The following is a 72,089-nucleotide window of genomic DNA, read 5'->3' as shown; positions in this document are numbered from 1 at the left end:
AACTCTTCATTCTTACCGGCTGAAAGCCAAGGCTACCTAGGTTCTATTATTGGCCTCCCTAGTGTGAGCACTGCTCGGGGTCCAATTGAGACCTAGGTGAACTCTGACACACTAGGGCTTGGTCCTTAGTCACTCCCTCAACCTCCAAAACTATTCCTACTATTCCACCTTCCCTGCCGTGTACTGTGTATCTGAATTTGGTTGTTTCAAGTGGTGCAACACTTGGTGCTGTGGTTAACTAAATTGGTTTGGACTCTCCTATAGACCCTTGAGTCGTGTATTGAATGCGTCTCTCTGTTGAAGGCCTGGATACACTATAAGAGATGTTGAAGGCCCAGACAATGCTAGGTATTTATTTGGGCCTACTGTGGGCCTGTTCACTATTAGGTAACATTGTTACTTTACTCATTATTGGGCCTATAATAATCTTTGTATAAATAATTGGGGTTGTTAGTGAAAGGGAATGGGGTAGATTTTAATATTTACATGCGATGGGTAGATAACATGCCTATAGGACTTAATAATGTGTTTGTTATATGTGCCATTCACTCTCTATGTACACTATAGAAATCATGCCATTAGGAGAAGCACACACTAACACTACTTATCTACTGGAAAAGCATGAGCTCAAATGCTTCAATTATCCTTGTTGCTACATGTTATTAGAAAACATGCCCATAAGAAATAAATATCGTTGAACTTTCCTTCAATTTGCATTGCTGCAGCATATATACTAGAGATCATGCCTATAGGATTTCAACCATCTCATTTGTTATTGTATCGCATTGTTCACATAGAAAACATGCCTATAAGGTTAAAGTATAACAATAAAATCGGTTCCAGATGCTAATTGCTAGAGATCTTGTCCATAGGATACCAATATTCGCCTTAATAACTATCAATGGTGCACCTCTTAACAGTGTTTATTATTCACTTAGGCCACTATCAAAAGCATGAATAATTCTGGGACTTTTTCCCTAGCAGATTCTGTTATACCCAACCGCGTAAATCACCTAGGCATCATACATATAGGATTGGTAACTAAAAACTGTTAATAATTAGCTTATAATCCTGCATCATCCCGCCTATAAGCAATATCCTGCATATGAAATTTACCTGCATACTTTGATCGTCTAGAAAAAATGTCTATAGGTTTAAGATTCTGGATTCTGCCAATTCCTAATTGATATATGTGTTTGCATGCACTTGCTGCCTAAGTGTGGAGGTTAGTGTGAGCCTTTAATTGCATCCATGTGAAGTCCTTAGATGTTTTTTTTGTCGCTTAGTTTTTTTACATTTTTGAGTAGCCCAGATAAGGTCTAGAACCATCCAAATAGAGGTCCAAAACCTCTTGGACCATAGGTATAGGACGGGTAGTGCATGCATAGGGCACAACTTAGAATTGAATTAGAACACTTTTAGGTAAACAACTTTAACATAGTAATCGGGTAGCAGGAGATGATAGTATATACTCGCTGAATAATATGAGTAACACCCTATCTCGAGGGAGTTATGAAATATTATTTATGTTGCAAGGGGTGATCCTTTAGGCTAAACAACTTAGGACCCCCCTATTTTCTTTCTTTTCTATTAATTGTTGTACCCCTATGTTCAAAATTGTTTTTTTTATAATTCTTAAATTGTGTGCTCTCTCTTTGCTTACTTGATCACATAGACTAATCCATATGATTTAAGTTCGGCCGGGACCCACAATTGTGGACCTCGAGGAGTGCCTAATACCTTCTCCTTGAGGTAACTTGATCCCTTACCTAATCTTTGGTGATGTAAACTAGTTAAAATAGAGTTATTTGCAAATAGGTGCCCTAACGCACCTTAAAAATCGTTAGGTGGCGACTCTCCCTTTTTAATACATCCTTTAAAAGAGTTGTCACACGTCGAGGCCCGATTTTGCGAGAAAAGGGGCGCGATAATATGTGATGCAATAGACGAGAAACCCTCTACAACTCGAAGGTAATACCTCGCCAAGCCAAGAAAACTCCGGATCTCCATAGCTGAGGATGGTCTGGGCCAACTCTGCTCTGCTTTAATCTTCTTTGGGTCTACCTTGATCCCCTCACTCGATATTACATGACCCAAAATGCCACTGAATCTAGCCAGAATTCACACTTCGAAAATTTTGCATATAACTTCTTCTCTCTTAAGGTCTGAAGCGCAGTCCTCAGGTGCTGCTCATGATCTTCCCGACTTCGGGAGTACACCAGAATGTCATCAATAAACACAATGATGAAATAGTTAAGATAGGGCTAAAATACACTATTTATTAAGTGCGTGAATGCTGCTGGGGCATTGGTCAGCCCAAAAGATATCACAAGGAACTCGTAATGACCATACCGAGTCCTGAAAGTAGTCTTCGGGATATCTGGCTCCTGAATCTTCAATTGATGATAGCCTGAACGCAAGTCGATCTTAGAGAACACTCTGTCTTCCTGAAGCTGATCACATATGTCATCAATACATGGCAATGGATACCTGTTCTTCAATACTTGTGATAACAAAATATGATGCAACTGCCTCTGTCCTAGCAGGAAGAGCATAATATCTATCCTGGCCTCCCCCTCTGGGGCAATCTCTACCTGGCCGACCTGCACCTCAAGCTGGTTGTGTAGGTGGGGTGGTAGCTGGTGCTGTAACCCTACCCTGAGGACCTGGTGGAGCACACGGTGCTTCAGAAATCTGTGGAGGTTCACCCCTCCTAAATCTGGGGCAATCCTTCACCACATGGAGAGTGTCACCACACTCAAAATAGGCTCTGGAGGACATAACTGATGCAACTGGCTTGAGCCTGATTGACTGGAATGACCACTGAAAGCACTCTGTACAGGAGGCACACTAGACACTGGCAGTGCATAATACAGATCCTAGGAACTAGTAGTGGTCGGAGCATTGCTGGAGGTTGGGAGTGCTGAATGAACAGGGCGACCCATATAACCCCTTCAAACCCTGGGCATCCACTGATGCCAAGCCACTGAAAGTAGGAGGGTGGTACTTCTTGTATCTCTCGAGCCTGAGCTGCTCAGCCTCAGAAACTGCTGCCCTAACCTCGGGCTGAACTAGAGCTACCAGCTGCATCGGTATGATCTCTAGAACCTGGTCAGCATGAACCCACTGCTCTGGGGTATTGGCGACGGGAGTCTGTGCTCCTCCCCCAGCTTGAGATGTGGTAGGAGCGAGTGGTATTAATCCTGCCTGAGCCAAGGTGCTGAACATGCTCCGAAACTGGGCTAGAGTATCCTGGAGTGCTGGTGCAGTAACAGGTGTCTCAGGTGCCTGCCCTCCAACTGGAGCTACTGGTGGATCCTCTGTAGCAGCTCGTGCGGGTGCTCTGGCTGCACCACGTGGACATCCTCGGCCTCTACCCTGGCCCTGGCCTCTCGCGGCTCTAGTAGGAGGCGCAAGTGTCTGTTCATCCGATCCAGTTGCACGTGTCCTCACCATCTGTGAGAGAATAGAAAGATAGAAATTCAAAATCTGAAGTCAAAATTTCTCACAATAAGGACTCATGGAAGTGAAATTTTTCTTAACAGTTCCATAGCCTCCTGAAAATAAGTACAGATGTCTTTGTACCGATCCATGAGACTCTACTAAACATGCATGTGACTCATAACACCTATAAACCTAGTGCTCTGATACCAACTTATCACGACCCCAATTTTCTTTTCTTAGGATGTCGTGATGGCACCTAGTGTCTAATACTAGGAAAGCCTAAAAATTTGCCAAATATCTGAATAACAATATGAAATCAAATCTCAACACATGATATATAATTAGAAACTGCGATTTAAATAATTACAATGCCCAAAATCCGGTATAAATAAGTCACAAGCTTTTAAGAGAAAGTACTAAGTGTCTCTACATATCAAAGTCTAAAGAGAATAAGGGAAACAACATAATAAAGATAGAGGGGGACTCTGAGGTCTGCAGACATTGGCAGATATACCTTGAAGTTTCCACGTGTGGTCCAACTCACTGGTATCTGATCTGGTAGGAAGATCCTGGATCTTCACAAAAAGATGTGCATAAGTATAGTATGAGTATACCACAACGGTACCCAGTAAGTGCCAAGCCTAACCTTAGTAGAGTAGTGACGAGGTCAGGTCGGGGCCCTACTGGTTAAAAATATAAGTAAGGCAGAAGATATAATAATATTTTGAAATGACTAAGAATTTAAACAACGAGAAATTTCAGAAAATAACAGCATAAGAAATAGAGGTAAACAATAGGGGCGCTCCTGAGGTATCGCCTCATAACCCAAATGCAAATTATCAACAGGGGGATATCCCTAGGTACCACCTCATAGTCCCAAAGTAAATATGTAAGACAGGGGGATCTCCTGAGGTACCTCTTCATAGTACCAAAGTAAATATGCAAAACAGGGGGGGATCTCCTGAGGTCTGCATCATAGTCCCAAAGTAAATATGCAAGATAGGGGGATCTCCCGAGGTACCGCCTCTTAGTCCAAAAGTAAATATGCAAAATAGGGGGATCTCCCGAGGTCCGCCTCATAGTCCCAAAGTAAATATGCAAGGCAGGGGGATCTCTCGAGGTACCACCTCGTAGTCCCAAAGTAAATATGTAACACCGGGGATCTCCTGAGGTACCACCTCGTAGTCTCAAAGTAAATATGCAAGACATAAATTATGGAACCATGAATTTACAGCAAGGAATCCTATAGTTAAAGACTGAATTCAATAATCAAGGAAACAGGTAATTCAACTAAGCATGTTGCACGAATTTCAAGTAAGGTAAAGAAATGTATACATGCGATACTAGGCTAAACAGGACAACTACACATGCTAAGGCAACCCAGTTGAAGAATTCATAAGAAATCTACTTAGCAAGAATCAGAATTTCCCACAATTGGCTCGTGTACTCACTCGTCACCTCGCGTACACGGCGCACACATAACACCTATGAACCTAGTGCTCTGATACCAACTTGTCATGACCCCAATTTCCTTCCATAGGATATCGTGATGGCACCTAGTGTCTAATACTAGGTAAGCTTAAAAATTTGCAGAATAACTGAATAACAATTTGAACTCAAATCTCTACACATGATATATAACTAGAAACTGCGATTTAAATAATTACAATGCCCAAAACCCGGTAGAAATAAGTCACAAGCTTCTAAGAGAAAGTACTAAGTGTCTCTATATATCAAAGTCTAAAGAGAATAAGGGAAAGAACATATTAAGGATAGAGGGGGACTCTGAGGTCTGCGGACACTGGCAGATATACCTTGAAGTCTCCACGTGCGGTCCAACTCACTGGTATCTGATCTGGTAGGAAGAACTGGATCTGCACAAAAAGATGTGCAAAAGTGTAGTATGAGTACACCACAACTGTACCCAGTAAGTGCCAAGCCTAACCTCAGTAGAGTAGTGACGAGGTCAGATCGAGGCCCTACTTGTTAAAAATATAAGGCAGAAGACATAATAATATTGTGAAATGACTAAGAATTTAAACAACGAGAAATTTCAAAAAATAACAGCACAAGAAATAGAGGAAAATAATAGGGTCGCTCCTGAGGTATCGCCTCGTAACCCAAATGCAAATTCTCAATAGGGGGATCTCCCTAGGTACCGCCTCATAGTCCCAAAGTAAATATGCAAGACATGGGGATCTCCCGAGGTACCGCTTCGTAGTACCAAAGTAAATATGCAAAACAGGAGGACCTCTCGAGGTCTGCCTCGTAGTCCCAAAGTAAATATGCAAGATAGGGAGATCTCCCGAGGTACCGCCTCGTGGTCCCAAAGTAAATATGCAAAATAGGGGGATCTCTAGAGGTCTGCCTCGTAGTACCAAAGTAAATATGAAAGGCAGGGGGATCTCTCGAGGTACTGCCTCGTAGTCCTAAAGTAAATATGCAAGACAAGGGATCTCCCGAGGTATCACCCCGTAGTCCCAAAGTAAATATGCAAGACATAAATTATGGAACCATGAATTTACGGCAAGGAATCCTACAGTTAAAGACCGAATTCAATAATCAAGGAAACAGGTAATTCAACTAAGCATGTTGCACGAATTTCAAGTAAGGTAAAGACACGTATACATGCGATACTAGGCTAAACATGACAGCTACACATGCTAAGGCAACCCAGTTGAAGAATTCGAAAGAAATCTACTCAGCAAGAATCAAAATTTCCAACAATTGGCTCGTGTACGCACTCGTCACCTTGCATACACGGCGCACACATAACACAAATTGTTACAACAGTACCAAATCCTAAGGGGATTTTCCCCATGCTAGGTTAGACAAGTCACTTACCTCAAATCATCATTCGATAAGGATGCCTTTCCCTCGATTTTCCAACTTCGAATGGCCCAAATCTGGCCAAAAGAAATTACATACCTTGAATACAACTACAAGAAACTAATTCAAATAATAAATCTACGACTTTAGCAAAGAATAGAAAAATCACACCAAGTTGTCTCCTGGAGTGCTGAATAGGTGTGGATATCTGCCTCACAAGTCCTCCTCGGCCTCCCAAGTCACCTCCTCAATTGGTTGGCCCCTCCACTGAACTTTTACTGCAGAAATCTTCTTGGACCTCAACTGATGAACCTGCCCGTCAACAATGAAAACTGGCTCCTCCTCATAACCCAGGCTCTCATCTAGCTGAACCATGCTGAAGTCTAACACACGCGACCTGTCAGCATGATACCTCCGGAGCATAGACACGTGGAAAATCGGATGAACTCCAAATAGATTAGGAGGCAAAGCAAGCTCATAAGCAACCTCCCCAACTCGTCTCAACACCTCAAATGGACCTATAAACCTTGGGCTCAACTTGCCCTTTTTCCGAACCTCATGAATCCCTTCATCGGCAAGACATTCAAGAGAACCTTCTCGCCCACCATAAATGATAAATCAGGCGCCTTCTGATCCGTGTAACTCTTATATCTGGACTGTGTTGTGCGAAGTCTCTCTTGGATCAACTTTACCTTTTCCAAGACATCCTACACTAAATAAGTACCATATAACTTAGCCTCGCCGGGCTCATACCATCCGATGGGCGAACGACATTGCCGACCCTATAAAACCTCAAATGGAGCCATCTCGATGCTGGACTGATAACAGTTGTTGTAAGAAAACTCGGCCAAAGGCAAGAATTGATCCCACTATGCTCCGAAGTCAATCACACATGCTCTGAGCATATCCTCCAAGATCTGAACCATGTTCTCTGACTGCATGTCGGTCTTTTGATGAAAGGCTGTGCTGAGCTCTACCCGGGTCCCCAACTCACTCTGTACTGCCCTCCAAAAATGCAAATTAAACTGAGGGCCTCTATCTGATATAATAGAGACAGGCACACCATGCAACCGAACAATCTCCTGAAGGTAAATCCGAGCCAATCTCTCTGAAGAACACGTGGTCACAACCGGAATGAAGTGTGCCGACTTGGTAAACCAATCGATAATGACCCAAACTGCATCAAACTTCTGCAAGGTCCGCGCCAACCAAACTACGAAGTCCATAGTAATGCGCTCCCATTTCCACTCAGGCATAGTTATTTGTTGGAGTAGGACAACTGGCCTCTGATTATCATACTTAACCTACTGACAGTTTAGGCACCTCGCTACATACTCAACTATGTCCTTCTTCATCCACCGCCACGAATAATGCTACCTCAGATCACGATACATCTTCGTAGCACCTGGGTGAATAGAATACTGAGAACTGTGTGCCTCCTCTTGGATCCTCTCCCTCAAACCATCAACATTAGGAACATATAGGTGACCCTGGAGTCATAGAACACCATCCTCACTGACAGTAACCTCCTTGGCACCACCCTGCAGTTTCGTCTCCCTAAGAACCAACAAGTGTGAATCATCAAACTGATGACCCATGATCTGCTCGAATAGTCAAGACTGGGCGACAACGTATGCAAGAACTCAGTTGGGCTCTGAAATATCCAATCTCACCAGTTTGTTAGCCAAGGACTGAATGTCCAAAGCTAGTGGCCTCTCCTTTGCTGAAATGAATGCTAAACTACCCATACTCTCTGCCTTTCTGCTCAAGGCATATGCAACTACATTAGCCTTTCCCTAATGATAAAGGATGGTAATATCATAATCTTTTAGTAACTCAAGCCACCTGCGCTCCCTCAAATTGAGATCCCTCTGCTTGAAAAAATGCTGCAAGATGCGATGTTTGGTGTAAACCTCATAGGATACCCCATAAAGATAATGCCTCCAGATCTTGAGAGCATGAACAATCGCCACCAACTCCAAATTATGTACAGGGTAATTCTTCTCGTGGGGCTTCAGCTGACGTAAAGCATATACAATAACTCGCCCCTCCTGCATCAATACACAACTAAAACTAACGTGTGAAGCATCGTAATACACTATATACATCCCTGAATTGAAAGGCAACACTAATAATAGTGATGAAGTCAATGCTGTCTTGAGATTATGAAATCTCACCTCACAATCATTGGACCATCGGAACAGTGCACCCTTCTAGGTCAATCTAGTTAAAAGTGCTACAATGGATGAGCAGCTCTCCACAAACCGGCGATAATAACTCGCAAACCCCAAAAAGCTGGGGTCTACCTCGATCTTCCTCAAGGCAAACTATGAGCTGCCTCGATCTTCATGGGATCTACCTTAATACCCTCGCCTAATACAACATGTCCCAAGAATGCCACATAATCTAACCATAACTCACACTTTGAGAACTTAGCATATAGTTTCTGTTTCTGCAAGGTCTAAAGCACCACTCTCAAATGTTGCTCATGCTCCTCCATGCTACGTGAGTAGATCAAGATGTCATCAATGAAGACAATGTCAAACGAATCAATATATGGCCTGAACATATGATTCATCAAATCCATAAAGGCCGCCGGGGCATTAGTCAAACCGAAGGACATCACTATAAACTCATAATGTCCATATCTAGTCGGAAAGCCATCTTCAAAACATCCGAATCCCGAATCTTCAATTGATGGTACCCCGATCTCAAGTCGATCTTAGAGAACACCCTAGCACCCTACAACTGGTCAGACAAATCATCAATATGCGGCAACGGGTACTTGTTCTTAATGATAAATTTGTTCAACTGGAGGTAATCAATACACATTCGCATAGTCCCATCTTTCTTCTTCACAAATAACACCGGTGCACCCCAAGGCGACACACTCGGTCAGACGAACCTCTTTGCTAGCAACTCCTCAAGTTGTTCCTTCAACCCTTTCGGGGCCATGCAGTACAGTGGAATAGAGATAGGCTGGGTACCTGGAGCCAAATCAATACAGAAATCGATATCGCGATCTGGAGGCATGCCTGGAAGATCAGAAGGAAACACATCGGAGAACTCCCGGACTACGGGAAGTAGTATCTCGAACATAGGCTAGATAATCCAAACAACCCTTCTCGACCATGTGTCAATCCTTCAGAAAATAAATAACCCGACTAGGTGTACTGACAGATGAATTCTTCCCATCAAATCTAGGAAACTCTAGCATCGCCAAGGTAACCGTCTTGGCATGGAAATCAAGGATGGCATGATATGGAGATAACCAGTCCATGCCTAGGATGATCTCAAAGTCGGTCACATCGAGCAATAGAAGATCCTTTCGGGTCTCATAACCACAAAAAGTAACAAAACATGACTGATAGATCTGATCCACAACAACAGAATCGCCCACTGGTGTGGACACATAAACATGAGTACCCAAGGACTCACGAGTAACACCTAGGAAATGAGCAAACAGAGATGAAAAATACGAATATGTAGACCATGAATCAAATAGTACCGTAGCATCCCTACCACAGACATAAATAATACATGTGCTCACGACATTTGAGGCTACTGCATCTGGTATGGCTGGGAAGGCATAGAATCTGGCTGAAGCGCCTCATAGATGGCATCGACCTCTAGGACAGCCCCTACCCAGCTGCCCTCCGACTCTGGGTGGCCGGACGGCTGGTGGGGCAGCTGGTGCTGTAACCACAGGCTGCTGACCCTGCTACACTGCCTTGCCCCAAAGCTTGGAGCAGAACCTCCGCACATGACTAAGATCTCGCACTCGAAACAACCTCTCGGTATGGTGGACTGTTGACCTGAAGTCTGACCCTGATGGCCTGAATACCCATTGGAGTATCCCTGAATAGCTGGTGGGCGGTAGGAACTCTCTGGCATGGTGCTGAAATAAGGTCACACTAGAGCACCTCGAGGAGGCGGTGAAGCTGGATATGTGGGTCTGCTAAACATACCCCTTACAAAATGACCCATGCCCCCAGCCGGGGCACCACTGAACTCTCCAGAATATCGAAATCGCTTATCCCTCGTTGATTGCTCTCGGCTCAGCTGATGGACACCATCGATCCTCTAAGCTATCTCTACAATTAGCCCGTAAGAAGTCCCCATCTCCATCTCTCGAGTCATGGTGGCCTGGATACCAGAGTGCAAACCGAAAACAAACCTCCGTACTCTATCTGCATCGGTAGGAAGTATCATAATTGCATGGCGAGATAACTCTTCCCTCTAAGAGGGTGGGATATATCTGTCGAAGAAGAGGCGTGTGAACTGATCCCAAGTCATGGGAGGAGAACCTGTTGGTCTACCAAGAAGATAGGACTGCCACCATCTATGGGCGCTACCCTCCAGCTGAAAGGTGGTAAAGTCTAACCCGTTGGACTCCAATATCCTCATGTTGTGCAGTCTGTCCCTGCACCGATCAATAAAATCCTGGGGGTCCTCATGCCGCTCACCCCCAAAGACAGGAGGATGAAGCCTGGTCCATTTGTCCAACAGCTTCTATGGATCGCCAACCACAGCTGGTCTAGGCTCAAGTATAGCTGTTGCAACTGGCTGAGCTCTGCCCACAGGTAGTGCGCTGCCTGGGGTTTGATAGACGGCAGCTGCATGCCTTATGACGTCCATATGCACTACTAAAAAGTAAATGGACATGGTCACATGCAATATAATTTACCCAACTATGAGTCGGGGTCAAATCCCACAGAGAACAATATGTAGGCGATTAGGCATGTAAGAGAATTATCACTTATTATGCTAAGCCAAACACTTAGAAAGGTTTTGAGAAAATATCTATAACTAATTATGAAAATGTAAACTAACCTAGAAAGCAAGTAAAATGATCAATGGCTACAAGCATGGATGCATTGGAAATTACACTCAAGTAATGATCCAATGTATTTCACGATTTTACAAAAATGAGCGAGTTTATGTTATTTAGCCTCGGTAATAATTCTATATTAGCTTCTTCCGAAGACTAAAAAGAAATCCTAATTGAATTATCCCTAAAGAAATTAAGAGATTAAGCACATCCGAATATGGCTTCAAGTAGTTCAATCCTATCCCTAGGTAGAATCTATAAAGTGAGGGTTAACGCCTCAAGTTCTTGTTAATTAATCTTTCCCAACCCCAAATTATCTTTCCCAAAATTAATTCAAAGTAAATGAGCGAGTCCTATGGTTAGATAATTCCTTTGGAAACATTAAAGAACAAGAATAATTAAAGAAACAGCAACTCACTTCATAATAACTCAAAATCGTTCAATACACAAGCACAATAAGGTATTTAATCCACACTTTAAATACGAATATTCCCATAAACAGGATTCAAGTGTTGGAACGTGTTGGAAAAAATACTACACACTTAGTTATAAATACAAAGCAAGGAAATGGAGAAATGAACATAAATAGGTAAGAAATTCTCAACCAAACGCTTCAAATCTTCAAGTCCCAAGTGTGTGTGCAAGAACCCTAGCTCCAATACTTGTGTTCTCTAGTCAAGAGACTGAAAATAAGCCAATGACTAGGTCGTGTATTTGTGGGATTGGAATAAAGAAAATGTGAAATGGCAGAAGTGCCCAGGTCTGAAGCCCGTTGACCGCACATACGAAAGAATCCTCGCAGGTGCGGTTCCACAGATGCGTGTACCAGTTTGCAGAAGCAGTTTTTTGGAGAAGTTAATCTTCCACAGAAGCGACCAAATCGCCGCAGAAGCGGCTTCGCAAATGCAGACCCCTAAGTGCAGAAGCTGTTTGTGAATGCCAGATGCGATTTTTGCTTTGCATATCTTCTTCCGTAAATGCGCAACATTTCTCTCAGATATGAGACCGCAGATGTGGTCAAATCTGCGCAGATGTTATTTCACTGGAAGTTTTGCACTTCTTTCACTCTTTTTGCACCATTCCACTTCATTTAATTTCATTTCTCTTCGAGACTTCACTTACCTGAAAATCTAGCAATGCACACCATAAATCACCTCATTTTATAATTAAAGGACACAAAAACTAAAGAAAAGAGACTAGAATAAATGGTAAAATCACCACTCATCAACACCCCTAACTTAAAGATTTTGCTTGTCCTCAAGCAAATCAAAACCAAATACTCAATGAGGCTCAAACATTTAAAGCTCAATTATCATCGCTATCATCTTTAAATCACATTCTCCAGTTAAGCACAACACTTATGGATTTGGGTGTTACTAATAATTAGGCTCAAGCATGTGAATCTCAACCAAATAACTCCCTCATTTACAAAAAACTTCAAGAATGCAATGGAGTTTCAAAATAATCAAGTGACAACAACCAAGCCTCAAGAAGTGACTCAAAAGCCTTAGTCTACTACATATGCTCAATTTACTCAACTTGAAATATATCAATGTCACCAATCCATCAATATTCATGTGCCCTCACAAGAAAGAAAGTCCCAAAATCACCATATTTACAATAACAACACAAGGGACAAATGCACAAATACACTCACTCTCAACAAAGACTTTCAAGTGTTACAAAATATCATACCATAAGCTTGCCCTTATTTTAGTTTGCCGCCTATTCAAAAATATTCAGTTGGAGATACCGTAAGGACTTTTTAAGCTTGTAATGTAGGCTTAGGAAAGGGTAGGATAAATATTTGAGATACAAGTGACTACACCCTCCTTGAACACTACTCACATTTATCTTTTTTTTTTGCACTTTGCTTTTTTTAAACCACATCGCCCTTATTGACATCTAGTTACCAACATAGAATCACCTTAAAGCACCTCTCTAGTTTTCTCAAGACTCCATATAAATAAATATTTTTTTATTTTTTATTTTTTTATACAACTATTTTCTTTTGGAGCTTGAGTATCTTCATATAAACAATTTTGAGGTATATGTTTCTACACACAATGTACATCTTTACCATTTCCCAATTAATACCAACACCCCAACATAGGCTTTTAGCCTCATTCTAAACATTCAAGGAGGGACGGGTTCAAAGGAGGGAATGATTTCATAAAAGGGTAAAGGTTTGTAATGTGTTAGCCAATGAAAAGGTTAAAGGCTCAAATGGGATTAACTAGTGATAGTATTTATCCAATGGTAGGCTCGAAAGGATAAAGAGGTTTTTTCAAAGATAACGAAGAATGTCTATGGTCATCCCTCCAACCAAACATCATTAACATCAGCATTGAAAGACCAACCGGGCAAGTTCTGGATGATAAAAGTAAACACAAGAATTATTTTTAACAAAAACTAACATACATGGCACATGAACTAATCAAGACAAATCAATTTCATTTCTTAATAAGAATAATTTGAGTAATATCATGCCAACTAGTGGGCAAAGAGTCACAAAATGAGCCAAAAAGTTATCACAAAATTATTCTTCCCCATGCAACTTACTTTTTCAATTTACAACCAAAATTCGGAGGGGTATTCGTAATTCACACTTCACATACAAGAGACTAATTTTATTAGTACCAAACATTTCAAAAGTTCTCCCACATCCCAAAATAAGACTAACTCCCTTACGAAAGTCATCACACCATCTATCATAGGGAAATATCGCCTGGTTCAACACAAAAATATTCCTCGGAAAAGAATCGTAGCATAAAGAAAACCCAAGAATAAATTATTGAAAAGTATATTACTACAAAGGAGATAAAAATAAAATAACTAAAACTACTAAAGAAAATAAAATAAAAACTAAAGGAGTAGAAATAAAATAACTAAAAACTATTAAAGAAAATAAAATAAACACTAAAGAAATAAAAATAAAATAACCAAAACTACTAAAGAAAATAAAATAACAAAAGCAACTAATAACAAAGGAACAAAAATAACATGAATTAAAAACTACTAAAGAAAATACATAAATAAACAAAAATAAAACACAATAACAAAAGCGACTAATCCACAATTATATCACCCATCACAAACTACGCCCGGCAAAGGCACATGATAAACAATAGTAGAACAAGCCCGGCAAGGGTACACAATATCCATACAAAAGCATAAGCCCGGCAAGAGCACAAGTTAAGAATCAATGTACAAATAAGGTATATCCCTAAAGCCACCCCAACTAAAAACACTGCAGTATCCTCACTGCACAATATCAAGATAAAATAAGAGTAGTTTGAGGGTCTCCCTGATGTCTGCATAAGACTAGCAGATTGTGAGAAAAAGCTATTCACTGCCGTGTGGAGCTCTCGGCCTCATCATCATCGGTAGCATCAGTATCAGCATCATCAGCACTCGACAGGAAGGAATTCTCTTTAGTATCATCTTCTTCCTCGACCGGTATCTTCCTGTTCTGCTGCCCCCATTTGAAGACGGCCTTGATGCCTCTCCACATCTTTATCATGAACTTGCTCTTCTTCTTATTTTTCTCTTTCTCCTTAGGGAAATCTGCCTGAAGATCTACATGTGCCTTGGCCATGTTGCCATAGGCTGTCTCGAGCCTGCTAACAGAAGCTACCAACTTCTCATGCGATTCTGTTTGCTTCTTTTGGTTCTCCAAGTAGGTCTTCATTTCTTCCCTGGTAAAATACTCTAGCGTAGGCTGGAAGTGTGAGGGCCCACTAGGGAGCTGTGACACTAAGTCATGGATGGAGACAAGCTATGAGTTCAACATCCCAAATGGTCCCTCGGGTAGGGCTGCATGTGAGGAAGACTCTGGTCTGGCAGCAGTGATGACTTTCCTCTTTTTGCTCTTTACTGCACTACCCTCGCCCGTTACTCTCAACAGATGAAAGGGTTTGTTAGCAGGTAACCACCGATCGGTTCCACACACCTCAATATCTGCCCGCCGGCACAACTCTATAATCCGTGAAGGGAACATCAGGCCTGAGCTGTCGTCTAGCAAATACTCTTTCAGCTCCTGAAGGATATAATGACCGACATTCACATTAATGCTGTCTAGAATGTATGCAATCATCAAGGCTTTGCCATATAAAATAACTGAAACATTTCCACAAGGTGATACTCTGTTGCATATAATGTAGAGCCACATTTTTGCCTCAGCTGTAAAGTCGACAGACTTCAAACCCTTTTTCTTGCTTGCCCACTTTGCTCTCATGCCGGCTGGATAAAGTTTAGAAACTAGCCAATCTCTGTTTCAGCAATGATCTTTTTCTCGTACCGGCTCAAGTGGATGGTCAGGAAGCCCTAGAATATCATTGATTTGTTCAGTTCCAAACCTCACTATTTTTCCTCTGATGGTGAGTTGTGGGTCGTTGAATTTTGTACGCTTAAGGTTTGCATAAAACTCACGAACCTACTCCTCATTGGCGTTACACGGAGTAGGCATGAAACAAGACCAGTCAGTAGTATGTAGATAGCCTTAAAAATCCGGAAGTAACTCGACCAATTTATCCTAGGATATTCCCTTTTCAAGCACGACCTTCTTCGTAAGAAGGTTTTCATAATATCGGAGATGACAATCAGCATATATGAATCGTTCAGTGTCGAATTGTTACGCCTTAGCTTCTTCCTCAATTTCATGATGAAACTCTGCATTTTCGTTCATGTTCGAGTCCATTTTAAGCTTAAAGTACCTAAAAAAATAAAAACAAAGTTAGTCGAGAATTATAATCATGTTAAGCAATTCAAAATAATGCAATTAGGACAAAGAATCAAGCTAAACGGGCTCCGAAAGCTCCAGTTGCAAAGCTACTATTTTTGCACAAACTGCATTGTCACCGCACCTGTGGAAGAAGCCTCGCAGGTGCGGTTCCACTTCTGCGGAGATTCTGTCGCATCTGTGAAAGGTGATATCTGGCCAAAACTCGCACTTGCGGACAAGTCATCACAGGTGCGAGCCCGCTTATGCGGCGACATCTCCGCTTCTGTGGTGTTCATCAGGGGTTTCCAAAAAACCCAAAAACTGCCGAATTTTTTAATTCCAAACATGATTTTGGCACATAATTTATACTCAAAACATCTAAATTAGTACACTATATGATTACATGACTTGACTAAACGTGATTTTAAGGTACCTAGCAACAAAATTTCTTTCGGACAATTTGTTGAACATTTAATGGGCAGTGAGAATGTTATACTTCTTTAAACAAATTAGGTACTCAGACTTCCCAAAATATTTTTGCAACAACAACAGTACACACAAACACACTCTCAACCAATGTCCTCACCCTAATATTGACACTAATTAGAAAGAAATGGGCCTGTGGGAATTTTTCCATGTAGAAGAGATGATGATGATGATGAAGAAAAAAATAACAGTAGAAGAGATGAGTAGAAGGGAGAACTGGAGATGATACATGTTTGTCCTATGTGAGGGCAGTATAATGCACGAGCAGCAGAGTTGAATGTGAGAGATGAGAGGGAGTTTTGAGTTTTTAGGGGAAAAATTAGAGTCTCACCTGATGATGAAGGGCTTTAAAAATTTACCCGACTAGCCGCTTATGCGGAAGAATTAGTGCTTCAGCGAGAGCAATTTTTCAGTTAGTGAACCGCTTCTGCGAAGTTGTCGCATCTGCGCTCCTACAGGCGCTTCTGCGGGGCCGTATCTGCAAGTAATGTTCTGGAGATGCGGTTTCGCCAGATGACTGATGCGCAGATTTGGCAGCCACTGTTTTGTGCACTCCAGCACCTCAAACTCCTCAATTCAACTCCAAAAACTTGGAATGAGATAATGTCCCCCCAACATGCAACTTTTTTCAGATTTTGACATCCTCTTTTTTCCCCGAACTAGATTCAATTTCAACCATATTTTCAATTACACCGGTTGACTCTAGTTCTATATTTTTCTTGGCATCACCAACAAGCATAGAGTCGGTTGACGGAAGTTCAATTCTTGATTCCTCAAAATAATGCTCACTTTTGTCCTCGAAGTTGGACTCTTCTTGACCTCTTTCCACACTCTCAAATTGATAGGCGTAATTAGCCTCAATCAATGACTTCATTTGGTCTTCCAAAGTGCAAATACCCAGCAAGTTGATAATAACAGATCAATTCGGACTTGAAGAAAAGCTGCTGGAAATTTTGGGCAGCAGCTGATGCTTTCGCTTCTGCGGAAGTTTCATAGCAGAAGCTACCTCGTAGAAGCGAGGAAATCGTCGCAGAAGCGACTAGAAAGGGAACTGGACAGAGGCTGGCTTGAACTTGTAGAAGCGGACATTTTTGCGCACCTGCGCGATCGCAGAAGCGCAAGTGAGAACGCAGAAGCGAAGCTGGCACCTTGCTGGTTTTCTCGCAGAAGCGTGAACAGTGCTCCCAGAAGTGTGAACAGTTCTCGCAGAAGCGGAGGCAGCGCAGAAGCGTGAACAGTGCACGTAAAAGCGAGCTTGCAAGTGCGACAAATCTGCCCGTAGGTGCGAAATTGGGCAGAAACATAAGGACCAAATATCAGTCACTTTGCCATTTTCGATTGATATTTTGGAGCTCGGTTTTTGGGCGATTTTGGAGGAGTTCTTCACGACTTTGACTTGGGTAAGTATCCTATATCCGAAAGTGATTATATTTCATTAATCCATGATTATATTCATCATTTAATTCGGATTTAAATGGAAGAAAATAAGATTTTTGGAAAGAATTTCAAGAATGAAAATGTAAGATTTGGAGGTCGAGTTGTTATCGGAATTTGATAAAATTGGTATGGTTGAACTCGTATCGGAATGGGTATTCAGATTTCATGAAAATTATGTCAGGTTCAGAGAGGCAAGTCCCACATTGACTTTGGATGACTTTTAGAATAAAATTCTAAGTCAACATTTTATTATCCGGAATTGTTTCCGATAAATTTTAATGAAGTCATACAATTAATTTGGATAGATTTAAGTTATCCGGAGGTCAATTCAAGAAAGAAGGTGATTTTTGAATATCGGCATAACTTCAAAAAGGTAAGTATCTTGCCTAACCTTGAGTGGGGGAATTACCCCTTAGGCATCGAGTCTTATGTGCCATTTGTGAAATGTGGAAAGCCATGTACGCGAGGTGACGAGTATGTACTCGGGCTTATATGTGCAAAATTCATTGGGTTAAAGTCTTAGTCTTTATTGTGTAGTGAATTGGGTAAATGTTGGTATTTATTAGATCCTCTATGTACCATGCCTCAATCCTTGTTTGTTAAATTTGTTTTTAGATGACAATTTGATGTGATTGTCACTTGAATATTTATGTGAATTCCGTGAGTTTGTTGAATTGATATTTCCCGGAAATAATTATATTAAGGATTTTCTATCCGCAATAATTAATTAAATAAGTTTAAACTGAGGCGTTCATATAATTATCAAGAATTTGGATTAATGAAGGTGTTACCCTATACTGAGTATTTTTCCATCTCTGTTGATTGTTTTGAGGTCTTATATATACGTTGTATGGAGCCTTGTACTATTTTTGAGAAATTTATTGATTTTTCTATATCATAGGAATTGATTGTGTTGTGTTGTCGTGATAATATTCCGTATAAATTGTTGTATGATTTGAGTTACTATTATGAGGATATAAGGGGGGCATTTCACTGTTGATATTATATGGGTATAAGGGTGGTATTTCACTGTGGTTATGTGTGTTGGGATATTGTCTGGGCGGAGTGATAAGGGTGGCTATTATACGGAGTGATAAGGGTGGATATATGAGCGATAAGGGTGGCTATTGATATTGACATGGCGGAAGGATAAGGGAGGCTATTATAGGAGTGATAAAGGAGGCTATAGGAGAGATAAGGGTGGCTATTGTCAGAGATGATATGTGATGATGTGGAGTTATTGTGTTGGTATTTTTGATGTGATGTTGGGATTTTCCTTGTGTTTATTTTTATATCTTGTGCAACTTGTCTTATTGTTTCGGTAAACTTGATAATAGCCTGATCTATGTTGAAATTGTGAGCCTGTTGCTATTGCCGGGCAGGTAATGTTATATGGGATCGGGTTGCACGCCGCAACAGATATAAAACATGGGCACGAGGTGCCGGGGAAAATATGATGATTTTATTATTGTCACGTGAACTGTCTGTGCAGATGTGATATAAAAAGTGGGCACGAGGTTCCAGAAAAATATGATGATTTAATTAAGGGCACGAAGTGCCGTGGAAATATGAAAGTGGGTTGAGACACGTGTTTGCGAAAAGTATAAAAGTGGGCTGAGACCCGTATTTTATGATTATGAAATGAGGTGTCACATGATGGCTTTTAATTGAAATAATTATATCCAAAATATTTATTTGGAAGGATTTTATTCAAAATTATTATTTGAAAGAATTGTATTCGAAAGATATTTATTTGAAAGAATTATATTTGAAGGATATTTGTTTGAAAGAAATTTATTCGAAATATATTTATTGGAAAGGAGTATATCCTAGAGATTTCTATTGAAAAACCTCAAATATGAAAGATGTATATTTTGAAGGACTTGAGTATTGGTTGTACTTGTGTTTATTATTTGTTTAAGAAATATTTATTGTGTTCTTGTTGCCCTGCTGTTTATGTCACAAGTTGATTATTGTTGCCATCATTGTTATTTGTTTCATATTATTTTTGTATACTATATTGCACAGGTTATTAGACTAGTGAGTGTCTTGACTGTACCTCGTCACTACTCCACTGAGGTTAGTCTTGATACTTACTGGGTACCGACTGTGAAGTACTCATAATACACTTCAGCACATTATTGTACAGAACCAGGTATTGGAGATATAGGACTCAGATAGAGTTAGAGTGTGATCGCAAGGATTCAAGGTAGAGCTTCTTGGTCGTCATAGTCCCTTGGAGTCTTTCCATTTTATTGTACTGTTAATTATTAATCAAACAGTATTGAGTATTCGATCCTTGAGATCATTTCATGTATTCAGTTAGAGTTCGTGACTCAGTATTACCAGTCTTGGGAGGTTGTTTGTAATTATTTCCGTTGTTGGGTTCGATTATCTATTTTAAAAAATGGCTTAAATTGTAGTTATAATCAGCTTACCTAGTCATAGAGTCAAAGTGCCATCACGACGCCTGTGGTGGGATTTTGGGTCGTGACAAGTGAACTATGTAATCCTTCACAGTAGTTTCCCTATACCTCGCATGATTATCTTATGATAACAACTCCTTAATTGGTCCGTAAACTCTCGATGATAATGAGTGACTGATGGTAAGAAACCAGGCCACTGATACTCCTGGACCAACACGACTTGCTAGAACTCTGTGCGTAATGCTCGTGAACTTGTCATTTGATATGAGCGAGAAAATTTCCAACAAAACAAAGTTAGCATATTTCATGTTCTATATCCAAATATATGCAATACATGAATACGAAGAGAATAATTCATCATAGGGGACTTGCCTATAAAAGATCACCAACATTTACTACGATAGCACCAGAAACAGGAGGAACATCAACCCAGTAATTGTAATGAAGAACCCGAAGGCCTCCAATGTGATCCTGTAGCAGTTTTGTGAGGAAGTTAGTATCTTTATGTTTGCTAGTTCCAGGAGTTAGTTCTGGCTCAGGGCAAGCCGGGTAATAATGGTACAATATAACAAGCCCTTCTGGACACCCAATGTCATTCAGATAACTCAGGTTGAGGCCAAGCGCCTCCGAGAGTAATTCAAATAAAGATTGTGTGTTTAAAATAATCTTTTTGCTCTTTGTTTGTTTTTGTTTTGTTAAGTACTTTTTCCTTGGTTTGTAAGAACCGTCACCATGTGCCTCTGCTGAAGGCATAACCTCTGCTACCCTAACTACTATGTTCATTATCTACTATGTTATGTCTATTCTATCTGCACTTCCTTTTTTTTTAATTGATGTCAAAGGGAGAGAAACGTGATGAGTAAAATAGAGAAACAACTCAGGTGGAGCAACACTTCTGTTTACATGGTAACAACTCAGGGGGAGCAGGCATTTTATGACATGAAAGGGAAGTATACTTTGTTTACTCTTTTTGATTGTCATCATCAAAAAGGGGGAGATTGTTAAACCTAAGATTCAATGATGACAATAGTGCAAATCTAACTATATCCATTTAATTGCAAGAAATTAGGAGGGCAGTACTAATTCAAAGGAAGTCTTTTTTTTTGTTAAAGATATCAGAAAGGAAACAAGATCAAATGCAACAAGGACAATACTAAATCAAAGGATGTCAAGGCTGTCAAAAAAGAAAACAAGATCAAGTGCAACCGTTATAGGCAGTTAGGCCCTACTTCAAGGATTGATTTGGAATCTGGAGATTCTGAAGATTGATCAGTCAAGTCAAGCCACAAATCACTCCCTTGATTATGGATACGAAAAGGAAGGACATAAATAAATCCAGCCCATCTCTTGTGCAGGATTCGCAGGCACCCCTTGGGTCAAATCTCTTAGAATATTTTGTGCTTCAATCAAGGGTCAATGTCACAACCCAATTCTCCCTCCGTAAGATGTCGTGACGGCACCTAGTCTCTATGACTATGTAAGCCTAAGAAAAATGCGAAAATAAACAAATGGAAGGAAAACTTAATACCTAACTGCAATAGATAACTAATAACAATGCCATTCGGCATGTACAATAAACAACACTCTAGTAATAAAAGGTATTCCCAACACCCGAAACATCATAAGTCACAAGCTACAGAAGAAAACTAGAATCTCTATACACCAGAGTCTAATAAAATAAATACGGAAAGTAAATGACATAGAAGAGAATAGAGGGGGACTCCGAGGTCTGCGGACGTGGCAGATATACCTTTAAGTCTCTGTACAACAGCAAGGACTCTCAACTAGTAGCGGGGCTGATAAGAAGTACCTGGATCTGCACACAAAACATGTGCAGAAGAGTAATATAGTACACCACAACGGTACCCACTAAGTGCCAAGACTAACCTCGGTAGAGTAGTGATGAGGTCAGGTCCGGGCCCTACTGGTATATAATAACAAGACAGATGCTATAATAAACATGAAGTAAACCAGAGAAGACAACATCAAGTATTCACAAAGCAATAACAACACCGCACAATGATATAACAACAAGGGCGCTCCCGAGATATCGCCTCGTAGTCCCAAAAGTAAATATACATGGATAACTTCCGAGGTACCGCCTCGTAGTCTCAAAAGTAAATATGCAGGGAGAACTCCCTAGGAACCGCTTCGTAGTCTCAAAAGTAAATGTGCAGGGAGAACTCACGAGGAACCGCCTCGTAGTCTCAAAAGTAAATGTGTAGGGAGAACTCCCGAGGAACTGCCTCGTAATCTCAAGAGTAAATGTGTAGGAAGAACTCCCGAGGAATCGCCTCATAGTCTCAAAAGTAAACACATAGTTCAAACCGATAAATACAACAGTTAACAGCAAGAATTCTACAGTTAAGACTGATAAAGATCAAGGAAAAACAAGAAATCAACTAGGCATGCTGCACAGAGTTCAAATAAGCAGTTAAAGTACACATGTTGGCATAACTAAATTAAAATGAAAACTGGTCACCACTGAGTGAAAAATTGGTTTTTACAACAATAGCCCGTCCCGTGTACGCACTCGTCACCTCACGTACACGAGGCTCACATATCACAACAGTACCAAGTCCTAAGGGAATTTCCCCCCCACCACAAGGTTAGGTAAGTCACTTACCTTGAACCAAGCTCAAATCAATCCGTAACAATGCTTTGTCCACGAATATACGACTCTGAATGGCCCAAATCTAGCCAAAATCAATTACATATCATAAATATAACTATAAGAAACTAATCTAGTTAATGAAATCAAAGCTAAAGCGGGAAATTAGAAAATCATCCTAAAAAGTCTCACCGGGCAGGTAAAAGTCACAAAATACGAACACCCATTCACTCACGAGTTCACTCATACCAAAATTACTCAGATCCGATGTCAAAATCTCAATCAAAACCCAAAAGTTTGGTTGAAGAACTTTTCCCATTTGTTTCCAATTTTCTCAACCCAAACCCGAAATTAAAGGATGGAATTAATGATAGATTAGTGGGATATAACCAAAAACAAGTGAAGAATCATTACCCAATCGATGCCTCTGAAAATCCCTCAAAATTTCGTCCAAATCCAAGCTCTCTATCTCAAGTTATGTTAAAGATGACTAAACCCTCGATTTTGAAATTTTATATTCTGCCCAGGTGCTCACACTACGCGATCGCGGAACATCTCATGCGATCGCGTGGAACAAAATTCCAACCATTTAAAAATACTCAGCACGAACGTGGATATCTGTTCACTATCACGTACCACTGTCAAGCTAACTTACGCGATCACATAACACTCCACGCGATCGCATAGCGTAAATCCTCCCACTGCCTAGGTCCTCTCTTCTACACTGCGAAAGCAGAAAGGGCTATGCGTTTGTGTATCAATGGACACGCAAACTTCGCTATCGTGGACGAGCTACTTGGATCACATAGAACAAAAATGTAATTGCCTAATTCAAGGCTTCGCAATCGTATCTCATCCTACGCGACCGCATAAGAGGAAACCAGTAACTGAAGACACTAGAAATTTCTGAAATTTTTCAAGTACAAAATGAGTCTGTTAACCACCCGGAATCCACCCGAGGCCCCCAAGACCTCAACCAAACATACCAACAAATCCTAAAATATCATACGAACTTAGTCGAGCTCTCAAATCACATCAAACAATGCTAAAACACGAATCACCCTCCAATTCAAACTTAATGAACTTTGAAACTTCAAACTTCTACAACCGATGCCGAAACCTATCAAATAACGTCCGATTGACCCCACATTTTGCACACAAGTCATAATTGACATTACGAATCTACTCCAACTTCCGGAATCGAAATTCGACCCCGATATCAAAAAGTCCACTACCAGTCAAATTCTCCAAAAATTGGACTTTCGCCATTTCAAGCCTAAATGAGCTACAGACCTCCAAAACACAATCCAGACATGCGCCTAAGTCCAAAATCACCCAACGGAGCTAACGGAACCAACGAAACTCCATTCCGGAGTCGTCTTCACACAGTTCCAACTACAAACAAAATTCTAAGACTTAAACTTCCGTTTAGGGACTAAGTGTCCCAAAACACCTCAAAAACCAAAACAAAACCTCTCGGTAAGTCACATAAGCTAAAACAGATACGAGGAAAGAAATAAATAAGGGATCGGGGCTATAACTCTCAAAATGACCGGTCGGGTCATTACATCCCCCCCACCCCCTCTTAAAACAATCATTCATCCTCGAACAAGTATAGAGATATACCTGAAGTGGTGAATAGATGAGGATAACGGTTGCGCATATCCTGCTCATTTTCCCAAGTCTCATCCTTGACCAGCTGACCCCTCCACTGAACCTTTACTGATGCAATGTTCTTTGACCTCAGCTTTCGAACCTTCCTGTACAAAATAGTCACTTGCTCCTCAACATAAGATAGATCCTTGTCCAAATGGACTGAGCTAAAATCCAATACATGAGCCGGATCGTGGTGACACTTTCGGAGCATAGAAACATAGAATACTGGATGGACCCCTGTAAGACTGGGAGGCAAGGCAAGCTCATAAGCAACCTCACCATCACATCGCAACACCTCAAATGGGCCAATAAACCTTGGGCTCAGCTTTCCCTTCTTCCCAAACCTCATAACGCCCTTCATAGGCGAAACCCAAAGTAAGACCCGCTTTCCAACCATGAATGCAACATCGCGAACCTTCCGGTCCGCATAACTCTTCTGTCTGGACTGGGCTGTGCGAAGTTGATCCTGAATCACCTTTACCTTATCCAGGGCATCCTAAACCAAGTTCATACCCAATAATCTAGCCTCGCCCGGCTCGAACCAACCCAATGGAGACCGACACCGCCTACCATACAGAGCCTCATGCGGTGCCTTCTAAAAGCTTGAATAGTAACTGTTGTTGTAGGCAAACTCCGCAAGTGGAAAGAACTGATCCCAAGCACCCCCAAAATCCATCACACAAGCACGGAGCATATCCTCCAGTATATGAATAGTGCGCTCGGATTGTCCGTCCGTCTGAGGGTGAAATGATGTGCTCAGCTCAAACCGAGTACCCAACTCCTGCTGTACAGCCCTCTAGAATCATGATGTAAATTGTGTACCCCGGTCAGAGATGATAGATACCAGTATGCCATGAAGCCTGACAATCTCGCAGATATAAATTCGAGCCATTTGCTCGAAAGAATAAGTAGTCATCACAGGAATGAAATGAGCTGACTTGGTCAGCCTATCCACAATCAACCAAACTGCGTCAAACTTCCGATGAGTCTGTGGGAGTCCAACAACGAAATCCATAGTGATCCGCTCCCATTTCCACTCTGGAATCTCTGTCTTCTGAAGTATTCCACTTGGCAGTTGATGCTCATACTTAACCTACTAGAAATTTAGACACCGAGCCACAAACTCCACTATGTCCTTCTTTATTCTCCTCCACCAGTAATGCTGCTTCATGTCCTGATACATCTTTGTGGCACCCGAATGAATGGAGTACCGCAAACTATGAGCCTTCTGAAGAGTCAACTCTCGCAAACCATCTACAATGGGCACACATAACATGCCCTGCATCCTCAATGCACCATCATCCTCAATAGTGACCTCCTTAGCATCACTGTACAGGTCCGTGTCCTTAAGGACAAGTAGATGGGGGTCATCATATTGACGCTCCCAAATATGATCATAAAGAGAAGACCGAGAGACCACACAAGACAATACTCGACTCGACTTAGAGATATCCAATCTGACAAACTGCCTGGCTAAGGCCTGAACATCCTACTCTAATGGCCTCTCTGCTGCTAGTAGATATGCTAAGCTCGCCAAACTCTCCGCCCGGTGACTCAAAGCATCGGCCAGCACATTGGCCTTCTCGGGATGGTACAAAATGGTGATATCATAATCCTTAAGAAACTCTAACCACCTCCTCTAACGCAAATTAAGATCCTTCTGCTTGAACATATGCTACATTCTCCGGTAATTAGTGTAGATCTCACAAGAAACACCGTACAAATAGTGCTGCCAAATCTTCAAGGTATGAACAATAGCTGCTAACTCAAAGTCGTGGATAGGATAGTTCTTTCCATGCACCTTCGACTGTCTGGACGCATAGGCAATCACCCTACGGTCCTGCATCAACACCGCACCGAGACCAACCCGCGACGCATCACAATATACAGTATAAGATCCTGAACCTGAAGGCAATACCAATACTAGGACTATAGTCAAAGCTATCTTGAGCTTCTGAAAGCTCTCCTCACACTCATCTATCCATCTAAACGGAGCACCCTTATGGGTCAGCCTGGTCATAAGTGCTGCAATAGACGAGAATACCTCTACAAAATGAGGTAATACCCTACCAAACCAAGAAAACTCCGGATCTCCATGGCTGATGACGGTCTAGGCCAACTCTGCACCACTTCCACCTTCTTCGGATCCACTTGGATCCCATCACTCGATACTACATGACCCAAGAATGTCACTGAGTCTAGCCAAAACTCACACTTTGAAAATTTCTCATATAACTTCTTTTCTCTCGAAGTCTAAAGCATAGTCCTCCGGTGATGCTCATGATCCTCTCAAGTTCGGGAGTACACCAGAATGTTGTCAATAAACACAATGACGAAAGAGTCAAGATAAGATCATAACATACTGTACATCATGTGCATAAATGTTGTTGGGGCATTGGTCAGCCCAAAAGACATCACAAGGAACTCGTAGTGACCATACCGAGTCCTGAAAGTGGTCTTTGGGATATCTGGCTCCCGAATCTTTAACTGATGATAGCCGAAATGTATGTTAATCTTGGAAAACACTCTGGCACCCTGTAGCTGATCAAATAAATTATCAATACGAGGCAATGGATACTTGTTCTTCACTGTAACTTTGTTCAACTGGCGGTAACCAATACATATTCACATAGAACCGTCCTTCTTCTTCACAAATAAGACGGGAGCACCCCAAGGTGACACACTGGGCTGAATGAAGCCCTTATCAAGCAACTCCTTTAACTGCTCCTTCAACTCAGGAGAAGCCATGCGATATGGAGGAATAGAGATAGGTTGTGTGCCCGGCAACAAATTAATGCCAAAATCAATATCTCTGTCGGGCGGCATGCCTGGAAGATCAGCTAGAAACACATCTGGAAAGTCCCTCACTACTAGAACTGACTCAACTGTAGGGGCATCAATACTGAAATCTCTTACATAAGCTAGATACATGTCACACCCCTTCGCAACCATTCGTTGAGCTTTAAGAAATGAAATAACTCTACTGGGAGTATATTCTAAGGTACCTCTCCACTCTAATCACAGTAATCCTGGCATAGCCAGCGTCACGGTTTTAGCATGACAATCAAGAATAGCATAATGGAGCGACAACCAGTCCATGCCCAAGATAACATCAAAGTCTACCATGCTCAGTAATAATAAATCAGCTCTGGTCTCAAAACCACTAAGAACAATCAAACATGACCGATACACGTGGTCCACAACAAGAGAATCTCCCACAGGAGAAGATGTATAAACAGAGGAACTCAAAGAATCCCGAGATACGCCCAAATACGAGGCAAAATAAGAGGACACATAGGAATATGTAGAACCTGAGTCAAATAATACCATCACATCTCTATGACAGACCGGAACAATACCTGTAATGACAGAGTCGGAAGCAACTGCCTCTGTACAAGCCAAAAGAGCATAATATCTGGCCTGACCTCCCACTTTAGGGCGACCTCGGCCTCCCCGACCTCCACCTTAAGCTGGTTGAGCAGGTGGGGCAGTAGCTGGTGCTGGAATCATAGCCTGAGGACCCTGTGGAGTACGCTGTGCCTGAGAAGTCTGTAGAGGTGCACCTCTCCTAAATCTGGGGCAATCCCTCACCATATGGCTTGTGTCGCCACACTCAAAATAAGCCCTCGGAGAGCGTGGCTGATGTGACTGGCTCGGTCCAGGTCAGCTAGACTGACCGCTAAAAGCACCCCCTGCAGGAGGTGCATTAGATTCTGGCGGTGCATAATAAGGCTCCTGGGCCTAGAAGGGATCGGAATACCACTGGCGGCTGGAAGTGCTAAATGAATGGGGTGACTCACATAACCCCTACCATGGCGAGTTGCTGGGGCACGAGCACCAGAATAAGAACCAGTCTCTCGAGACCTCTTGGCCTCTCTCTCCTCTCAATCCCGGGCAAGCATGCCCTCCAATCTCCTGGTAATACTCACAACCTACTGATAAAAAATATCCATCTCCAACTCCCTGGCCATACTAATCCGGATACTGGGGTGGAGTCCCTCAATAAACCGTTGAACCCTCTCTCGAACCATGGCAACCAAGGCCGGTGCATGTCGGGCCAAATCACTGAAGCGGACTGCATACTCTGACACAGTTATAGCACCCTGGCGCAGCTACTCAAACTCTGCGCGCCATGAGTCCCTGAGGCTTTGAGGGAAATACTCTCTCATAAACATGTCCGAGAACTGAGTCCATGTAAGTGAAGCTGTCTCATCTCGACTACTCAACTCATAAGCACGCCACCACTGATAGGCTACTCCTCTAAGCTGGAAGGTGGTGAAAGAAACCCCACTCGTCTCCGCTACGCCCATAGTACGAAGAACACGATGACACTCCTCCAGAAAACCCTGAGCATTATCTGTAGCCAATCCGCTTAAGGTGGGTGGGTGGTACTTCTTGTACCTCTCAAGTCTGAGCTGTTCCGCCTCAGAAGCAGCTGTCCTAGTCTCGTGCTGAATCGAAGCTACCAGTTGCATCGGTATAATCTCTGGAACCTGGTCGCCCTGAACCCGCTGCTCTGGAGTATCGACGACGGGAGTCTTTGCTCCTCCCCCGGCCTGAGATGTTGTAGGATCAAGTGGAATCAATCCGGCCTTGAGCTAAGGTGCTGAACATGCTCAGAAACTGGGCTAGGGTCTCCTGGAGGGCTGGTGCAGCAACAGGTACCTCAGATGCCTGCCCTCCAGTTGGAGCTACTGGGGGCACCTTTGTAGCAGCTCGTGCAGGTGCTCTGGCTGCACCGCGTGGACGTCATCGGCCTCTACCCCAGCCTCGGCCTCTCGCGGCTCAAGCAAGGGGCGCAGGTGTCTGGTCATCAGATCCTCCAGTACGGGTCCTCACCATCTGTGAGAAAGAATAGAATACAGAAGTTTAGAATTTTTTATGTCAACAAACTTCGCACGACAAGGAATCAAGAAGTATAATTTTTGCTAACAATTCCATAGCCTCCCGAAGATAAGTACAGACATCTCCGTACCGATCCGCGAGACTCTAACAAATCGGCTTGTGACTCATGACACCTATGGACCTAGAGCTCTGATACCAACTTGTGACGACCTAATTCTCCCTTCGTAAGATGTCGTGACGACACCTAATCTCTACGTCTAAGTAAGCCTAACAAAAATGCGAAAATAAACAAATGGAAGGAAAACTTAACAACTAACTACAATAGATAACTGATAACAATACCGTTCGGCATATACAATAACCAACACTCTAGTAATACACGGTATTCCCAAAAACCGGAAAATCATAAGTCACAAGCTACAGAAGGAAACTAGAATCTCTATACACCAGAGTCTACTAAAAGAAATACGGAAAGTAGATGACATAGAAGAGAATAGAAGGGGACTCCGAGGCCTGCGGATGTGGCAGATATACCTTGAAGTCTCCGTATAACAGCAAACACTCTCAGCTAGTAGCGGGGCTGATAAGAAGTACCTGGATCTACACACAAAATATGTGCAGAAGAGTAGCATTAATACACCACAACGGTACCTAGTAAGTGCCAAGCCTAACCTCGGTAGAGTAGTGGCGAGGTCAGGTCCGAGCCCTACTAGTATATAATGATAAGACAGGTGTTATAATAAACATGAAGTAAAACAGAGAAGACAACAACAAGTATTCACAAAGCAATAACAACACCGCACAATGATATAACAATAGGGGCGCTCCCGAGGTATCGTCTCGTAGTCCAAAAAGTAAATATACATGGAGAACTACCGAGGTACCGCCTCGTAGTCTCAAATGTAAATATGCAGGGAGAACTCCCGAGGAACCGCCTCGTAGTCTCAAAAGTAAATGTACAGGGAGAACTCCCGAGGAACCACCTCGTAGTCTCAAAAGTAAATATGCAGGGAGAACTCCCGAGGAATCGCCTCATAGTCTCAAAAGTAAATGTGCAGGTAGAACTCCCAGGAACCGCCTCGTAGTCTCAAAAGTAAACACACAGTTCAAACCGATAAATACAATAGTTAACAACAAGAATTCTACAGTTAAGACTGATAAAGATCAAGAAAAAATAGGAAATCAACTAGGCATGTTGCATAGAGTTCAAATAAGCAGTTAAAGCATGTAGACATGTGATATTAGACTAAACAGGATAACTACACATGCTAGCATAACTAAATTAAAATGAAAACGGTCACTACTCAGTGAAAAATCGATTTTTACAATAGTAGCCCGTGTACGCACTTGTCTCCTCACGTACACGGTGCTCACATATCACAACAGTGCCAAGTCCCAAGGGGATTTCCCCCCACCATCCGAAAGTCCCCAACACAAGGTTAGACAATCCACTTACCTCGAACCAAGCTCAAATTAAATCCGTAACAATGCTTTTTTCACGAATATCTGACTCCAAATGGCCCAAATCTAGCCAAAATTAATTACATATCATAAATATAACTATAAGAAACTAATCTAGTTAATGAAATCAGAGCTAAAGCGAAAAATTAGAAAATCTTCCCAAAAAGTCTCCTCGGGTCCACGTCTCGAAATCGGGTAAAAGTCACAAATTACAAACACTCATTCACTCACGAGTTCACTCATACCAAAATTACTAAGATCCGATGTAAAAATGTCAATCAAAACCCAAAACTTTGGTTGAAGAACTTTTCCCATTTGTTTCCAATTTTCTCAACCCAAATCCAAAATTAAAGGATGGAATTAATGATAGACTAGTGGGATATAACCAAAAACAAGTGAAGAATCATTACCCAATCGATGCCTCTGAAAATCCCTCAAACTTTCGTCAAAATCCGAGCTCTCTATCTCAAGTTATGTTAAAGATGGCTAAACCCTCAATTTTGAAATGTTATATTCTGCCCACGTGCTCACACTATACAATCGCGGAACATCTCATGCGATCGCGATGAACAAAATTCCAACCGTTTAAAAATACTCAGCACGAACGCGGATATCTATTTGCTAACGTGTACCACTGCACTGCATAGAGTAAATCCTCCCACTGCCCAGGTCCACTCTTCTTCACCGCGAAGGTGGAAAGGGCTATGCGTTTGCGTATCAATGGCCACGCAAATTTCGCGATCGCGGACGAGCTACTGCGATCGCATAGAACAAAAAGGTGACTGCCTAATTCAAGGCTTCGCGATCGCGTCTCGTCCTACGCGACTGCATAAGAGGAAACTAGTAACTGAAGACACCAAAAATTCACCCGAGGCCCCCGGAACCTCAACCAAACGTACCAACAAGTCCTAAAACATCATACGAACTTAGTCGAGCCCTCAAATCACATCAAACAACGCAAAAAAATACGAATCAACTTAATGAACTTTGAAACTTCAAACTTCTACAACCGATGCCGAAACCTATCAAATCACATCCGATTGACCCCAAATTTTGCAAGAAAATTATAATTGACATTATGGATCTACTCCAACTTCCGGAATCCGAATCCAACCCCGATATTAAAAAGTCCACTACCGGTCAAAATCTCAAAAAAATCGACTTTCGTCATTTCAAGCCTAAATGAGCTACAGACCTCCAAAACACAATCTGGACATGCCCCTAAGTCCAAAATCACCCAACAGAGCTAACGGGACTGACGAAACTCTATTCCGGAGTCGTCTTCACACAGTTCCGACTACGGACAAAATTTTAAGATTTAAACTTTTGTTTAGGGACTAAGTATCCCAAAATACCCCCAAAACAAAAACAAAACCTCCCGACAAGTCACATAAGCTGAAACAGATACGAAGAAAGAAGTAAATAGGAGCTCGGGGCTATAACTTTCAAAACGATCGATCGGGTCGTTATAGTCAATCTGCAATGCCTACTCAAAACTCTTGTATAAGAATATTGGAAGACTAAAGAATTCAACTGCGCAACTCACCACTATTTTCTATATCTTCCTAGTTCTTAGCACAAATACTGTATTCCTAAGTTTACTAGTGTATCAAAAGATAGGAAGTGTTAGGAAGCAAAACAAGAGTTGTGTCAAGCTTATAAAAGATTAAAATATTTAGTGGTAAACGATCCATACACTACTACTATAACCAATTATTGAATATCTAAGAGAACCATTGTGACCCAAGGGAACTGGATGTAGGTACCACATCGGTACTGAACCAGTATAAAACTTCTGTGTTCTCAGTTTTTAAATTCCTTGCAATTTTTTTTTATCATCAATCAAACCTGCTGATAAAAAGAAGTTGACTAAGTCTCTTCTAAGTCGACCATATTTTGTTAATTAGTTACAATTCAACCCCCCGTACTTTCAAAAAACCCCACACTTCAGATGCATCACGGATTTTTTCAACTATCGCGCTACGTTTGATTGGATCTTTACTGATGCCATCTAAGTCTATAATAGGAATATTGATTTCAGATTTTTCAGGATCATTATATGACTCAGTATATGCATCTTCTGATGTATAGAAAATTCTTGGGACTCTTGTAACTCCTGCATCAACTAGCCCTTTAACACCAGCTTTTGTACCATCAAAAGCTATTAATTCACTTGTCCTGTCATAGCTATTTTCACATGTGACAACCATTTACCTTTTTCTGCTAGAGAAATCAAAGATCAATTAGGTTAGATAGGAAGTACTACTAATTACTTCAATGAGAAGAGAGTTTTATTGTGTAAAGTCAAAAATATGGATCCACCATAATCAATCTACTTTATGTCCTATATAATTTTAGGTGGATGTGATGTTGAATTTTAATTATTCTTTTAGGCACTGCATTAAAAGATCTTTAGCGGATAACTTACCAAAATAAAAACTATTTCAAATTTTATAGTTAGATGGGAAATTGTTACACTCCAAATGTTACGGTACTAGTATTATTTTAGGATGTTGAAAGGCAAAATATAAATTCTTATACATACCAGGGTTCTTTTACCTTATTGGACGGCATATGTTTTTAACATACATTTTTAGCGTTTAACGATGTTTATGTCAAACAGAAATCTAAGAAAATCTCAATTATTAGTATATTGAAATTTCAAAAATCGCAAATTTTTTTATTAAAAAAATAAACGAATATTAAATCATAAAGCATAAAATCGAATGTTAAACCAAAAAAATAAAATGAACTTTAAGATATTTTACTCATGCACTACCTTGCAAATTTAAATGGAAAGATAAACACTCATCTCCAATCAGCACAAGTGAGATACTCTCAAAAACCGAAGTTCCATACATTCAGAGATAATCAGCCAGTCCTTTGACATTATCTTTGGTGTTATCCATATTATTTGAGTTCAGTACATCTTACCCTCTCCATACCCCACTTACTGAAACACTAGGTTATTGTTGTTGTAGTACTTTAGTCAACATGGTCCCATTGATTTGTTGCTCAAAAAGAGAACAACATGCTACAAAAACCACAGTGCTCCAGCGTTATGGTTCCTGCTAGGAACAACCGAGCAGCTAAGGCAATTTGCACAACGTTAATTGGTAATAATCAGTCATCACTATCATAGAAAAAAATCTTTATTGCATATACGGTAAGAAGCACAATTATGGACGGAGTAAATCCTGTTAATATCAAATACAAATATAAACACTCCCAAAATCCGGTGTTACTGAGTACATGGGCATCTAATATGAATACCAAGTCTGACTGATAAAATATTTTTTTAAAGTATAGAACAGTACAATAACTGAAGGAAAGAGAGACAAGGTCAGCGGACTCCAGGCAGCTACCATGATAGTCTCCAACTAATAGCACTCTAAGATCTAACAATCGTCGTGTTCGAAAGTGTCTGGATCTGCACATGAGGTACAGAGTGTAGTATGAGTACAACTATCATATCATTGTTTTCGATTGAAAATTTATACTCAGTCATGTTTATACTTGTTTACCGCATAACTCAGTTTTATGACTCTATTTTGATGCATATAAATATTTTGGGCCGAATGCCCTATTTTACTGAAATACCCGAGTGGCTTGAGAGGTTTATGACTGAGTGAGGCCGAGGGCCTGATTTGTGAGGATATTTATGGGATCGGGCTGCACGTCGCAGCATGTTGATATCGGTCGAGGGCCTAATTGTGGGGATGAGTGTGGATCGGGGTTGCCCGCCTGCAGCATACTTTATTATTTTAGCACGTGAGTTGTCCGTGCAACACATGAGTTGTCCGTGCAGATTATAGTGCTTGGGCTGAAGGAGCCCCTCCGGAGTCTGTACACAGCCACAGTGAGCACAGGTACCTATTGAGTGCGAGTGCCGAGTGCTAAGTAACTGGGAGGCATGAGTGATTGTGAGGTATGCCAGAGTAGCAAGAGTGATTGTGAGGTATGCCCGAGTGGCACGAGTGACTGTGAGGTTTACCCGAGGGGCTATATATGAGTGATGTTTTGCCTGAGAGGTTGTTTATGATTTCATTATTTTTCTCACCTTTGCATTTTTCCTCTGTTTGAAATCTGTTGAAAAATAACCTTAAAGGATTATTTATATCGGAACTAGGTTTAAACGAGATATTTTATTTCAAATCCTGATTTTAAAAAGCACGAGGTATTTTACTGAGATTTCATGATATGAACGTTATATGTTTTATTGCTCGTCACTACTGCTCAGTCTTTATTTATGGTTGTTACTTACTGAGTTGGTGTACTCATGTTACTCCCTGCACTTTGTGTGCAGATTCAGGTGCAGCTGGATACGGTAGCCGTTATTGAGTGTTCTTGTTGCAGATTTTCTTGGAGATAGTAAGGTAGCTGTTTGGCGATCGCAACCCCTGCTCTTCTCCCTCTTATCTTCCTCTAGTTGTATTTAGCTATTTTTCAGGTTGAGTTAGCCTTGATATTGTTAGACTGATTGTAGTAGATGTTCATAACTAGTGACACCCTGATGTCGGACTTTTCTTTTCCGCACTTCTATTTTTCTTTGATGTGAACACCTTAAATGAAGGTTTTATGTTAAATAGTATTGAAATTATCTTTGAAATGAAAATATCAGTTTCTTTGGAAATGAGTCGGCTTGACTAGTTCCACGATAGGCTCCATTATGACAGATTAGGTTTTTTGGGTCGTGACAACTACGAAACTTTATACAAGAAAAGCTATAAAATTAGACCAAAAACCAAAATAGGCTCAACCTCGGCCCCCGGGACCACGTCTCGAAATTCGACAAAATTCACAAAACTAGAAAGCTCATTCACTCACGAGTCTAACCATACCAAATTCATCAAAAATCCGACATCGTTTGGTCCTTCAAATCCTTAAATCACTCTCCAAATATTTCAAGCCCTAACCCCTCATTTTCACTAATTACAATGATTAAACAATGAGAAAATCACCATATATACAAGTATTAGGCTCAAGTAACTTACCTCAACGAAACCCCCTTGATTCCCTCTTCAAATCTCTCCCAAAACCTCCAAGAACCTAATAGAAATGGTGAAGAATGCACCAAAATTCGCGAAGTGTTCCTATATACCTTTTGAGACCCCGCATCTGCGGCAAAATTCGTCGCACCTGCGAAGCTTGCCTAACATTCCCCTTTCCGCATCTGCGCCTCAGGTTTCGCACCTGCAGGTTCGCAGATGCGACCTCCAACTCGTACCTGCGCAACCTGTCTAGCCCAGCGTTTTCCGCACCTGCGCACTCCCCACGTGCACCAGTGGCCTTGCACCTGCGACTCTTCCTTCCGCAGGTGCGAAAATAGCAGAAGCAGCAGTTCCAACTGCAAATTCCAACTTCGACAAATCCGTTAACCACCCGGAATCACCCCAAGGCCCTCGGGACCTCAACCAAAAATACCAAAAAGTCATATATCAAGATACAAACTTAGTCGAACCTTCGAATCACTCAAACCAACATCCAAACACCAAATTACCCTCAGATTCAAGCCTAAGAACTTCTAAATTTCTAAATTCGGCAACCGATGCTGAAACCAACCAAACCACGTCCGAATGACCTCAAATTTTGTACACACATCATAAATGACACTACGAACCTACTCCAACTTCCGGAATTCTATTACGATCCCGATATCAAATTCTACCACGGACCTCCAAATCACATTTCAGACGTACTCCTAAGTCCAAAATCACCTAACGAAGCTAACAGAACAATCAGAATTCAAATCCGAGATTGTTTACACATAGGTCAACATCCGATTGACCTAACATGACGACTATTAGATCTTAGAGTGCTAGCAGTCGTCGTATCCGGGAGCACCTGGATCTGCACACGAGGTGTAGAGTGTAGTATGAGTACAACCAACTCAATAAGTAACAAGACTAATCTCTAGGTTAAAAGTAGTGACGAGCTACGCAGGTACAGTCCAGTATAAATAATAGCAATACAGAAAATGTAAGCATAATTTTAGTACAAACACAAAAAATTAATCTGAACAATACGAGGAATATGGCATCTCTGTATCTACATGCTAATGTACATACTGTATGTGATGTACCTTAGTGAAAACTCTATGTACTCACAATCTAAAATACTCAATGAATCAGTACTCTATATGGCCAATCCAGCCCAGGAAAAATCCATCCCAAATATATATATGTATATCCATCAACTGACAATCAGTCACTCAGTACTGTATAAGGTCAATCCAGCCCAGGAAAAGATCCATCCCCGAATATCAATGATTCGGACAAGATTCATGTCCAAGAAAAATTCATCCCTCAATATAAATGCTTCGGTTAAGATCCATGCCCAAGGAAGATCCATCCCTCAATATATATATCTATGGCATGATCTATGCCCAGGGAAGATCCATCCCTCTATATATATATATATATATATATATATATATATATATATATATTTGGTTGGGAGATCATTAGCACTGATATACCACCATCTTTGTTAGCACAGAGTCTGATCACGTCCGATCGGCTATATATATATATATATATATATATATATATATATAGAGAGAGAGAGAGAGAGAGAGAGAGAGAGAGAGAGAGAGAGAGAGAGAGAGAGAGAGAGAGAGAGAGAGGAGCTCCTTCAGCCCAAGCACTATAATAGCCTGATCCATGCATCAGTAAATAAAACTTGTTGCGACGTGCAGCCCGATCCCATAATAATAACCTCACAATCAGGCCCTCGGCCTCACTCAGTCATCACTCTCTCCAGTTTCTCGGGCTCACAATGTCATAAAACTAGCCCAAAATGATGATATGGTGTATCAATAAATAACAACAGAGACTGAGATATGATATGAAATGAAGGAATAGGACTGAGTATGAAATTTCAATTTAAACAAATAATTCAACATCAATATAACCTCTGTGGGTCTCAATAATACGGGTATATAGCCTCAGCATGATTTTTAACATGATTCTCAGCTCAATTTCTTTAACACATAAAACTACATGGATAATGCCAAGATTATTTGACTACACATTTCTACGGAACCAATTACGTCATAATTTCTACTGTGCACGCCCACACACCCGTCACCTAGCATGTGCGTCACCTCCAAACAATTCACATAATACGTATAATCAGGGTTCATACCCTCAGCTCCAAGATTAGAGATGTTACTTATCTCAAACTGTGTCATTTCTTACTGTGCAATGCCTTTGCCTCGCGAATCGGCCTCCAAACGCCTTGAATCTAGCCACAAATAATCTGATTCAGTCAATAAAAATTATTGGAATTAATTTCATATGAAAATATAAATTTTTCAATAAAATCCGAAATTTAACTCAAAAATCGCCTGTGGGGCCCACATCTCGCAATCCGACAAAAGTTATAAAATTCGAAAGTCTATTCAACCACGAGTCAACCCATACCAATTTTACCCAATTCCGACATCAACTTGACCTTCAAATTTTCAAATTAAACCAAGAGGGTTTTCTAAAATTTCCAACTAAATTTACACATTAAATGTTAAAAACAACCATGGATTCGGGTAATTTAACTAATATTGAGTTAAGAACACTTACCCCGTTATTTTCTCTAAAAATCTCCCTAAAATCGCCTCTATCCGAGCTCCAAATCGGTAAAAATAGAAAATGGGACGAAGTCCCATTTTCAGAATTTAAACTCTCTACCCAGTCATTTGCTCTACGCGATCGCGGACAACCACACGCGATCGCGAAGCACAATTTTTTACTGCCCAATTTTAACCCTACGCGATCACGGTTTCCTTCACACGATCGCGAATCACAGATTCCCCAGCTCTACGCAATCGCGGCCCTCTTCACGTGATCGCATAGAGCAAACACGCGGCCCAACTTCCTCTCCAATTCCCTTATGGGAATGTGGCATTTCCCACGCGTTCGCGTAGCACAGCCTAGCCAAACCTACGCGATTGCGGTTGCCTTCACGTGATCACATAGAACAATCACACCTCTGCCCCAACAAGCCTATGCGATCGCGGGCGATCTCATATAAGAAAACCAGAGATAGAAAACCAGCATTCTTCAACTGAAATGCCAAGTCCAAAATTAACCTGTTAGCCGTCTGAAACTCACCTGAGGCCCTCGTGACCTCAACAAAATATACCAACAAGTCCTAAAATATCATACGAACCTAGTCGAAACCTCAAATCACATCCAACAACGTTAAAACCATGAATCATATCTCAATTCAAGCTTAATGAACTTTGAAATTTCTAATTTCTACAAATGACGCCGAAACCTATCAAATCACGTCCGACTGCCTTCAAATTTTGCACACAAGTCATAATTGACATAACGGAGCTATGAAAACTTTCAGAATTGGATTCCGACCCCGATATCAAAAAGTCAACTCCCCGGTCAAACTTTTCAAAAATTTAATTTTCGTCATTTCAAGTCAAATTCCACTACGGACTTCCAAATAATTTTTCGGACACGCTTTAAAGTCAAAAATCACCATACAGAGCTATTGGAATTATCAAAACTCCATTCTGGGGTAGTTTACATATAAGTCAATATCCAGTCACTATTTTAACTTAAGCTTTAAACCTTGGAACTAAGTGTTCCAATTCATTCCAAAACCTCACCGGACCCTAACCAGTTACCTCGGCAAGTCATATAACAACTGTAAAGCAGAGATTGAACAGTAAATGGAAAAAACAAGGTGGTAATACTCAAAACGACCGGCCGTATTATTACACCTAGTTCAGATCCTAAACTCCAACAAGGCAGATTTGTCTCAAATTCCTGTTGCATAATAGTGAACTGTGTAATCCTTCACAGTAGTTTCCCTATACCTCGCAAGGATTATCTTCTGATAACAACTCCTTAATTGGTCCATAAACTCTCGATGATAATGAGTGACCGATGGAAAACAATTAGGCCACTGATACTCTTGGACCAACACGACTTGCTAGAACTCTGTGTGCAATGCTCGTGAACTTGTCATTTGATATGAGCTAGAAATGTTCCAACAAAACGAAGTTAGCATATTTCATGTTCTATATCCAAATATATGCAATTCATGAATACAAAGAGAATAATACGTCATAAAGGGACGTGCCTGTAAAAGATCACCAATATTTACTACGAGACCACCACAAACAGGAGGAACATCAATCCAGTAATTGTAATGAAGAACCTGAAGGCCTCCAATGTGATCATGTAGCAGTACTGTGAGGAAGTCACTGTCTTCATGCTTGCTTGTTCCAAGAGTTAGTTCTGGGTTAGGGAAAGCCGGGTAATAATGGTACAAAATACCAAGCCCTTCTAAACACCCAATATCATTCAGATAGCTCAGGTTGAGGCCAAGCGCCTCAAAGAATAATTCAAATAAAGATTGTGTATTTAAAATAATCTTTTTGCTCTTTGTTTGTTTTTTGTTTTGTTAATTACTTTTGCCTTGGTTTGTAAGAATCGTCACCATGTGCCTCTGCTACCCTAACTACTATGTTCATTATCTACTATGTTATGTCTGTTCCATATGCACTTGCTTCTTTCTTTTTGATTGATGTTAAAGGGAGAGAAAGGTGATGAGTAAAATAGAGAAACAACTCAGGTGGGGCAACACTTCAGTTTACATGGTAACAACTCAGGTGGAGTAGGCATTTTAAGATATAAAAGGGAAGTATACTCTGTTTACTCTTTTTGATTATCATCATCAAAAAGGGGAAGATTGTTAAACCTAAGATTCAATGATGACAATAGTGCAAATCTAACTGTATCCATTTAATTGCAAGAAATTAGGAGGGCAGTACTAATTCAAAGGAAGTCTTTTTTTTGTTAAAGATATCATAAAAGAAACAAGATCAAATGTAGCAAGGACAATATTAAATCAAAGGATATCAAGGCCGTTAAAAAGGAAACAAGATCAAGTGCACGCTATAGGAAGTCAGGCCCTACTTCAAGGATTGATTTGGAATCTAGAGATTCTGATGATTGATCAATCAAGTCAAGCCACAAATCACTCCCTTGATTATGGATACAAAAAGGAATGACATAAATAAATCCAGCACATCTCTTGTGCAGGATTCGTAGGCAACCCTTGGGTCAAATCTCTTAGAATATTTTGTACCTTAATCAAGGGTCAATCTGCAAGGGCTACTCAAAACTCTCGTATAAGAAGATTGGCAAACTCAAGAATTCAACTGTGCAACTCACCACTGTTTTCTATGTCTTCCTAATTCTTAGCACAAACACTGTATTCCTAGGTTTACTAGTATATTAAAAGATAGGAAGTGTTAGGAAGCAAAACAAGAGTTGTGTCAAGCTTATAAAACATTGTTGCTGGAAATCTTTGGTGGTAAACGATCCATACACTGCTACTATAACCAACTATTGAAGATCTAAGAGAACTCTTGTGACCCAAAGGAACTGGATGTAGGTATCACACCGATACTAAATCAGTATAAAACTCATGTGTTCTCAATTTTTAAATTCCTTACAATTTTCTTTCATCGTCAATCAAACCTGCTGATAAAAAGAAGTTTACTAAGTTTCTTCTAAGTCGACCAAGATTTTTTAATCAGTTACATATCACCTCCTTGTGCTTTCAAAAACCACTTAAGATGTATCACTGATTATTTCAACTCTCGCTCTACGTTTGATTGGATCTTTACTGATGCCATCTAAGTCTATAATAGGAATATTGATTTGAGATTTTTCAGGATCATTAGATGGCTCAGTATATGCATCTTCTGGTCTATAGAAAATTCTTGGGACTCTTGTTACTCCTGCATCAACTAGCCCTTTTAACACCAGCTTTTGTACTATCAAAAGCTATTAATTCACTTGTCCTGTCATAGCTATTTTCACCTGTGACAACCATTTTCCTTTTTCTGCTAGAGAAATCAAAGATCAAATAGGTTAGATAGGAAGTACTACTAATTACTTAAATGAGAAGAGAGTTTTATTGTGTAAAGTCAAAAGTATGGGTTCACCATAATCAATCTACTTTATGTCCTATATAGTTTTAGGTGGATTTGATGTTGACTTTTAATTATTCATTTAGACACTACATTAAAAGATCTTTAGCGGATAACTTACCAAAATAAAAACTATTTTAAATTTTATAGTTAGATGGGTAATAATTACACTCCAAATGTTACACTACTTGTATTATTTTAGGATGTTGAAAGGCAAAATGTAAATTCCTATACATACTAGGGTTCTTTTACCTTAGTTGGACGGCATGTTTTTTTAACATACATTTTAAGCATTTAACATTGTTTATGTCAAACGGAAATCTAAGAAAATCTCAATTATTAGTATATTGAAATTTCAAAAATTGCAAATTTTGTTATTGAAAAAACAAGTGAATATTAAATCATAAAGCATAAAATCGAATGTTAAACCAAAAAAATAAAATGAACTTTAAGATATTTTACTCATGCACTACCTTGCAAATTTAAATGGAAAGATAAACACTCATCTCCAATCACCATAAGTGAGATACTCTCAAAAACTGAAGTTCTATACATTCAGAGATATTCAGCCAGTCCTTTGACATTAGCTTTGGTGTTATCCATATTATTTTAGTTTCGTGCATATTACCCTCCCGAGACCTTACTTGTGAGAATACACTAAGTTATTGTTGTTGTAGTACTTTTAGTCAAGATGGTCCCATTAATTTGTTGCTAAAAAAGAGAGAACATGCTACAAAAATCATAATGCTCCAGTATTATGGTTCCTGCTAGGAACAACCGAGCAGCTAACGCAATTTGCACAAGGTTAATTGGTAATAATCACGCATCGGTATCATAGAACAAACATCTTTATTGCATATACGGTAAGAAGCACAATTATGGACGGAGTAAATCCTGTTAATATCAAATACAAGTAAATTTTCATGTATACTAGACCACTTAGTGTAGAATAAAAATCAAAGCCACTGCAGATCCACTTCTATAGCCAAGTCCAGCAGAACTGTTACAGTTAACTGATTGTAGGATTTGACAATTACAGACTAATAAATGGTTCCTGCCTAGTTCAGATCCTTAACTCCGACAAGGCAGATTTGCCTCCAATTCCTGTTGCATAATAGTGAATTGTGTAATCCTTCACAGTAGTTTCCCAATACCTCGCAGGATTATCTTCTGATAACAACTCCTTAATTGGTCCATAAACTCTCGATGATAATGAGTGACCGGTGGTAAAAAAACAGGCCACTGATACTCTTGGACCAACACAACTTGCTAGAACTCTGTGTGCAATGCTCGTGAATTTGTCATTTGATATGAGCTAGAAATTTTCCAACAAAACGAAGTTAGCATATTTCGTGTTCTATATCCAAATATATGCAATTCATGAATACGAAGAGAATAACTCGTCATAGGGGACTTGCCTGCAAAAGATCACCAACATTTACTACAAGAGCACCAGAAACAGGAGGAACATCAACCCAGTAATTGTTATGAAGAACCTGAAGGCCTCCAATGTGATCCTGTAGCAGTACTGTGACGAAGTCACAGTCTTCATGCTTGCTAGTTCCAAGAGTTAGTTCTGGCTCAGGGCAAGCCGGGTAATAATGGTACAAAATACCAAGCCCTTCTGAACACCCAATGTCATTCAGATAGCTCGGGTTGAGGCCAAGCGCCTCAGAGAGTAATTCAAATAAAGAACGACCCAACTTCTTTACTTGCTCCGAGTACTCAATCAAAATGTCCCTGCAGGAAAATAATGTATCAGTTTATTAATTTTACTTAGATATCCAAAATGCTAAATTGACAATTTTCTTTACACGTATTCTAGAGATTAAACATCATATGTTGTTGAGTTCCAAGGTAACAAATGATTTTCTAGCGGACCAATTTTTCTGGGCAATCTTACTCCATTACTGATATACAGAAATGATATAATTAGGAGACTCAAAGTTCTGTCTGCTGCTTCAAGGAGATGTATATGAGTTTCTTTGGTGACTAAAGCGTTTAACCATATTTTTGGATGCGCGATTACATTTGACTTAAAGAAAATTCAAGAAAGTATGAGTGGAAGTGAAAGTTCAACCAGAAAATACCTGCAAGCCTCTGGCAATTCATCTGCAGTAGGAGGATTTGGAGCCATACTACAATTAGTAGTGTCCCTCCAATTAGCCGATGCGCCTCTATACAGATCAAAATTACTATTATACATCACTTTTTTTGAGATGTCACGTGTATACCATCGTTTCTTCACCTCAGTGTCTTGCTCATAAAACCTCCTATCACCATTCAACATTTCTTCCAAAACACTTTCTGGAATTCCATGATTGACCACTTGAAAGAAACCCCACACTTCAGATGCATCACGGATTTTTTCAACTATCGCGCTACGTTTGATTGGATCTTTACTGATGCCATCTAAGTCTATAACAGGAATATTAAATTGGGATTTTTCAGGATCATTAGATGCCACAATATATGCATCTTCTGGTGTATAGAAAATTCTTGGAACCTTTTCAACTCTTGCATCAACTAGTCCTTTAACACCAGCTTTTGTACAATCAAAAGCTATTAATTCACTAGTCCTATCGTAGCTATGTTCACATGTTACAACCATTTTCTTTTTCCGCTAAAGAAATCAAACAAAGCTCAAATAAGAGAGATAGGAAGTACTACTAAATGAGAAAAGAGTTTCTCCCGAGTTTTATTGAATGAAGTGGAAATACGGGACCAATATTGTGAGGTTCAGGATGATTGAAGAATGTACGTAGTGAAAATTTTCTTTTCTGCATATTACGTATGAAATCACTGTACAAGAGACTGTGTATTTATACAAAAGAATGGATATCCTATAACTAACTCTACCAAGTGGAACTGTCGTATTTACCAACATAAAACAACAGTATTTGTAACAAACTATCAAATATTTATATGGATTAAAATATTCACTATTCAGAGGAATTTCTGAGCAGCTTCCTGTCCTTCTAGAATAGTGTATCTGTGAAGCACAAACCGTAGGAAGCCCAATACATAGGAACTCAAAGCTGAAGCAGAGTGTAATATCAATTAGGCCCAATAGTAATATGTAAGTAAAAGAAGAATTAACCCAAATAGCCGTCTACCCAATTATTTAAACTAAAAATAGCCGTGTGGGTATAATGAATATCGCCAGCTATTTGTATAAAGATCCATATGTAAAAACCCGGTCCAGTATACTTGACTCTTAATCCTTGACTTGTTTGAGAGCCCGTTTGGCCAAGCTGCCAAAATCTGTTTATTTTGAGAAGTGCTTTTGTTCAAAAGTACATTTTGAAAAAGTAATTTTACAAAATAACAGTTTGTGTTAGGCCAATTTAATTGAATAATATTTTTTGCAAGCTCATTGTGTTTGACCAATCATTTCAAAAAGTACTTTTAAGTATCAAATTATAAAAAATGACAGTAAAAATTCAATTTTAAATTAGTATTATTTAAAAAAGAAAAATAAATTTAAACATTTATTATAAAAGAATTCCAAAGTAAAAAAATACAAATTAAAAAATTCAATGAATATTAAAAATAGTTATTCTAAAGAAATAACATTGAGTATTTGGTATTCTATTACTTATTACTCCCTCCGTTCACTTTTACTTGTCCAGTATTTTAAAAATAGATTTTCACTTTTACTTGTCACTTTTCGCATATCAAGAAAAGATAATTTCTTTTTTTTTCTGTTATACCCACAGTAGTAATTACTCATTTCAAATTATTTTCTCAAATCCATTAAAAATTTGTATCAATTAGTATGGATATCATGATAAATTATGCACTTCATTTATTATTTTGTAAGGGGTGTATAAAGTCAATAGTGGATCAGTAAAAGTGAACGGAGGGAGTATTTACATGATAATTTAAATATGCCAAAATACATCATTCAATAAAAATTAAAAATGTACTCTTAGGAATAGGAGAGAGAGAATAAAAATATGATTAAAAAAGGTATAGTAGACATAAAAAAGAAAAGAAAAAGAAAAATATTAAACTAATGAGGGATAATTTGGAAAATATAAATCTATTGTAAGGTTTTTTTTGTCTTGATTCAGTTAATTTTCTATTTCTTTTTCTTGGAATAAGCTAGAATTTGTATCTTCTCTGCAAAAGTAGAAAAATCGCTTCTGCTGCTGCTCAAAAGTACTTTTTTATTAGCCAAACACCTTAAATTTTTTAAAAAGTATTTTTTTGACCCAAAAAAGTAATTTTCGCATCCTAGAAGCTTGGCCAAACATGCTCTGAGTCTTCTTTCAGACACAACTAAGCTAGTATTTGGATATACATTTAGTTGAAACTTAAAAAAAAAAAAAGAGCTTTTGAAAATAAAATAAAAAATAATTTTTTGAAGTTGAAATTGTGTTTGGATATGCTTGTTAGTTGAAAGAAGTTAAAGTTTCCTGAGTAGAAAACTTAAAAATTTCAAAAAAACTAGTCTAAACTACTTTTTGAAACTTAAAAGCTTCATCTTTAAAAAGTGGTCACTTTTTACAATGAAACAATGTTATCAATTTTTTTTTTTGAAAAAAAGTGAAAAAAACTTATGGTTAAAAGCGAGCTAAGTCTTCAAACCTAGCAAAACTACAAACCTAACCGTCAATGCCTATGTCATTTTTCATACCATCATCGGAGCTTTCGAGAAGATGATCAATACCATTTTTATCACCAACACAATGCTCTAGTGTTATGGCTCTAACTAGGAAGATAATACAATTTGCACAATGTAACGATCCGATCAGTCATTTTGATTTCTAGCGCGTCATTCGGAGGTTTGAGGCCTTAAGTAGCTTCACTTCTGGTATTATGACTTGTAAGTGTGGTCAGGGTTGAGTTTCGGGAAAGTTCGGAGTTGATTCAGATGGAAAATTCTAATTTCGAAAGCTTTAAGTTGGAAGAATTGACTAAGATGTGACCTTTGAGTAAACGACATCGAAATCGAGATTTGAAAGTTTCAACAGGTCTGCATGATGATTTCGGACTTGAGCATATATTCGGATTGAGTATCGGATTGCCCGGGAGCATTTCGGCGCTTATTATGGAAGGTTGATATTTTAAAAGTTTAAGAACTTCTTAAGTTTGACTTGAAGTGGATTTAATGTTATTGATATCTGTTTGGGATTCCGAGCTTTGGAATAGCTTCGTTATATCATTTATGACTTGTGTGCAAAATTTGAGGTCAATCGGACATGATTTGATACATTTCGACACAAGATATAGAATTTAGATATTTATAAGTTTTATCCGAGGCGGGATTCATGATTTTGATGTTGTTTGACGTGGTTTATGCCTTCGACTAGGTTCGCATGTTTGGATCGGGTTGCACGCCGCAATAGTGTCATGTCGGATCGGATTGAACGCCGCAACAGCGAGATGTTGAGCATAGGTCCTTACACTTATTTTGTGTGTCTTGTTTTTTTAATCCCTAAGGTAGGTTCACAGTATCTAGTTGGCCGTTTTATTCGTTACGTGGGCTGGGTAGTCCTTCTCTAGATTTCGTTCTTCCTTATGTATCACATTCGAGTTGTAACTTGTTGGCGTGTTGTGGGCGTTATATAAGATTTTTGGCAGTGTCTGAGATGGCTTATTGCCTGAGCAGCTTGTACTGGGTGAGACGAGATTATATGACCTGAAATTTGTGCAATCAAGTTTATATAAGGTACATGAAAGAGAAAATATCGTTATTTAGTTCAGAATGAGGTAATGGTTCTTGTCAGGAGGAGAGACTCCATGAATTATCGATTCAGGAGGTGGTTATGAGTTTCTACACATCCTTTTCGTCGTGGCAGTATTACGAGATTTGGAACAGGATTTATATGCGTCAAGAGATATATTGCGGGCATCGGATTCGTGAAATTCCAATTATTATAGTCGGAGGATGTTATTATGGGCAACCGACTTATGTGGTGCATGGTGCGATTTTGGCATAAGTGTATGATCATGTTGTGGTACAGTGCGTGGTTATTGGTACGGTGTTCGTGTGTTATAATCAGGTCAGGTAAAGAAATTCGGAAGTTGGAACGTGGTTCTAAAGCTTGTTAGCTAAGGTAATAGGGAGGATTTTTAGTCTGGCTCGAGCTAATATGTTCAACTGGAATGTGGTGGCACGAGGTGTTAAACAGTGATTTTCAGCAACTCCTGAGAAGTTCTTAGCACGTTCGAGGACGAACGCACGTTAGCGCATCGTTCGGAGGTTTGAGGCCTTAAGTAGCTTCACTTCAGGTATTATGACTTGTACGTGTGCTCGGAATTGAATTTCGGGAAAGTTCAGAGTTGATTCATGTGAAAAATTCTAATTTCGAAAGCTTTAAGTTGGAAGAATTGACTAAGGTGTGACCTTTGAGTAAACGACATCAGAATCGGGATTTGGAGGTTCCAATAGGTCCGCGTGATGATTTCGGACTTAAGTGTATGTTCGGGTTGAGTATCGGATTTCCCGGGAGCATTTCGGCGCTTATTATGGAAGGTTAGTATTTTAAAAGTTTAAGAACTTCTTAAGTTTGACTTGAAGTGGATTTAATGTTATTGATGTCCGTTTGGGATTCCGAGCTTTGGAATAGCTTCGTTATGTCATTTATGACTTGTGTGCAAAATGTGAGGTCAATCGGACATGATTTGATACGTTTCGGCACAAGATATAGAATTTGGAAATTTATAAGTTTGATCCGAGGCGCGATTCATGATTTTGATGTTGTTTGTCGTGGTTTATGGCTTCGACTAGGTTCGCATGTTTGGATCGGTTTGAACGCCGCAACAGTGTCATGTCAGATCGGATTGAACGCCGCAATAGCGAGATGTTGAGCATAGCTCCTTACACTTATTTTGTGTGTCTTGTTTTTTTTATCCCTAAGGTAGGTTCACAGTATCTAGTTGGCCGTTTTATTCGTTACGCGGGCTGGGTAGTCCTTCTCCAGAGTTCGTTCTTCCTTATGTATCACATTCGAGTTGTAACTTGTTGGCGTGTTGTGGGCATTATATAAGATTTTTGGCAGTGTCTGAGATGGCTTCTTGCCTGAGCAGCTTGTACTAGGTGAGATGAGATTATAGGACTTGAAATTTGTGCAATCGGGTTTATATAAGGTAATTGAAAGAGAAAATATCATTATTCAGTTCAGAATGAGGTAATGGTTCTTGTCAGGAAGAGTGACTCCATGAATTATCGATTCAGGAGGTGGTTATGAGTTTCTACACGTCCTTTTCATCGTGGCAGTATTGCGAGATTTGGAACAGGATTTATATGCGTCATGAGATGTATTGTGGGCATCGGATTCGTGAAATTCTAATTATTGTAATCGGAGGATGTTATTATGGGCAACCGACTTATGTGGTGCATGATGCGATTTCGGCATAAGTGTATGATCATGTTGTGGTATAGTGCGTGGTTATTGGTACGGTGTTCGTGTGTTAGAATCAGGTCTGGTAAAGAAATTTAGAAGTTGGAACGTGGTTCTAAAGTATGTTAGCTAAGGTAATAGGGAGGATTTTCAGTCTGGCTCGAGCTAATATGTTCAACTGGAATGTGGTTGCACAAGGTGTTAAACAGTGATTTTCGGCAACTCCGGAGAAGTTCTTAGAACGTTTGAGGATGAACGCACGTTAGCGCATCATTCGGAGGTTTGAGGCCTTAAGTAGCTTCACTTCAGGTATTATGACTTGTACGTGTGGTCGAAATTGAATTTCGGGAAAGTTCAGAGTTGATTCATGTGGAAAATTCTAATTTCGAAAGCTTTAAGTTGGAAGAATTGACTAAGGTGTGACCTTTGAGTAAATGACATCGGAATCGGGGTTTGGAGGTTCCAATAGGTCTGTGTGATGATTTCGGACTTGAGGGTATGTTCGGGTTGAGTATCGGATTTCCCGGGAGCATTTCGGCGCTTATTATGGAAGGTTGGTATTTTAAAAGTTTAAGAACTTCTTAAGTTTGACTTGAAGTGGATTTAATGTTATTGATGTCCGTTTAGGATTCCGAGCTTTGGAAAAAAAATTCGTTATGTCATTTATGACTTGTGTGCAAAATTTATGATCAATCGGACATGATTTGATACGTTTCGGCACAAGATATAGAATTTAGAAATTTATAAGTTTGATCCACGGAGCAATTCATGATTTTGATGTTGTTTGGCGTGGTTTATGGCTTCGACTAGGTTCTTATGTTTGGATCGGGTTGCACGCCGCAACAGTGTCATGCCGGATCGGATTGAACGCCGCAACAGCGAGATGTTGAGCATAGCTCCTTACACTTATTTTGTTTGTCTTTTTTTTCTTTATCCCTAAGGTAGGTTCACAGTATCTAGTTGGCCGATTTATTTCGTTATGCGGGATGGGTAGTCCTTCTCCAGAATTCGTTCTTCCTTATGTATCACATTCGAGTTGTAACTTGTTAGCGCGTTATGGGCGTCATATAAGATTTTTGGCAGTGTCTGAGATGGCTTATTACCTGAGCAGCTTGTACTGGGTGAGACGAGATTATAGGACCTGAAATTTGTGCAATCAGGTTTATATAAGGTACATGAAAGAGAAAATATCGTTATTCAGTTCAGAATGAGGTAATGGTTCTTGTCAGGAGGAGAGACTCCATGAATTATCGATTCAGGAGGTGGTTATGAGTTTCTACACGTCCTTTTCGTCGTGGCAGTATTGCGAGATTTGGAACAGGATTTATATGCGTCATGAGATGTATTGCGAGCATCGGATTCGTGAAATTCCAATTATTGTAGTCGGAGGATGTTATTATGGGCAACCGACTTATGTGGTGCATGGTGTGATTTAGGAATAAGTGTATGATCATGTTGTGGTACAGTGCGTGGTTATTGGTACGGTGTTCGTGTGTTAGAATCAGGTCTGGTAAAGAAATTTGGAAGTTGGAACGTGGTTCTAAAGCTTGTTAGCTAAGGTAATAGGGAGGATTTTCAGTCTGGCTCGAGCTAATGTGTTCAACTGGAATGTGGTGGCACGAGGTGTTAAACAGTGATTTTCGGCAACTTCGGAGCAGTTCTTAGCACGTTCGAGGACGAACGCACGTTAGTGCATTGTTCGGAGGTTTGAGGCCTTAAGTAGCTTCACTTCAGGTATTATGACTTGTACGTGTAGTCGGAATTGAATTTCGGAAAAGTTTAGAGTTGATTCAGGTGGAAAATTCTAATTTCGAAAGCTTTAAGTTGGAAGAATTGACTAAGGTGTGACCTTTGAGTAAACGACATCGGAATCGAGATTTGGAGGTTCCAATAGGTCCGCATGATGATTTCGGACTTGAGCGTATGTTCGGATTGAGTATCGGATTGCCCGGGAGCATTTCGACGCTTATTATGGAAGGTTGGTATTTTAAAAGTTTAAGAACTTCTTAAGTTTGAATTGAAGTGGATTTAATTTTATTGATGTCCGTTTGGGATTCCGAAATATGGAATAGCTTTGTTATGTCATTTATGACTTATGTGCAAAATTTAAGGTCAATCGGACATGATTTGAAACATTTCGGCACAAGATATAGAATTTGAAATTTTTGAAATTTATAAGTTTGATCCACGGAGCGATTCATGATTTTGATGTTGTTTGGCATGGTTTATGGATTCGACGAGGTTCGCATGTTTGGATCGGGTTGCACGCTGCAACAGTATCATCTCGGATCGGATTGAACGCCGCACCAACGAGATGTTGAGCATAGCTCCTTGCACTTATTTTGTGTGTCTTGTTTTTCTTATCCCTAAGGTAGGTTCACAGTATCTAGTTGGCCGTTTTATTCGTTACGCGCGCTGGGTAGTCCTTCTCCCGAATTCGTTCTTCCTTATGTATCACATTCGAGTTGTAACTTGTTGGCGCATTGTGGGCGTCATATAAGATTTTTGGTAGTGTTTGAGATGGCTTATTGCCTGAGCAGCTTGTACTGGGTGAGACGAGATTATAGGACCTAAAATTTGTGCAATCAGGTTTATATAAGGTACATGAAAGAGAAAATACCGTTATTCAGTTCAGAATGAGGTAATGGTTCTTGTCAGGAGGAGAGACTCCATGAATTATCGATTCACGAGGTGGTTATGAGATTCTACACGTCCTTTTCGTCGTGGCAGTATTGCGAGATTTGGAACAGGATTTATATGCGTCATGAGATGTATTGCGGGCATCGGATTCGTGAAATTCCGATTATTGTAATCGGAGGATGTTATTATGGGCAACCGACTTATGTGGTGCATCTTGTGATTTCGGCATAAGTGTATGATCATGTTGTGGTACAGTGTGTGGTTATTGGTACGGTGTTCGTGTGTTAGAATCAGGTCTGGTAAAGAAATTCGGAAGTTGGAACGTGGTTCTAAAGCTTGTTAGCTAAGGTAATAGGGAGGATTTTTAGTCTTGCTCGAGCTAATGTATTCAACTGGAATGTGGTGGCACGAGGTGTTAAATAGTGATTTTCGGCAGTTCCGGAGCAGTTCTTAGCACGTTCAAGGATGAACGCATGTTAGCGCGTCGTTTGGAGGTTTGAGGCCTTAAGAAGCTTCACTTCAGGTCTTATGACTTGTACGTGTGGTCGGAATTGAATTTCGGGAAAGTTCAGAGTTGATTCAGGTGGAAAATTCTAATTTCAAAAGCTTTAAGTTGCAAGAATTGACTAAGGTGTGACCTTTAAGTAAAGGACATCGGAATCGGGATTTGGAGGATTCAATAGGTCCGCGTGATGATTTCGGACTTGAGCGTATGTTCGGATTGAGTATCGGATTGCCCGGGAGCATTTCGGCGCTTATTATGGAAGGTTGGTATTTTAAAAGTTTAAGAACTTTTTAAGTTTGACTTGAAGTGGATTTAATGTTATTAATGTCTGTTTGGGATTCCGAGCTTTGGAATAGATTAGTTATGTCATTTATGACTTGTGTGCAAAATTTAACATCAATCGGACATGATTTGATACGTTTCGGCACAAGATATACAATTTGAAAATTTTGAAATTTATAAGTTTGATCTGAGGCGCGATTCATGATTTTGATGTTGTTTGGCGTGGTTTATGGCTTCGACTAGGTTCGTATGTTTGGATCGGGTTGCACGCCGTAACAGTGTCATGTCGGATCAGATTGAACGCCGCAACAGCAAGATGTTGAGCATAGCTCCTTACACTTATTTTGTTTGTCTTTTCTTTCTTTATCCCTAAGGTAGGTTCACAGTATCTAGTTGGCCGATTTATTCGTTACGCGGGCTGGGTAGTCCTTCTCGAGAATTCATTCTTCCTTATGTATCACATTCGAGTTGTAACTTGTTTGCGTGTTGTGGGCGTCATATAAGATTTGTGGCAGTGTCTGAGATGGCTTATTGCCTGAGCAGCTTGTACTGGGTGAGACGAGATTATAGGACCTGAAATTTGTGCAATTAGGTTTATATAAGGTACATGAAAGAGAAAATATCATTATTCAGTTCAGAATGAGGTAATGGTTCTTGTCAGAAGGAGAGACTCCATGAATTATCGATTCACGAGGTGGTTATGAGTTTCTACACATGCTTTTCGTCGTGGCTGTATTGCGAGATTTGGAACAGGATTTATATGCGTCATGAGATGTATTGCGGGCATCGGATTCGTGAAATTCCGATTATTGTAATCGGAGGATGTTATTATGGGCAACCGACTTATGTGGTGCATCTTGTGATTTCGGCATAAGTGTATGATCATGTTGTGGTACAGTGTGTGGTTATTGGTACGGTGTTCGTGTGTTAGAATCAGGTCTGGTAAAGAAATTCGGAAGTTGGAACGTGGTTCTAAAGCTTGTTAGCTAAGGTAATAGGGAGGATTTTTAGTCTTGCTCGAGCTAATGTATTCAACTGGAATGTGGTGGCACGAGGTGTTAAATAGTGATTTTCGGCAGTTCCGGAGCAGTTCTTAGCACGTTCAAGGATGAACGCATGTTAGCGCGTCGTTTGGAGGTTTGAGGCCTTAAGAAGCTTCACTTCAGGTCTTATGACTTGTACGTGTGGTCCGAATTGAATTTCGGGAAAGTTCAGAGTTGATTCAGGTGGAAAATTCTAATTTCAAAAGCTTTAAGTTGCAAGAATTGACTAAGGTGTGACCTTTGAGTAAAGAACATCGGAATCGGGATTTGGAGGTTTCAATAGGTCCGCGTGATGATTTCGGACTTGAGCGTATGTTCGGGTTGAGTATCGGATGGCCCGGGAGCATTTCGGCGCTTATTATGGAAGGTTGGTATTTTAAAAGTTTAAGAACTTCTTAAGTTTGACTTGAAGTGGATTTAATGTTATTAATGTCTGTTTGGGATTCCGAGCTTTGGAATAGATTAGTTATGTCATTTATGACTTGTGTGCAAAATTTAACATCAATCGGACATGATTTGATACGTTTCGGCACAAGATATACAATTTGAAAATTTGGAAATTTTTAAGTTTGATCTGAGGCGCGATTCATGATTTTGATATTGTTTGGCGTGGTTTATGGCTTCGACTAGGTTCGTATGTTTGGATCGGGTTGCACGCCGTAACAGTGTCATATCGGATCAGATTGAACGCCGCAACAGCAAGATGTTGAGCATAGCTCCTTACACTTATTTTGTTTGTCTTTTCTTTCTTTATCCCTAAGGTAGGTTCACAGTATCTAGTTGGCCGATTTATTCGTTACGCGGGCTGGGTAGTCCTTCTCGAGAATTCATTCTTCCTTATGTATCACATTCGAGTTGTAACTTGTTTGCGTGTTGTGGGCGTCATATAAGATTTGTGGCAGTGTCTGAGATGGCTTATTGCCTGAGCAGCTTGTACTGGGTGAGACGAGATTATAGGACCTGAAATTTGTGCAATTAGGTTTATATAAGGTACATGAAAGAGAAAATATCGTTATTCAGTTCAGAATAAGGTAATGGTTCTTGTCAGAAGGAGAGACTCCATGAATTATCGATTCACGAGGTGGTTATGAGTTTCTACACATGCTTTTCGTCATGGCAGTATTGCGAGATTTGGAACAGGATTTATATGCATCATGAGATGTATTGCGGGCATCGGATTCGTGAAATTCCGATTATTGTAATCGGAGGATGTTATTATGGGCAACCGACTTATGTGGTGCATCTTGTGATTTCGGCATAAGTGTATGATCATGTTGTGGTACAGTGTGTGGTTATTGGTACGGTGTTCGTGTGTTAGAATCAGGTCTGGTAAAGAAATTCAGAAGTTGGAACGTGGTTCTAAAGCTTGTTAGCTAAGGTAATAGGGAGGATTTTCAGTTTTGCTCGAGCTAATGTGTTCAACTGGAATGTGGTGGCACGAGGTGTTAAATAGTGATTTTCGGCAGCTCCGGAGCAGTTCTTAGCACGTTCGAGGACGAACGCACGTTAGCGCGTCATTCGGAGGTTTGAGGCCTTAAGTAGCTTCACTTCAGGTCTTATGACTTGTACGTGTTGTCGGAATTGAATTTCGGGAAAGTTCAGAGTTGATTCAGGTGGAAAATTCTAATTTCAAAAGCTTTAAGTTGCAAGAATTGACTAAGGTGTGACCTTTGAGTAAAGGACATCGGAATCGGGATTTGGAGGTTTCAATAGGTCCGCGTGATGATTTCGGACTTGAGCGTATGTTCGGGTTGAGTATCGGATTGCCCAGGAGCATTTCGGCGCTTATTATGGAAGGTTGGTATTTTAAAAGTTTAAGAACTTCTTAAGTTTGACTTGAAGTGGATTTAATGTTATTAATGTCCGTTTGGGATTCCGAAATTTGGAATAGCTTTGTTATGTCATTTATGACTTATGTGCAAAATTTAAGGTCAATCGGACATGATTTGAAACATTTCGGCACAAGATATAGAATTTGAAATTTTTGAAATTTATAAGTTTGATCCACGGAGCAATTCATGATTTTGATGTTGTTTGGCGTGGTTTATGGCTTCGACTAGGTTCTTATGTTTGGATCGGGTTGCACGCCGCAACAGTGTCATGCCGGATCGGATTGAACGCCGCAACAGCGAGATGTTGAGCATAGCTCCTTACACTTATTTTGTTTGTCTTTTTTTTCTTTATCCCTAAGGTAGGTTCACAGTATCTAGTTGGCCGATTTATTCGTTACGCGGGCTGGGTAGTCCTTCTCCAGAATTCGTTCTTCCTTATGTATCACATTCGAGTTATAACTTGTTTGCGCGTTGTGGGCGTCATATAAGATTTTTGGCAGTGTCTGAGATGGCTTATTGCCTGAGCAGCTTGTACTGGGTGAGACGAGATTATAGGACCTGAAATTTGTGCAATTAGGTTTATATAAGGTACATGAAAAAGAAAATATCGTTATTCAGTTCGGAATGAGGTAATGGTTCTTGTCAGGAGGAGAGACTCCATGAATTATCGATTCACGAGGTGGTTATGAGTTTCTACACGTGCTTTTTGTCGTGGCAGTATTGCGATATTTGGAACAGGATTTATATGCGTCATGAGATGTATTGCGGGCATCGGATTCGTGAAATTCCAATTATTGTAGTCGGAGGATGTTATTATGGGCAACCGACTTATGTGGTGCATGGTGTGATTTAAGAATAAGTGTATGATCATGTTGTGGTACAGTGCATGGTTATTGGTACGGTGTTCGTGTGTTAGAATCAGGTCTGGTAAAGAAATTTGGAAGTTGGAACGTGGTTCTAAAGCTTGTTAGCTAAGGTAATAGGGAGGATTTTCAGTCTGGCTCGAGCTAATGTGTTCAACTGGAATGTGGTGGCACGGGTAGAGGCACAAGGTGTTAAACAGTGATTTTTGACAATTCCGGAGCAGTTCTTAGCACGTTTGAGGACGAACGCACGTTAGCGCATCGTTCGGAGGTTTGAGGCCTTAAGTAGCTTCACTTCAGGTATTATGAATTGTACGTGTGGTCCGAATTGAATTTCGGGAAAGTTCAGAGTTGATTCAGATGGAAAATACTAATTTCGAAAGCTTTAAGTTGGAAGAATTGACTAAGGTGTGACCTTTGAGTAAAGGACATCGGAATCGGGATTTGGAGGTTCCAATAGGTTCGCATGATGATTTCGAGCTTGGGCGTATGTTTGGGTTAAGTATCGCATCGCCCGGGAGCATTTCGACGCTTATTATGGAAGGGTTGTATTTTAAAAGTTTAAGAACTTCTTAACTTTGACTTGTAGTGGATTTAATGTTATCTATGTCCTTTTGGGATTTCGAGCTTTGGAATAGCTTCGTTATGTCATTTATGACTTGTGTGCAAAATTTGAAGTCAATCGGACTTGATTTGATATGTGTCGGCACAAGATATAGAATTTGGAAATTTATAAGTTTGATTCGAGGCGTGATTCATGATTTTGATATTGTTTGACGTGGTGTAATGCTTCAACTAGGTTCGCATTATACTTTAGGATGTGTTGGTACGTTTGGACGGGGTCTCGGGGCCCTCGAGTGCGAATCGGATTGAAAACGGATCAAGGTTGAGATTGGAAGAAATGCTGAAGTAGCTGGCATCTGGTGTACGCACATGCGAGGTATTGACCGGGGCTGGGGTCGCAGAAGCAAGCAGGTGGACCGCAGATGCGGAATTGCACCTGCGGCGGATCGATCGTAGAAGCGGAAAGTGTGAGAGAGGGCTGCTTCGCAGAAGCGGCAATGTTGCCGCAAAATTGGACCTTTTGTCCGTAGAAGCGAGGGAAGCCGCAAAAGCGAGGAGGAGCATCATATCTGCAGAGCCGCAGAAGTGGCTAATGGGCCGCAGATACGAGAGATCGCTGGGTAGTGAAGTATTATAAAAACGGGACTTGGCCTATTTTCTTCCATTTTTACTTGGTGGGGTGATTTTGGAGAGCTTCAAAGGGAGATTTGCATCAAGCAACACAAGGTAAGTGACTCCCACCTATTATAAGTTAAATACATGGTTTGTATAAGGATTTAAACATGGAAATTTATAGAAATTGTGGGGTTTTGATGAAAAACCAAGAATTTGGTATTTTTGGATTTTGACCACGAAATTGGACGTGGAATTGAGAATAAATTATATATTTGTGTTCGTAACGTGGCGGTTAATGTTTATCTTCAAAAAATTTAGGAATCCGGGCACGTGGGCCCAAAGGTTAACTTTATTGACTTTTCGAGCGGAGTTGAAATTTTGTTTAAATTGATTAATTATGGGTATTAGAGTATTAATTGGTTTGCATAATGTTTAACCAGTTTTGGACTGACGGGCATTGGTTTGAGGTGTTGAGAGGCTTTGGAGCCGGTTATGGACCTTCGGAGCGAGGTAAGTCTCCTATCTAATCTTGTGAGGGGAAAACTACCCCTTAGGTGATAATTATTGTTATGTGCAACTAGTCGTGGGTGCTACGTACGCACGAGGTGACGAAAGTCCGTACATAGCTAAAACATATTTATGTCCGGGTAGACTTAGGATCTTATTCAGTAGTATTTGAATTATTTGAACTCATAATTTCTTGCTTAATTAATTGAAGTTATAAATGAAATTGACTTAGAAATAAATATATGTACACTGGACCAAGCCTTAACACTTTGAGTTGTGGGCGAGTAATTTGAGAAATGGTAAAAAAAAAAATTATATTCAAATGATGCTCATGTGTTCTATTGTAAACATGTGTCTCGTAATTCGGTGATTTCTTTCCCTTTCTTATGGTATGGGCCGAATGCCTCAGCAGTATATAGATGCATATATGGTTCATGCCGCTCAACCCTCGACAGTGTACACATTATTCTGGATCGGGTGGAACGACCTCAGCAGAATCATGCATTATATCGCTAGTAGTCCAAATATTTATGAGCTAAACTTTCCACTGATGCCCGGCATTTTATAATACTTCTTATTTATTTGGTATTGACACTTGGCATGTTCTATGATATTAAGGAAGAATACAAGATTGAGAAAAATTTATGCTTTAAAGGGAATAAATCGGATAATTATGAGCAGGAGTATTGATTCACACTTCACCTACAATTGAGCACCCTCAGAAATAATAAGGTAGACACGAGCATGAGTTGTTGGAGAACAGGGAACTCAGAGCTATATGGAACAGTACAGTTAAAGCACAACACATGGGGTTTTGGAATTATCGAATGCTTCAACAGGGTTTCAGTACAAAAAGATAAGTTTTCATTGAGGCTGCATCTGAAAGTATGCTTCGAAGACTACTTCAATAGAGCAACATTACACAGGAAGAACAAGTTTTACTGTTTCTGCACATCTCTCAACTGCCTAAGTTATTTCGAACATCTTAACTGTATGTATCTTTTCGAACCAATTCCCAGTAGTATTAGCATGTTATCATGCTCATTCTGGGGTTGGTTCGAGAAATTACAATAACAATAATACAACAACGCAGCGTTCACTATACAACAGGAAGCTCATTGGTTAGAGGCTCATCGACGGACAGAGGGATTTTCATCACTGGCTACTCTGGACAACTGGCACATCGACTATCTGGAGATGACTACAAAGTGAAGATTCCCGAAATGCTATGCTTTACAACTAGTGAATTTATACATACCTACTCCTTTGGATTGCAACAAATGACGCCTGGTGAGAGCTTTGTAGGCGCTACAACAAATTGCTTGCAATTGATGTGTCAATTCATTGTCGTCGGAAACATTTAGATATTTCAAATGACTACCTTTGTACTTTTAATTTATCTTTAAGCTACTGCTACATTGTTTTTGGTAGCAATAGTCATTGGATTTATTTTTCGTATTTTTTGTTCGCTTGAACATTTTGTAACTTTTACCCAATTTGGGTTATTTAATATATAACAGCTACTAGGTGAATAACCTAGTAGTATATTTGCTAAAAAAAATTTTGGATAATTATGAGATTTCAGATTTACTTCACTATAGATGTACACTTCATATCTGTTATGAATTATCATATTATTTATTTGGACCTCTAGTAAGTGTCGATGTCGACCCCTCGTCACTACTTCTCCGGGGTTAGGCTACATACTTACTGGATACGCGTTGATTTACGTACTCATGCTGCACATCTGCACTAAATGTGCAGGATCTGACAGGTTCATTGATGACTACCTTGGCGCGTAGGCGCACCTGTTGAGGAGACTTCACGTCAGCTGCATTTTCAGGCGACACATCGCAGCCCACCGAGTCTCCATTGTACTATTTATTTTATTCTATCTTATTACATTTAGGATCGGTGTTGTATTAATATGGTACTCCTTATAAAATACTCATGCACTTGTGACACCAAGTTTTGGGGGTTCCTACGAGTTGATTGTTACTGTAACTGTATAAATTCTATTTCATACCATTTAATTAAGGAAAATTTATGTTTCAAAATACAAAAAAATGGGTAATTAAGTTGATCAATCACCGTTGGCTTGATGTTAGGTGCCATCATGACCTTTAGTAGATTTTGGGTCGTGACAGCCTGGTATCAGAGCGCTAGGTTCACTTAGGTCTCATGAGTCATGAGCAAGTCTAGTAGAGGCTTATGGACCGGTATGGAGACGTCTGTACTCATCTAGAATTTTAAACCTTAATTTTGTGTTCTGAAGCCCCCAATAGCTTCTTTATGCCTTCCTTGATTTGCGTGCGATGTCCGGATGTTTTTCTCGAAGGCCTTTATGTTAAAAGTTGATAAAACATGAAAGTTTGTTTCAAAAATCTATATGAGTTGATTTCGATTAACATTTTGAGTAAACGGGCCTAGATCCGTATTTTGATGGTCCCAGTGGGTCCGTATCGTGATTTAGGACCTGGGCGTGTGCCCGGAATCGAATTCGGAGGTCCCTAGATCGAGTTATCACTTTTTATCGAAATTTTGAAGTTTAAAGGCTTAATGAATCTAAAGGTTTGACCAACATTTGACTTTATTGATACCGGGTCCGTATTTTAGTTTCGGAACTTGGTATAGGTTCATTACTGTATTTATGACTTGTCTGTCAAATTTAGTGAGAAACGGAGTTGGTTTGACGTTATCCGGACGTCCGGTTGTTATAATAGAAGTTCTAAAGTTTTCTTAAAAATTTCATTTGATTTGGTATCCGATTCATAGTTCTAGGTGTTATTTTGGAGATTTGATCGCGCGAGCAAGATTGTATGATTTTTTTAGACTTGTGTGCATATTTGGTTTGGAGCCCCGAGGGCTCGAATGAGTTTCGGATAGGCTACGGAGTGAAAATGGACTTGAAAAATAGCTGGTGTTTTTTAGTTTCCGATGCATGCCTCAGACCTCGCAATTGCTAGGTCAGGCTTCGCATTTGCAATATGGAATAATACCTGTCATGTTCGGATTTGCGTGCTATTTCCTCGCAATTGCGAAGAGTAGCTAGGCATCAATGATTCGCAATTGCGAAGTGGGTTGGGAAGGCAGTGTCCATATTTGCGATCAAAATGATCGCAATTGCGAAGAGTTCAAGTTCGCAAATGCGAACAAACCATCGCAATTGCGATGGCAGCAGAGGTGTGAGAACTTCGCATTTGCGAAGGTTTTTTCACATTTGCGGTTAGACAGGATTTCTCTCATTCTATCAAAATTTCAAACCTAGAGAACCCTAGAGGCGATTTTCCCAAGAGCCCTTCATCCCCAATTCATTGGTAAGTGATTCTAACCTATTTTTGTTCAATTTTCCATTTCATTTCATAAGATTTCCACCTAAAATCTAGGATTTTCATGGTGGAAATTGGAGGTTTGGGAAGAATGAGGAATTTTTGTAAAATTAGAATTTAGACCTCAAATTGAGGTCGGTTTTTGAAATAAATTACAGAACCGGGCTCGGGGGTGAATGGGTAATCAGGTGTTGGTCCGAATTTCAGGTTTGGACCAAGCGTGCCCGGGAGTTAACTTTTGTTGACTTTTTCAGTAATGACCTAAATTGAACCTTTTTCATTCGTGGGTAGTTCCTAAGGCTTATTTTGAATCGTTTGGTTGATAATTTTCTAGATTTTGGTTGGTTCGGAGGCTTGTTTGAAAGGCAAAGTCGTGGTTGATCTTTGGGAGTGAGGTAAGTGTCGTGGTTAACCTTGACTTGAGGGATTAGGACTTGTTTGCTATGTGCTACTTGTTTAAATGTTGGGTTCAACGTCTATGTGAGGTGACGAGTACTTATGCATTGTTGTTGGGTTAAAGCATGTGGGTGGGACTTGTTTCTTGTCATTTATTTATTTCTTTGATCATGATATCCATGCTTAGACTAGTTAATTACTAAATTGATCATTCTTTCCGCATTTATGGGCTATCTGTGATAATTGAATATTGTTTCTGAAGAAGAGATTGGTGTTGTGGAACCATTATTGACATAAGACTTGATCTTGCTTATTCTATCTCCCTATTGTTATATGTTCATTGTTGCATGGTAAAGGAGAGTGTTAATGCACGAAGGGTGATGTCGTGCCGTATTCGAGAGTTAATGCACGAAGGGTGATGTTGTGCCATATTTAAGAGTTAATGCACGAAGGTTGATGTTGTGCTGTATCTATTGTTTCATGATGAAATTGAGAGTAAAAGCACTAAGGGTGATGCCATGCCGTATTTATTATTATCTGGTGAGATTGAGAGTAAAAGTACGAAGGGTGATGTCGTGCCATTATTACTGTTTCATGGTGAGGCTGAGAGTAAAAGCGCGAAGGGTGATGCCGTGCAGCTTTATTCATTATGTTTTGTTCTTTTTGTTGGTTGAAGGTTTATTGACTGATTCTTGTTATCATCTCATGTTGTAGTTACCGTATCTCGTACCCCTTTCTTATGTCCCCTCCCAAATGTACTTGTTAATTCTTTATTTGCTGTTATTTTGTATGAACATTTCCGTATGTACAGGTTTAATTATGTGGGTGTACTCATACTACACTCTGCACTTCTTGTGCAGATTTCCGTACTGGTCCCAACTGTCTGTGAGGCGTATCAGCTCAGATTGGCATTTGGAGACTCGAGGTAGATCTGCTGGCATCCGCAGACCTTGAAGTCCCCTTCCATTTCTCCTATTTACTATTCTTTTCATTCAAGACAGTTGTATTTAATTCAAACCATGTTTATAGAAACTATAGATGCTCGTGATCTTGTGACTCGAGATCCGGGTTGTACTTAAATATTATTGGTTTTTATGATATTCCGCATTCCGTATTGGTTTCATTTAGGTTTAACTAGTTTTACTTATTTGAATTGATTAAAAATTGGCTTAAGGATCCTTTAACGTTAGCTTTCCTAGAAAGTGAAATGTTAGGTTCCATTACGGTCCCGAAGGTGGGAATTCCGGGTCGTGACAAGTTGGTATCAGAGCACTAGGTTGCCTAGGTCTCACAAGTCACGAGCAGGCTTAGTAGAGTCTGGAGGATCGGTACGGAGACGTCTGTACTTATCTTTCAGAGGCTATGGAGTTTAGCAACAATTTCACTTCTATTCTTCTCTGTCGTGCGATTTTATTCTATCATTGCTGATTGAACTCTTCTATTCTTGTCCTCCCGTAGATGGCGAGAACATGTGCTAAATCTTCAGCTAGATAACAGCCGGAGCCCCCAGTGGCAGCTCCTACGAGGGGCAGAGGTCGAGGCCGAGGTCACGCCAGAGGCCGAGGGAGAGGCAGAGCTCAGCCCAGAGCTCGAGCAGCACCACCAGCAGTGGAGCCTCAGATGGATTTTGAAGAGGAGGTTCTAGCTTAGACTGTACCTGTTGGACCAGCTCAGGTCCCGGAGGGGTTCATCGCCACCCTAGTGCTTTAGGACGCTCTAGTCCGTTTGGTAGGCCTTATGAAGAGTATGGCCCAGGCCGGTGCATTTCCTATGGCACCAGCCGTCTCTCAGGCTGGGGGAGGAGCACAAACTCCCACTACTCACACTCCGGAGCAGATGGCTCCCTAGAAGTAGGGGTGTTCAAAATCGAACCGAAATCGAAGCTTAATGGCTTACTGGTATCGGGTTAACGGTTTAACGGACAGGGAACGGATTGAAATTTTTTTATTAACGGCTTATCGATTTGGGGGCGGATTATTCAATTTTCTTAACGGATAATCCGTTAACCAGTTAAGAATATATATATAAATATCAAAAACTCTTCCACTTCTTCCAGCTATTAGCTTAGCTTATTCTCCCACCCTACAACAAGATTGTTTAAGCTGCTATCTATGGTTCACCTCTGCTTTTGTTTTTTTAAACTAATGCATGTTGTCTATGTTTAATAGAAGAACAGTAGTGTTGTGCCACAACTTTTATCCCACAATATTTACGATAGTACTGTCTTGAATTATGTTCTGGGGAAAGAGCACATTTGCATTTCCTGTAAATTGTTTACTGCTTATAATACATCCCTATTTCTATACATAACTGCCTTTTTCTCGGTGTTGTTTGTATGGTTAATGATATAGCGTGAAATGCCTGGTTGAGAGTTTAAGTTAGAAATTTGTAGTTGTTGTTTGAACTTTGAAGCTGCAGAAATTCAAGCACTGTTAGGCGTTAGCTGCAGGCCAAACATTTCTGTGTAGACTGCTCACTTATGGATTAATTATTTTGAAATATGTATTTTGTACTCACTTTGAATATAGACTGAAATTTCCTATTCTGAATTAATATGCTAGGCGTTAACAGACATATGTATGTCTGGACTCATGTAATGTAGTCTGCTTTGGGATTTAATGGTAGGCGTTAACAGACATGTATGTCTGGACTCATATGTAGTCTGCTTTGGGATGTAATGTAGCCTACAATGTGTTCTGCTTTTTCACTCTACAACACATGACACACTACATCATTCTTATGTAGGCGTTAACAGACATGTATGTCTGGACTCAATGTGTAATTTTCCTATTATGAATTTGTATGCTAGACGGTCAACAAACAATTAATGCACGCAATATAGATTTAATTAGGCCGATAAACCGCCCGATAAGAGCTAAACCGATACCAATCCGCCCGATATCTTATCGGGTGGCTAGCGGATTAATACATTTAAAAGCCGATAACCGTTAAGCCAAACCGTTAAGAGTAATTAACCGCCCAATCCGCCCGATAAGCAGCCCTACCTAGTATCAGTCTCCAGCAACCCCGCCAGTTGAGGTAGTTCAGCCAGTTGTTGCGGTGCAGGCCAGTGATAGGCCTACCATGTCTTCTGGGGGTTTATTTAGATTGGACAAGTTCACAAATCTCTTCCCAGTTCACTTTAGTGGTTCCCCTTATGAGGACCCACAGGATTATCTTGACCGCTGCCATGAGGTGCTGCGGAACATGGGTGTAGTTAAGACCAATGGGCTCGATTTTGCTGTATTTCAGATGACGGGTTCCGCCAAGAGGTGGAGGAGATATTACATGTTGACTAGACCAACTAGGTCGCCTACACTTACTTGGGAGCAATTTTCACAGTTATTTCTGGAGAAGTTTCTCCCTATCACTTTGAGAGAGGATTACCGCAGGCAGTTCAAGCGTCTTCAGCAAGGCAGTATGACTGTTGCTCAGTACGAGACTCGTTTTGTCGACCTAGCCCACCATGCTCTCCTTCTGATTTCTACTGAAAGAGAGAGGGTGAGGAGTTTTATTGATGGACTCGCTTACCATATCAGGCTACAGATGGCCAAGGAGACTGGGAGTGACATTTTCTTTCAGAGGCTGCTAATGTTGCTAGGCAGATCGAGGTGGTTCTTGCTCAGGAGAGGGGTAGGGTTATGATAAGAGGCCTCGTCATTCTGGTGGGTTTAGTGGCGCCTCGTCTGTAGGCAGGGGTACTTTTGGTAGAGGCCATCCTCCCAGGCCGTATCATTCAGCACTACAAGTATCGCACAGTGCTTTAGGTGGTCGCGACCCTCATATATCTCATCCCGATCAACTAGCCTACAGTGCACCACCAGCTCATATTAGTGCACCTCCGCTCCAGAGTTTTTAGCATAGTTACTCAGGTCGACATGGTCAGTTTCAGGGTCAGCAATCACAACAGACGAGGTCTTGTTATACTTGTGGTGACTCGAGGTACATTACTAGATTTTGCCCTCGGGCACCGGGCAGCTCACAGCAGCAGGGTTCTCGTGCCATAGTTCCGGTACCGGTTGCTTCACTACCTGCTTAGCCAGCTAGAGGTAGGGGCCAGGCAGCTAGAGGTGGAGGTCAGGCTGTTAGAGGTGGAGGTCAGGCCGTTAGAGGTGGAGGCCAACCAGTTAGAGGTCACCCTATGGAAGTGTTTTAGAGTGGTGGGGCCCAGCCCCGTTGTTATGCTTTCCCAGCCAGGCTTGAGGCTGAGTCATCTGACGCTGTAATCACATGTATCGTTTCAGTTTTCCATAGGGATGCTTCAGTTATATTTGATCCGGGCTCTACTTATTCCGACGTGCCATCCTATTTTGCTTCATATCTGGTTGTGCCTCCTGATTCTTTGAGTGGTTCTGTGTATGTGTCCACACCTGTGGGAAATTCTATTCTTGTAGATCGTGTATATCATTTGTGTGTGGTTAACATTGGGAGTCTGGAGACTAGCATAGATCTCCTACTTCTCGACATGGTTGATTTTGATGTCATCTTGGGTATAGATTGGCTGTCACCTTATCATGCCATATTGGATTGTCATGCCAAGACGGTGACCTAAGCCTTGCTGGGGTTGCCTCGATTAGAGTGGAGAGGGACTCCTGGCCATTCTACCAGCAGGGTTATCTCTTATGTGAAGGCTCGACATATGGTCGAGAAGGGGTGTCTAGCTTATTTGGCTTATGTCCGTGATTCTAGTGCGGAGGTTCCTTCCATGGATTCAACAGTTGTTCGTGAGTTTCCAGAGGTGTTTCCTGCAGATCTTCCGGGGATGCCACCCGATAAAGATATTGACTTCTGTATTGATTTGGCTCCGGGCACTCAGCCCATTTCCATTCCGCCATACTGTATGGCCCAGATAGAGTTGAAAGAATTGAAGGAGCAGTTGCAAGATTTGCTTGATAAGGGCTTCATTAGACCTAGTGTCTCGCCCTAGAGTGCGTGTATGTTGTTCATGAAGAAGAAAGATGGGTCGATGAGGATGTGCATAGATTATCGGCAGTTGAACAAAGTCATCATCAAGAATAAGTATCCATTGCCGAGGATTGATGACTTATTTGATTAGCTTCAGGGTGCCAAGGTATTTTCGAAGATTGATTTGAGGTCTGGCTACCATCAGTTGAGGATTTAGGCATCAGATGTCCCTAAGACAGCTTTTCGGACTCGATATGGGCATTATGAGTTTCTAGTGATGTTATTTGGGCTGACAAATGCCCCAGAAACATTTATGGATTTGATGAACCTGGTGTTTAATCCCTATCTGGATTCTTTTGTGATTGTGTTTATTGATGATGTCTTGATCTACTCCCGCAGTCGAGAAGAGCACGAGCAGCATCTTCGGATTGTACTTCACACTCTGAGAGATAGCTAGTTGTATGCTAAGTTTTCAAAGTGCGAGTTCTGGTTGGAATCGGTCACTTTCTTGGGGCACGTAGTATCGGTAAAGGGCATTCAGGTGGATCCTAAGAAGATTGAGGCAGTTCAGGACTAACCAAGACCCACTTCAGCAATGGAGATCCAGAGTTTCTTGGGTTTGGCGGGTTATTACTATCGGTTTGTGGTGGGGTTTTCGTCTATAACAGCCCCATTAACGAGATTGACCCAGAAAGATGCCCCATTTAGATGGTCAGACGAGTGTAAGGCGAGCTTCCAGAAGCTCAAGACTACTTTGACTACAACGCCGGTATTGGTGTTGCAAATACCGCTTGCATCAGTTGTTCAGGCTTTGGCCAATCGGTTCGTGAGGTTGGATGTTTCAGAGCCCAGTTGTGTTCTAGCTTGTACAGTCACTCGGTCTTCTTTGTATGAGCACATCAGGGAATGGCAGTATGATGACCCTCATTTGCTTGTCCTTAGGGACACAGTGCGGCATGGTGGTGCCAAGCAGGTTACTGTTGGAGATGATGGAGTTTTGAGGATGCAGAGTCATATTTGTGTGCCCAATGTAGATAGACTTCATGAGTTGATTCTTGAGGAGGCCCACAGTTTTCGGTATTATATTCATCCAGGTGCCGCCAAAATGTATCAAGATTTACGGCAACATTATTGGTGGAAGAGAATGAAGAAGGACATAGTTGCTTATGTAGCTCAGTATTTAAATTGTCAGCAAGTAAAGTGTGAGCATCAGAGATCTGATGGGTTGCTTCAGAAGTTAGAGATTCCTTAGTGGAAGTGGGAGCGTATCACTATGGATTTTGTTATTGGACTTCCACAGACTCAGAGGAAGTTTGATGCGGTATGGGTAATTATGGACAGACTGACTAAGTCAGCGCATTTCATTCCTGTAGCGGTTACCTATTCGTCAGAGTGGTTGGCTGAGATTTACATCTGCGAGATCATTCATCTTCACGGTGTGCCTGTGTCTATCATTTTGGTTCGAGGTAGGTATTTCACCTCGCACTTCTGGAGAGCGATATAGCATGAGTTGGGCACGCAGGTTGAGTTGAGCACAACATTTCATCCTCATACATACGGACAAGCTGGATCGGGTTGCACGCCACAACAGTGTCATGTCGGATCGGATTGCACGTCGCAACAGCGAGATGTTGAGCATAGCTCCTTACACTTATTTTGTGTGTCTTGTTTTATTTTATCCCCGAGGCAGGTTCACAGTATCTACTTGGCCATTTTATTCGTTACTCGGGTTGGGTAGTCCTTCTCCAGAGTTCTTTCTTCCTCATGTATCATATTCGAGTTGTAACATGTTGGCGCATTGTGGGCATCATATAAGATTTTTGGTAGTGTCTGAGATGGCTTATTGCCTGAGCAGCTTGTACTCGGTGAGACGAGATTATTGGACTTGAAATTTGTGCAATCGAGTTTATATAAGGTGTATTAAAGAGAAAATATTATTATTCATTTCAGAATGAGGTAATGTTCTTATCAGGAGGAGAGACTCATTGAATTATCGATTCGGCAGGTGGTTATGAGTTTCTACACGTCTTTTTTGCCGTGGCAATATTGCGAGATTTAGAACAGGATTTATATGCGTCATGAGATGTATTGCGGGTATCAGATTAGTGAAATTCTAGTTATCGTAGTCGGAGGATATTATTATGGGCAACCGACTTATGTGGTGCATGGTGCGCTTTCGGCATAAGTGTATGATCATGTTGTGGTACAGTGCGTGGTGAATGGTACGATGTTCGTGTGTTAGAATCAGGTTTGGTAAAGAAATTTGGAAGTTGGAACGTGGTTCTAAAGCTTGTTAGCTAAGGTAATAGGGAGGATTTTTAGTCTGGCTCGAGCTAATGTGTTCCATTGGAATGTGGTGGCACGGGTAGAGGCACGAGGTGTTAAACAGTTTTTTTTGACAACTCCGGAGCAGTTCTTAGCACGTTCGAGGACGAACGCATGTTTAAGTGGGGAGAATGTAACGACCCGACAGTCATTTTGAGCTCTAGCGCATCGTTCGGAGGTTTGAGGCCTTGAGTAGATTCACTCTATTATGACTTATACGTGTAGTCAGAATTGAATTTCGAAAAAGTTCGGATGGAAAAATCTAATTTCGGAAGCTTTAAGTTGGAAGAATTGACTAAGGTGTGACTTTTGAGTAAACAACCTCGGAATTGGGATTTGGAGGTTCCAATAGGTTCACATGATGATTTAGGACTTGGGCGCATCTTCGGGTTGAGTATCGGATCGCCCTGGAGCATTTCGGTGCTTATTGTGGAAGGTTAGTATTTTAAAAGTTTAAGAACTTTTTAAGTTTGACTTGAAGTAGATTTAATGTTATCGATGTCCGTTTGGGATTCCGAGCTTTGGAATAGCTTCGTTATGTCATTTATGAAATGTGTGCAAAATTTGAGGTCAATCAGACTTGATTTGATACGTTTCGGCACAAGATATAGAATTTAAAAATTTATAAGTTTGATTTGAGGCACGATTCATAATTTTGATATTGTTTGACGTGGTTTAAGGCTTCGACTAGGTTCGGATTATACTTTCGGATGTATTGGTACGTTTGGACGGGGTCCCAGGGGCCTCGGGTGCGAATCGGATTGAAAACGGATCGAGGTTGGGATTGGGAAAAATGCTGAAGCAGCTGGCAACTGGTGTAACCGCGGGTGCGGAGCCACAGAAGCGTCCAGGAGGGTCGCAGAAGCGACCAGGCGTGACTGGGGCTGGGGTCGTAGAAGCGGAGTCACACCTACGGCGGATTGATCGCAGAAGCGGAAAGTGTGAGAGAGGGCTGCTTCGCAGAAGCGGCAATGTTGCCGAAGAAGCGAGTCCGCAAAAGTGGGCCTTTTGTCCGCATAAGTGAGGGAAGCCGCAGATGTGAGGAGGAGCATCGCATCTGCGGAGCCGTAGAAGGGCTAATGGAGTGCAAATGCGAGAGGTCGCTGGGAAGTGAAGTTTTATAAAAATGGGACTTGGCCTATTTTCTTCCATTTTCACTTGGTTGGGCGATTTTGGAGAGCTTCAATGGGAGATTTTCATCAAGCAAAACAAGGTAAGTGACTCCCGCCTATTACAAGTTAAATACATGGTTTGTACAAGGATTTAAACATGGAAATTTGTAGAAATTGTGGGATTTTGGTGGAAAACCTAGAATTTAGTATTTTTGGATTTTGACCACGAAATTGGATGTGGAATTGAGAATAAATTATATTTTTGAGTTCGTAATGTGGCGGGTAATGTTTGTCTTTAGAAATTTTCGGAATCCTGGCACGTGGGCCCGAGGGTTAACATTATCGACTTTTTGAGCAGTGTTGGGAATTTGTTTAAAAGTATTAACTATGGGTATTAGAGTATATTTTGATTGGTTTGCATATTGTTTGACCAGTTTTGGAGCGACGGGCATTGGTTTGAGGTGTTGAGAGGCTTTGGAGCCGGTTATGGACCTTGGAGCGAGGTAATTCTCCTGTCTAACCTTGTGAGGAGGAAACTCCCCCTAGGTGATAATTATTGTTGTGTGCAACTAGTCGTGGGTGCTACGTACGCACGAGGTGACGAGAGTCCGTACGTAGCTAAAGCATGTTTATGTCCGGGTAGACTTAGGATCCTATTCAGTAGTATTTAAATTATTTGAACTCGTGATTTCTGGCTAATTAATTGAAGTTATAAATGAAATTGACTTAGAAATAAATATATGTACACTAATCCAAGCCTTAACACTTTGAGTTGTGGGCGAGTAATTTGAAAAATGGTAAAAAATATTATATTCAATTGATGCTCATGTGTTGTATTGTAAACACGTGTCTCGTAACTCGGTGATTTCTTTCCCTTTTTTTGGAGCGAGCCGAACGCCTCGGCAATATATAGATGCATCTATGGTTCGTGTCGCTCGATCCTCTGTAGTGTACACATTATTCTGGATCGGGCCGAACGACCTCGGCAGAATCGTGCGTTATATCGCTAGTAGTCCAAATATTCATGAACTAAACTTTTCACTGATGCCCGGTATTTTATGGTACTTATTATTTATTTGGTATTGACACTTGGCATGTTCTAAGATATTAAGGAAGAATACAAGATTGAGAAAAAATTATTCTTTAAAGGGAATAAATTGGATAATTATAAGATTTCAGATTTACTTCACTATAGTTGTACACTTCATATCTGTTATGAATTATTATATTATTTATTTGGACCTCTAGTAAGTGTCGATGTCGACCCCTCGTCACTACTTCTCCGAGGTTAGGCTAAATACTTATTGCGTACGCGTTGATTTACGTGCTCATACTACACTTCTGCACTAAATGTGTAGGATCTGACTGGTTCATTAATGACCACCTTGGTGCGTAAGCGCACCTGTTGAGCAGACTTCACGTGAGCTGCATTTCCAGGCTACACATCGCAGCCCCCCGAGTCTCCATTGTACTATTTATTTTGTTCTGTCTTATTATATTCGGGACAGATATTGTATTATTATTGTACTCCTTGAAAATTTGCTCATACACTTGTGACACCGGGTTTTGGGGATTCCTACGGGTTGATTGTTATTGTAACTGTATAAATTCTATTTCATACGATTTAATTAAGGAAAAATTATGTTTTAAAATATAAAAAAAATAGGTAATTAAGTTGATCAATCATTGTTGGCTTGCCTGACGGAGATGTTAGGCGTCATCACGACCTTTAGTGGATTTCGGGTCGTGACACACAAGGTTCATCAGTAATAATCAATGATCACTAGCATTTTTGACAAAAATCTCTGTTGCATATAGGATAAGAAACATAATTTTAGGAATAACAAAACCACAAAGTGTAGAATACAAAACTCAATCATATGGCTTTACTCCAGCCGAACGGTTACATATAACTGATTTTAGGATCTAATGATTACTGACTAACAAATGAGTTCAGATCATAAAGTCTAGTAAGGAAGATTTGCCTCCAAGCCCTGTTGCATTATAGTGAACTGAGAAATCCTTCACCGTAGTTTCCCTATACCTCGCGGGATTATCTTCTGATAACAACTCCTTAATTGGTCCATAAACTCTTGATGACAACGAGTGACCG

At 40.5% G+C, this 72,089-nt stretch overlaps 2 protein-coding genes and 2 pseudogenes across 2 annotated transcripts in view; all 4 read right to left on the bottom strand.

The window, feature by feature from the left end:
- Positions 1 to 20,211: 20,211 nt before the first annotated feature.
- Positions 20,212 to 20,959, bottom strand: LOC142175852 (1-aminocyclopropane-1-carboxylate oxidase homolog 1-like; annotated as a pseudogene).
- An 18,502-nt stretch (positions 20,960 to 39,461) lies between these two features.
- Positions 39,462 to 41,609, bottom strand: LOC107797513 (1-aminocyclopropane-1-carboxylate oxidase homolog 1-like; annotated as a pseudogene).
- A 930-nt stretch (positions 41,610 to 42,539) lies between these two features.
- LOC107797514 (1-aminocyclopropane-1-carboxylate oxidase homolog 1) lies at positions 42,540 to 44,454 on the bottom strand. The gene is made up of 3 exons (XM_016620410.2): positions 43,797 to 44,454; positions 43,125 to 43,446; positions 42,540 to 43,021 (listed from the first exon to the last, which is right to left on the bottom strand). Exons 1-3 carry the CDS (start codon positions 44,315 to 44,317, stop codon positions 42,770 to 42,772), a joined length of 1,095 nt encoding a protein of 364 aa, XP_016475896.1. The 5' UTR covers positions 44,318 to 44,454; the 3' UTR covers positions 42,540 to 42,769.
- A 27,337-nt stretch (positions 44,455 to 71,791) lies between these two features.
- Positions 71,792 to 72,089, bottom strand: part of LOC107803319 (1-aminocyclopropane-1-carboxylate oxidase homolog 1) — a 2,119-nt gene continuing 1,821 nt past the window's right edge. Inside the window, exon 3 of the mRNA XM_016627009.2 lies at positions 71,792 to 72,089. This exon is cut by the window's right edge and continues 92 nt beyond it. Coding sequence (XP_016482495.1) covers positions 71,930 to 72,089 — 160 coding nt within the window. The 3' untranslated portion in view covers positions 71,792 to 71,929.

Source organism: Nicotiana tabacum, chromosome 22 (assembly GCF_000715075.1).
Source record: "Nicotiana tabacum cultivar K326 chromosome 22, ASM71507v2, whole genome shotgun sequence".
NCBI lineage: Eukaryota > Viridiplantae > Streptophyta > Magnoliopsida > Solanales > Solanaceae > Nicotiana > Nicotiana tabacum.
Note: the sequence above shows the minus strand (reverse complement) of the source record. Positions and strands in the feature narration are given on the sequence as shown.

What these genes read in the sequence shown, in the direction of transcription:
- LOC107797514 (XM_016620410.2), bottom strand. Translation starts at nt 44,317, where the DNA reads ATGGTTGTAACATGTGAACATAGCTACGATAGGACTAGTGAATTAATA. An exon ending in GAATTGCCAGAGGCTTGCAG is followed by an intron (nt 43,447 to 43,796) that starts GTATTTTCTGGT and finishes ATTTTCCTGCAG; the next exon opens with GGACATTTTGATTGAGTACT. An exon ending in ATGTTGGTGATCTTTTGCAG is followed by an intron (nt 43,022 to 43,124) that starts GCAAGTCCCCTA and finishes GAAAATTTCTAG; the next exon opens with CTCATATCAAATGACAAATT.